General features: G+C 40.3%; 4 protein-coding genes across 10 annotated transcripts in view; all 4 read right to left on the bottom strand.

The window, feature by feature from the left end:
- Nucleotides 1-3145: 3145 nt before the first annotated feature.
- LOC105921055 (NACHT, LRR and PYD domains-containing protein 3) lies at nt 3146-15253 on the bottom strand. Of its 6 annotated transcripts, none has more exons than XM_036146843.1 (11): nt 14664-15253; nt 12342-12437; nt 11065-11166; nt 10143-10244; nt 7974-8078; nt 7668-7834; nt 5675-7463; nt 5363-5536; nt 5030-5188; nt 4892-4938; nt 3146-3750 (listed from the first exon to the last, which is right to left on the bottom strand). In XM_036146843.1, the coding sequence occupies exons 2-11, from the start codon at nt 12419-12421 to the stop codon at nt 3182-3184; spliced, it is 3294 nt and encodes a 1097-aa protein (XP_036002736.1). In that variant the 5' UTR covers nt 12422-12437; nt 14664-15253; the 3' UTR covers nt 3146-3181. The 6 variants fall into 6 exon arrangements, with proteins under 6 accessions (XP_036002736.1, XP_036002738.1, XP_036002737.1 ...); XM_036146845.1 differs by having other exon boundaries at nt 12342-12423; nt 14662-15253; XM_036146844.1 differs by having other exon boundaries at nt 12342-12426; nt 14662-15253.
- Nucleotides 15254-23010: 7757 nt separating this feature from the next.
- On the bottom strand, nt 23011-46330 carry LOC105924755 (signal recognition particle 54 kDa protein-like). The gene is made up of 16 exons (XM_036146722.1): nt 46209-46330; nt 44312-44409; nt 35447-35538; nt 35260-35344; nt 34205-34309; nt 32140-32206; nt 30988-31045; nt 30755-30905; nt 30420-30568; nt 30233-30333; nt 28571-28648; nt 28412-28485; nt 28024-28132; nt 25847-26017; nt 25252-25347; nt 23011-23141 (listed from the first exon to the last, which is right to left on the bottom strand). The coding sequence occupies exons 2-16, from the start codon at nt 44387-44389 to the stop codon at nt 23050-23052; spliced, it is 1506 nt and encodes a 501-aa protein (XP_036002615.1). The 5' UTR covers nt 44390-44409; nt 46209-46330; the 3' UTR covers nt 23011-23049.
- A 4769-nt stretch (nt 46331-51099) lies between these two features.
- Nucleotides 51100-59267, bottom strand: LOC105921312 (transmembrane protein 184C). The gene is made up of 11 exons (XM_036146723.1): nt 59076-59267; nt 58866-58996; nt 57680-57716; nt 56553-56758; nt 56378-56452; nt 54486-54579; nt 53923-54035; nt 53731-53830; nt 53533-53610; nt 53365-53458; nt 51100-51667 (listed from the first exon to the last, which is right to left on the bottom strand). The coding sequence occupies exons 1-11, from the start codon at nt 59190-59192 to the stop codon at nt 51393-51395; spliced, it is 1320 nt and encodes a 439-aa protein (XP_036002616.1). The 5' UTR covers nt 59193-59267; the 3' UTR covers nt 51100-51392.
- Nucleotides 59268-63595: 4328 nt separating this feature from the next.
- Nucleotides 63596-71391, bottom strand: part of LOC105921308 (endothelin receptor type B) — a 14697-nt gene continuing 6901 nt past the window's right edge. For both annotated transcript variants that reach the window (XM_036146725.1, XM_036146724.1), the window contains 4 exons: nt 70868-71020; nt 69068-69201; nt 68869-68977; nt 63596-64451 (listed from right to left, as the gene is read on the bottom strand). In XM_036146725.1, the coding sequence (XP_036002618.1) occupies nt 64353-64451; nt 68869-68977; nt 69068-69201; nt 70868-71020 (495 nt within the window). In that variant the 3' untranslated portion in view covers nt 63596-64352. The remainder of the gene's footprint in view (nt 64452-68868; nt 68978-69067; nt 69202-70867; nt 71021-71391) is intronic.

The raw sequence follows: 71391 nt of genomic DNA on the forward strand, positions 1-71391 counted from the left end.
AATAAATAAGTAAATAAAAATATTCACATGAATGGCACCACCCAAACAGAGTGATGTTGATGGCTTTCGGAGGCAGAACTGCACCAAGTTGTTTGGCAACTTGGTGCACGCCCCAACCAAAAACTTAAGGACAAAACTTAGAACATATAATTTTTAGGATTATTATTTTCCTTTTTTAGTTTGTGATTAACTGCAAGGATTAATAATTAATTTCGACAACACTGTCTACCGTATACAGACAACCATACAAGGCTAACTGTTATAAAAGGGTAATGCACTCATTTACATGTCTAGTTTTATCCTACTTCATCAGTTACTTTAGCTAATCTTGGATTTTCATTGACATTCCAATAATAACAAGTAAAAGGTTATTGATAAATGTCTCTGAAATGTAACTTTTTGCACCAATAATAGTCAACCAGACAGATTTTCTGCTCCGTGAAACTTGTATTGATGCTCAGCATTACACCTATATTGACCTTTAATATATTTGCATTTCACTAAAAGGTTTGTTTTATATGGACATATATGTGTGTGAAACAGCAAACCCTATTTTTTTCATTAACACCATACAATACAATCATAGTAATAATGGCGTTTTGAAAGATGCATTTGTGATGTGGGACGTCTAAACTTTTGTCCTTAGCGGTATTTTTAACTTAAATTACTTTTACTTTAATACTTACAGTAGTTTTAAAACTGTTACTTTTACTTGAGTAAAATGTTTGAGCTTCTACAGAAACATTTTTAAACCCTAGTATCTATACTTGAGTGATAAATGTGAATACTTTCGACACCTCTGCCCAATAGCAAACAAAACTCAACATCAACAAATCCAAAATCAACCTTAAAGAGACAAGCATTATAAAACATATTGTTCATGGAAATCACACTTATTTCTTAAGCCAATATAAGCAAACCAAGCAAGTCTATGCAGTAACAGTTTATTACATACTGTTAAATGGTTCAGGTGATAAGAAGGAGGCAATTCTTTATTTTATTGTATTTGTGTTTATATATAAAAAGATCTGGTGGAGGTTTTAGTTATGCCAAAAGCTGCTGATGTAGAGAACAGTCGCTTACGGGTCTGCAATTTTTGAAAAAGCAAGTATAAAAATTAATAAATAAAGATAACCTTGTTAAAAAAAGCAGGCAGATGCATTTAGGATTTTTTACAATGAGGCCAACATCAGAGCTGCACAATATTAGAAAAACATGGCATGTCATATTACCTGCTATTAAAAAAAAGTGTTAATGTCTTTCTGTTTTGGGTTCTTAGCAAACATAGACCCCAGAAAATGAGTAGTATATCAAAAACAAGCAGGTTTTTACAAAGCTACTTCTGGCTGGTATATGCTGCATTGGCGATGGTACAACTTTCTGGTCAATAAGCTGCAGTTGCTTAACCACCCTGCTGCCTCTTAACCTTGTAAAACGTTCCGTGCTGCATTAAACAAGCGTCACCAAGCATATTGCAGACATAGAAAGCTGGAACGCATGATACCTATAATTAGCTAACACTTGTAGTCTAGACAGTTTCTCGCGATACATGATATAACAGTAATAATAAATCTGAATTGTGCAGTCCTAATCAACATAGAGAGGAGGCATCTTGAATCTAACATCAGGTACAAACAGGAGTAAAAAAAATCACACAGGCAGCATCAAAGCTAATAGAAATGTTTATGAACACTAACAAGGCAAATAAAGTCCAGTTGCTGATGTGTACACGAATAATACTCAAAGGAATAACTACAGTTACCAGGTGTGTGGAGAGGTGAGTTTTTACTTTTCACTATTACAGTTGGAGGAGTTGTTTCTTTATCTATTGTATGTAATTTACTTTGCTTGAGACTGAGGCCAAATTAGCAGGATTTAAACAACAATTCCCTGTATACACACACACACACACACATATATATATATATATATATATATATATATATATATATATATATATATATATATATATATATATATATATATATATATATATATATATGTGTGTCTCAGGGGTTAAAGCAAAAATGTTTTTTGCAAAAAAAAAATAATTGTCAGCCCATATATTCCCGGGCCGTGGACATCATGCCACATTATTTACCTCACTTGCTTATTGTGAAAAGTCAACTTTAACCAAATGTGGTTAAATTCCTGTATCTCTCCCACCTTCCAGCTTCAGAGCCTTGGCGTCATCCTGGACAGCCCTCTCCATAATCTCCTTCACGTTCCACATCCATAACATCACCTGGTTAACTTTTATGTTTGCAGCATCAAGTTCTTCCTTTAATTTTACACAGATCGCACATTACAATAATCAGTTTTCCAAGTTTAATAAAACGGTTATATTTTAGATTTTAGTGCTGTGGTTGGAAACCTGTCCAGGATGGACCCTGCACTCCTCGCACTCGAGTTTTATTTTTATTTTTTTTACTTTTTCCGAATCGGACCCACTCAAATGTGGGACATTGTTTCACATTCGACCCTTCTTCTTCTTCAAAAAAAAAAAAAAAAAAAAAAAAAAAAAAACGAAAAATGCGTCATGGTAAATTAGCGTGAGCTACCACTTTACTCTTTGAGTTTTAAATAAAACATAACAGCGAATCATGGGGAGATTCCTGGTTGGTTTATCAGCTAAATTACTGGAAGCCAGTGAATAAACGCTGAAAGGTGACATGGCCACAGGTGGAACTAACTCATTCATTAACTGCAAGAGCAGCGACAGACACACTTACCGAGGGAAATTGTTGTCAGCTGTTAATTCCACTGAACTTTCAACTGGCTGGTTTGCATACATCCACAGAAAACCTTTGACCACCACTACTTTCATTCATGCCATCTGTGGCCAGTTTGAGATTCTCTTCCAACAGTTAAAATTATTGAACACGATAAACCTCACACTGGCAGATGTCCGCTTTGCAAAGACCCACCCTACTCTCTTTCTGATTGGCTAATGTCTCGGTTCTGCCAGGTTTCATTGGTTGAGAGCAGCTTCAGTTTAAAACCTTGAATAAAAAGTCTAAACGGAACATTTTGCGCTCATTTTCCAAATCACGGAAATCCGTCGCAGCGACGGAGAACTTTAACCTCTGACATATATATATATATATATATATATATATATATATATATATATATATATATATATATATATATATATATATATATACACATACATAAATCCTCACACCTGTTTCTGTTTGTGCTGTGCACTCTCTACGGGGTATTCTGGCTTACAAAACAGAGCAGAAGAATGAGGAAGAAGTTCAACAGCAGGATAGAGAGCCTCGCTGAACTTCAGACCTCTGTAGGTGTGGAGATGGGTGAGGCTGTCTTGAAAAGCTTTGTAGAAAGATATGCTGCCAGCTTCCCAATCCAGATACACTCCAACATGAGAGCAGCGCAGAGAAGACACAAAAATACTCTGATTGTTGTGTTGTATGTAGCAACCACTCTCTGAGCAAACCTTACACCAGGACTTCTCGTTTCTCCCTAGCTTGCAGTCTGCTGTGTCTCCTTTCCTCCCAATGCTTTTGTATGTTAAGCCAACGCTGCAGGGCTCCACTAGCTCTATCTCAAAGTAACAGCGCTCTTGCAGGCCCTGTTCACACAGGACCTGTGAATGGTGATCAAACCTTTCCGTGTGATCAGGATAAGGCTGCTCGTTCTCCACCCAGGTCACTTTTTTGTTCCCGTCGGAGAGAAGCAGCTTCTTGTGTGCAGTGTTGGAGTCCAGAGTGAGTGTGCAGGCATCTGGAAAAAACACAAGAAACCTTCCTATTCAGCTTGGTAAATACCCAGAGTAATGCAAACATGTTTAAACCTCTACGACTATATCCACAAACCTCTTAAGGAGAAAAACCACCAAGGACAGCATAATTGTGAAGTCAAAGTACAATGGATTTCTTTTACAAAAGAACGGTGTGTAGAACCATTTTTTGCTGGAGTAAAAGCTGGAAGGTTTTAGAGATAAACAACAATCCATATTTTTGAATGTTGGATGAAGAGCATCTATGAAGATCAATTTACAATCTAAACGTTATTTAATTCTACTGAGGATTTAACACAAACAACTTTGCATGTCCAGACACCACACTTAGCTTAGCTGAGGACAGTAAACCCATGTAGAGCTATTGCTGCCAACAGCTTTGTGTTGTCCCTCTACAGATTACACACTTGGCTCTGTCTTACCGTGGTGACTACTGTCTCTCTACCAGAGATAACTCATGGCTGAGCTTTTATCTTCTCTCTTTCATCATCTAGATTTAAAAACTAACTCAGCGCCTAGCTACTTAGCTTCTCTCCTAGATGAAGCCACTAAAGGAGCCACTAAAGGAGCTTGTACCTTCATTAACTTTTTATTTTTCTTTAACATAGAAAGTACTCCTGCATCAGTGTTTCTGTGCTACCTTTTTGTGTCTGCTCTCTCTTCTCAAACCCCCAACTGGTCATTGCAAATGCTCACACTGAACCAGGTTCTGCTGAAGGTTGCCCCTATCAAAACTGTCATTTAATTTCTTAACCATTTAATTGAATTTAATGAAGTCTTATTTACCAAAGCGGAAAATTGGTGCACCAACCAAAATATGTCTATCAAAGTACAGTAGGAGTGTACAGTATGAGCTCCACAAGGCTCCCAATTGGGACCAATCATCTACCCAATATTAAGACCCAAATAATAGATCAACTGATAGGCATCTATCTCTTTTAAACAATGTGAACTTTCCTAAATACAAAAATCATATTAAAAACCTAATGCCTGCAAGATTTTTTTGGCTATTTTTAGTCTTGTTTTTTATGTTTCTAGTCTAGCAGCTGTAAGTCAGTTTGACCTTGGTGTTGTGTACTCTCCAGAAAAGAAATAAGAAACCAAACAAAAGACGAAAATACTTACACTTTTTCAATCCTGGTTTCATCCGATGGCTTCCATTATGTTTAAAACTTAAAAGAGAGATCAAAGTTTGTTATAACTACATAGTCCTTTCGGGTTAGTGTCATATACTGGAATGTAAAGTGTGAGTATTGTAATTACTTGAATTCTTTGAGCTGACATTGCTCAGAAATCATCTTAATTCCTGTTTCTCCTGGATGGTTGTAGCTCAGGTCTAGTTCAACCAGGTGGGACGGGTTGGACTTTAGAGCTGAGACCAGATATTCACAGCCTGTCTGTGTGACCAGACAGCCAGATAACCTGAGAAAATCCAGAGGTTGACGCAACGGTTAAATCCATCGTCACAGGACCTTATCATCAGCAAAGTTTAAAATAAATGCAAATGACAATTACAGCCTACATTTATTTTAAACTTATAGTTTTACCACTATGCAACAATAGGAGAATAGGCTCTTTATAGATGTCTAGAAGTACCTCAGTATTTTTAGTTTGCAGCATGGACTCGACAGTCCGTCACAGAGCATCTTCACACCTGAATCCATCAGATCATTGTTACTCAGATCCAGAGATTGTAGTGGGGAAAATGGGAACTTTAAGCCAAAGGAAAGGTGTTGAATCCACTCTGTAGTCACTTTGCAGTCATTTAACCTGCAGGAAATTTATAAGAATATGACTTGCTTTTGCTTAGACATATAAATAATTTAAAGCCTGGACAATGCTACAGATCCAAAATACATCCTAATACAGATAAATCTATTTTACTGCAAATAGGAAAAGGAAACTCACACAGCCTTTTTACTGCTCCTCACTGCTGGTATGAGCCTTCTCCTGCCTTCATCTGTTGTGTTGAAACTCTTTAAATCCAGCTCCTCGAGATCATTCCTGGACACCTGCAGCATGTAGGCCAGGGCAGAGCAGTGGAGCGGAGTTAGCTCCTTGGTTGAACGATTGTCCAGTTTAAGATACTGTTGAATCTCGTCCTTGACTTTGTTATCTCTCATCTCAACCATGGTCTGGAAGACGTTGATGCAGTCGTCTGGAGACAGGTTCTTTCTTCGGATGGATCTCAGGTAAGTTAAGACCTTCTTGTGAGTATCGTCATTTGGGTCCACAGACGTCAACATGCCCTGAATGATTCTTCGGTTGGGTTCAACCATCAGGCCGAGCAGGAATCGCAAGAAAAAATCTAAGTGACCATATTTCTTTTCCAACACTTTGTCAACAGTCATCTTTACAAGGTCAAGTAAAGCATATTCTTTATCCTCCAAGGATGTCAGGAAGTTCTCCAGCTCTTTGGCTTTCTTGGTAACAAAACATTCATAGACGAACAGAGCTGCAAAGAACTCTTGGAGGGTCAGATGCACAAAGAAGAAGATTTTTCTCTGGTGGAAGATTTCTTCTTCTCTAAGAATTGTGTTGCAAAAACCAGAGTAGGTAGAAGCTTCTTCAGTATCAATGCCACAGCCTCTCAGGTCGTCCTCATAAAAGATGAGATTGTTTTCTAGGAGTTGGATAAACGCAAGCTTCCCGAGTTTCAGAAGAAACTCTTTGTGTGTTTTTAGAAGCTTCTCTCTGTGAGTCTCACTCTTCGTGTCAAATTTTCTGCTTCTGCGTTTTGTTTGAGCAAAAACAAAATGTGCCATCATCTCAGTCATAGTCTGAGGGACTTTGGACTCCTCAGCTGCGCTGAAGACTTCATGGAATAAGACAGCACAGATCCAACAGAAGATGGGTATCTGACACATCATGTCCAGACTTTGTGAGGACTGGATATGAGATGTTATTCTGGCAGCGAGGTCAGAATCAGCACTAAATCTCCTTTGGAAATATTCCACTTTCTGAGAATCGGTGAACCCTCTTATCTCTGTCACCATGTCGACGTGTTTTGCAGGGATCTGACTGGCTGCTGCTGGACGGGAAGTTATCCAGATGTTTGCATCAGGCAGTAGGTTGCCCATGATCAGGTTAACAAGTAAGCCACCTACAGATGTTACATCCTTCAGGGACGACACGGTCTTCGTGTTCTCAAAGTTCAACTGGAGTCTGCTTTCATCCAGACCATCAAGGATCATTATTATCTTTGTTTTGGTGTAATCCAGGGGATCTTGGAGAGGTCGGAGTGCTGGATGAAACTCACTCAGGAGCTCATGGAGGCTTTTCTCTTTCATAATCAGATTCAGTTCTCGGAAAGCAAGACTGAAAACAAAGTCGACCTCTTGGTTTGTTTCCTCCTGAGCCCAGTCAAGGATGAACTTCTGAACAGCAAATGATTTTCCGATGCCCGCAACTCCCTTCGTCAGGACTGTCCTGTTGGGTTTCTCTTGGCCAGGCAATCGTTTAAATATATCATTGAGGTTCACTGAGGAATCAACTGATGACTGCTTTTTTAATCTCCCGCTAAGGTGTCTAACCGCATATTCCTTTGAAACTCCTTCACCCTCTCCAGTGGTAATGTAGAGAGTGGTGTAGATGTTTTTCAGTGAAGTCTGGTCGCCATTACCTTCAGAGGCCAAAGAGAATTTCTTTTGCATTTGTTTTTGAAGGTTCTTCTTCACTTTTAAAATGTTGTCTTCATCTGTAAAAGCCAAAGTAGACTTATGAAGTTTCATGTCAGATGTTAATAGCTCCAACAGGCTTTGACATTAACCCTCCACATGCTTAAATAATGTTTCACAAACTAATGAATGATCAATAACAGCACTACTGGAAGAATTATCAAACTGCAGACATTAGATTAGGTTATATAAGAAGTAGAATAAAACATATTTTAAAATGTTACCATGTTCTTTTTTGCGTCTCTTCCCACACTTTGGACAACTCCTGTTCAGGGCTAAAGCTGACTGGTCCTGGTCCAGCTCTGCACAACCTCTGCATGACCAGTGTCCACAAGTGAACTGGACCAGATCCCTCAGAGGCTCTTTACACACAGCACAACGGCTTGGTTGGCTAAAAGATGATAAACAAAACAGCATCTTATTCTTCTACGGTGACCTTCTAGAAAGAATGAAAGCTGCTAGCCCTAATACAGGTTCTTCTTCTTAATAGGTGGTTTACTTTTTAGCTATGACAACCAGATTTAGTTTACCTTTCAGTTTTTCCAGGATCAAAGTAAAGTGGCTCTCCCTTGGATCGATCACTCTTCATAGACACAACGCTCGGAGTAGGAAGATCGGTCTCACTTAACTGTGAACTACACAAGTAACAGTTTCCACTCAGATGACAGTTTTACATAGAGGTTTAAGCCTCTGCTTCAAGCTCACAAGTAAGTTAGATGTCTTCTTTGTGAGGAGACAAATCAGAGCTCTGGCTCCAGTTTACAAGTGTATCTGCATTCATGAACATAACCATCTTGATTTCCCACGTGGTCCAGGTCAGCCTTATAATCACGGTATCCGTATTCACCAACTTGAGTCCCTTGCTTGAGACATAGAACATTTCAACCCAGATAATCAGGATTCATACATTCATAATTATCTGCAGGAAGTCGAATGCTGTCCTTTTGACCTGCCCATTCAGTCATCTCGTGAGAAACTAAAGCTTTTTTGGAAAACAACAGCTAGAAGCGCTCATGTTTTCATTAAAATCCAAATCCAAAAGCAACCGCGGAACTTATCATGCCCCAGTGTATGATAAGGTCGAAAATAATTTCTAACATGGCTTATTCTGCTTTAACCCTTTCTTATTGTTCTAGGACTTAAGAAACGGTGAATGGTAACAAGAGTCTTATACACTGATGGAATATTGATCTTTGTCCTATCCTGTGTTAGCCTCGTGAGACCATCCTGATCTCGCGAGCTTTCAAGGTTTCACTCGCAGATCAGTCTGGCTACCCTCCGTTAAAGAAAATTTGGAGCCGTTCACCAAACGAACCTCCAATCAGTGTTGGCTTTGAGGCGGGTTGAGGTGTGACGCAACGAGGAGCGACAGTTCAGTCTAAAGAACATGGCGGCTTCAGCCGATGAAACTAGCGTTAGCGCGGCTATCGAGCAAGTTTTATCGGAATTACAGAGTATTTCTCTGCTGAGCTAACGAGCCTTTACCTGCAGCAGCAAGAGTAGCTTGGCTTGTGGTTGTGTTTTCGTCGTCGCTCGTAACAGAGCGACGACGAATCTGATTGGTTTATTTGGCCCGTCTATCACCAACAAAGGCCAATCAGCTAACCAGTATTTTCGCCCCTTCCCAAAATTACTTTAACGGAAGGTTTCCAGATGGATATGCGGAGCAAATCTATCTGGCGGAGTCAGGTAAATCCTGTGTACTCATTATGACTAAATTAAAGCCGGAGCTTTTAAAGTTAGCGCCGAAGGTCCGCTAGCAGCAATGCTATTTAGCCTCTGGTAACTTCCGGACATAGCTAAATCTCCCGATTCAACATAGGTCATTTCACTCCTCCATCATTCGATTGTGCTACGACGGCATATTACTGCATTGATATGGAATATTAATGTCGATTCAAAGGCGTTTTTGTTTAACTTTAGAAGTAACCGATTTTAGCAACCAATCGCTACAGCGACCCCTAGCCTCCCGGAGGTAGAATCGCATTAGTAAAATCAAGCTTTCCAAAAGTTTACAGATTCTTACTGAGAAAATCCTTTTTTTAATGTTATTTTGTCAAATAATGTTTTGTTTATCTCAGGATTTGCATTATAATTGGGCTGAAACACATAGCAAATGTTGTTCTGGATTAGTTGAGCTAATTTAAGCTCATTCCACGTTATTTAAGATGAACTTTGGTTCTTTAACTCAGATAAAATGTTATTTCATCAAGTTATGTTTTGTTTAACTCAGGATTTGCATTGTGAATGAGTTGAAACACATGCCAATGTTGTCCTAAATTAGTTAAGTTAATGTAACTCCATTCCTTTAAGTCACATCTGCAGTAAACCAGGATTCACTGAATTATTGCTTAGTAGTTCTAGTTAAGTTTTACTAGCCTCGTAGAAAGGATTTGTTGATTGAAATACAGTGGTAATTCAGATAAACAGCATTACATAGTGATATTCTCTGGATGTTCATTTTATTTCTGTTATTAAATTTTTGAATTTAAAGAGAGAAATTGTCACTCCTTAATCTACATGTGTGCAGAGTTTGCTGTTAAAAGAATGCCAGTGCTCGAATCATCCCTTTTAACGATTGTCCTAATGATATTCACCGGACAATACCTAACAGACAGAGTTTTTTTATTAAACATTAAATAACTTTAAACAGTGTATAATTGCACAAAAATAGCTTTGACAACAAAATTGTTGTTTACCTTTGAGTCTTTCCTCGACCAAAGTAAATTGGTTCCCCCTTGGAACGATCACTCTTCATAGACACGACACTCGGATCAGGAAGACCAGTCTCCCTCTGTGATCTACACATGCAACAGTTTTTACTTTGATTATCTTTTTAGATATTTGCCTACAAATTAAGAAGTTACATTAAAGATATTACGTGCTTTATTTTGAGAAATATTTTGCAGAGCCATCTCAATGAGGTTCACCAAGTAACTAGAGGTGTGGCCCTGTCCCTGAAGCTGTAATAACACAATAATGTGTAACTTACCCTGATGTAAATAAAGAAACATCCATGCCCCCAGTCAAATTTTGAAAAAGCCAACTAAAGTGGGCAGTGCCAAGAGACCCTGAGTACTGACTCCCTACAAGACACAAATGGACCTGCTACATGAAATGGAAAAAACACAGAAACTAGCGAAAGAAGATGTATATCGGTAAAAACACAAGAAATAAGAGACAGAAGACAAGCAAAAAGTGATTAACCTATAAGGTAAAACCAAAATAGCAATAATATATGCAGAGAAATAAACTATATATGGAAAGTGCTGAAAATGAAACAAAAAATTCATAAAGAGAACCAAAACACAAACACCTGTGAATCATGGCAGCTTCTCCATGAAGCAATGACTGAAGCGTTAACTTTAAATACCTTTGTAAATTGAATGCATTCTGTTCAATTAATTAGGATTTCAGTTAACAGGAATTTAGCTTCTTGGGAGGTTCAGAAAAATCATATTTAAAACTGACAGCCCCAAAAATGGCAGAAATACCAATACACCGACCAAAATGCTTAATCAAAGTGTGCATTTCGACTAAGTAGAAATGAACACTGATACAGGCTCCTCTTATTAAGATTTTCATAACTTTTATAGTTATGATCGCAACATTCTAATTTACCTTTCAGTCTTTCCTGGACCAAAGTAAATTGGCTCTCCCTTGGATCGATCACTCTTCATAGACATGACGCTCGGATCAGAAAGACCAGTCTCCCTCTGTGAACTACAAATGCAACGGTCTTTACCCAGATTATCTTTTTAGATATTTGTCTACAAATTAAGAAGTTAAATTAAAGACATTGCATGGTTATTTTGAGAAATATTTTGCAAAGCTATTTTAAGGAGGTTTACTAAGTAACGAGAGGTGTGGTTGAGGCATGGCCTTGTCCCTGAATCTAAAATAACACATTAATGTGTAACTTACCCCAATGTAAATAAAAAAAGTATCCCTGCCCCCAGTCAAATTTTGAAAAAGGCAACCAAAGTGGGCAGTGCAAAGAGACTCTGAGGTGTCTCTAGTGTCCCTTTGAGTCTTTCCTGGACCAAAGTAAAGTGGCTCTCCCTTGGATCGATCACTCTTCATAGACAAAATATTGGAAACCCAAAACTAAAGAATTGACCTCGTTGCGGTCAACCCAGGTTATTTTGCTGAATAATGTGGTGTTTGTATTGTAGACTTCTGTAGTAATAAAAATACTTTCTTAAAACTATATTTTAAAATATTTAATCTAAAAGGCAGAGGGATGTTTCAGCTTCAATACTGGACTCTAACACAGAAACAATGCAAGATGGGTTCCAAATGCCAGAGAGAGTCCCGTTCATTCCTTCCACAGACATTCAGTGGGACCAAATGTGTACAACCATTCAGGGTCTGCACAGTATGATATCAGTCCAACTCTATGTCTCCAGTGTCTGTTGTTTATCTGTTGTTTCCATGGTAACTGCCTAGTCTCTGTAATCTCGTAATCTGTAACAGTCCCCCTGTTGATGTGGCCAAAAAGCACATCAGACTAAATCTATTAAATAGGCGTGACAATTATGAGATAATAGGGTCAGGATAAAAACTCAACATAACCTTGGTTGGAAGACAGAAATGTTTAAAAGCAGTCAGTCGTTTCTCTTTTCCTAAAATATTGTCTTCCATCTCAAATCTAATCTACTGAACTCTGAATGTGATCTTGGTCATTAGCATGAGGTTTTCTTTGGATGTTGGTTGTCTTGTTGTCTTCAATCTCTGTTTAGTCCTCTGTAAATTTATTTTTCTATTTTTACGTTAAGCCACTTTAGTCCTGCTGATGGATAATGCGAGCAACAAACAATGCGCAAACACACCATGTTCAGTAAATGCTTTACAAAATGTATTTATTTTATAATAATCTTTGTTTCCGTTATAGTCACCTGTCTGGCAGCTCAATGAAGGAGCTTGTTGGTTCATCAGGCACTGAAGATGACATCCTCCTCTTCTTCTTTTCCGCCATTTCTGCTGCAGCAAGTAAAAGGAAAAACTATATAAATGTCTATAAAAGGCTATTTCTTTCTATACCGTTAGACAATGTACCAACTGCCTTTTGTTTTAGCATTTCAGCCACTAAAGCTGTAAATATGATGCGGGCATTAAAGACAGTTTTGTAGTCCAACATAGGGCTCAACAATAATTTAATAACAAAGCCTAAATCTCATATGTTGATTTCTGTTTATCATGTGTAATGACATTGTAGAAGCCAATATGTGTAAAGTCAATATAAGACGGGAAATGATGTGTGTATGGGTGTGTGTTGCACCAGAAAAGGCAAATCAGTTTTGACCGCTTTGACACAGCTGGCCGCTTTGTATTATCTTTCGTTTTATAAGAAAGCTAAAGTGAGAATAAATCGTCTTTTAACTGCAAGAACAGCATCTGGACACTTCCTGTTTACCATCACACCCTCGAAAAATGTGTGTCTACCATAGGATTCCTGTTTAAACACACTCCAGTGGCTTTAAGCTTTGGCTTTGCCCCTACATACATAAACAGCTCTGGAAGGGGTCACCGTATCACAAGCTCCTGCCTGATTCCAGTATCAGTAATCTTTATGGCACGGTGCGTCTCGCTTACAAAGCTAGAAAGGGCCCTGCATACTGGTTTCGCAAGATGAATGCAATAATGCGCTGACTTTGTTTTCATTAAGCAACCTTGAACTTTATCTCTCTATCTCTCTCTCCCTCTCTCTCTCTGTCATGCAGAGTGAAATATTTCACACCACAGCATGAAAACCTTTTTAGGTTGATCAGCTAAAAAATAATCTGCAACAACAATCTAGTCAGTCACACACGCTCCATAGGAATAAAGTGATCTTACCTCTGTGTAGTTTATCGACTGCCTTCTAAACGTGTTTATTTCGGTGGTGGCGCCTTTCAGTGACGTGCAGTCAGAGGAGGGAGGTCTCACCTGTCTTCCTTTTTTTCTTTTGTCTGTTTTAGCGCAGTTTATGGCGTGCTCTGTTAATATTTATAATAGTTAAAGAGAGATGCCGAGATAAGGGCTGGTTTTATGGAGGTGGGAGGGCGTTACGTTGGGTTTGAGCCGTCAGGAGTGAGAAAGTTAGGATATAGCGCGTTGCCAGATTGGGCGGATATCCGTCCATTAAGTTTTCTTTTAAACACGATGGGCAGGAAAAGAATATATCGCTTTGGTCTGGTTGTTAAATTTTGAGCTGCTTTTCACACCATTTGGCGTTTTTTTTTATTTTTTATTTTTTTTTATTTAACTATTCATATGTAATTTATATCCAAATATTATCACTGTGTGGCAGAAAAGTAAAAACGTGCACATTTTAATTTTTTCCTTGCACAAATTTTATTAGTTCATGTATTTTTAAATGTCTAGAATACGTCAAACCTGACATCACGACCAGTGATTGATATCCACTGGTTAATCATCACGCGTGACAAAGAAGGGTTAGGAGAAAAAATAAATGCTATATGAAGTTGTATTCACAACTCATGTTGGGAGGCTATTGATTGATGACAACGTGATCTTTGCCTGTAGGTCAATTTTAGTTTAATTAATTTAAAAAATATACTTTATTTATCCCAGAGGGAATTTAAATGTGTTGCCTGGTTGCACATTTTGTCAGTATGTACTACGTTTCGTTCTTTGCTTCAGTGCAGTAGTGAGCTAACAGTGTTTTATATGTGTATGTGTGTGTGTGTGTGTGTAATAGTTTTACACGTTTTAACATGAGTTCAACAGAGGTTTATTTATTTATTTAATTGGGCGGATGTTGTGTTGTGTTGTGGGCTTCAGTCAGATCTGGCAACCACGAGTGGGCGTGTGTGAGCTTCAACAGCATGTCAATAAATATTGTTTATGTAATTAGATATGTGCGCTGAGGTATGCGGCATAAACATGGAAGAACTGGCGTATGTTACATAATCCGCCGCGTAGACAGTTAAGCGTAAAAAGCACATTTAATAACTGCGACTTTGTTTTCCACAGTTACGCTTTGTTTACTTCCCAATTGTCTAGAATACGAGCCAGAAGCGAAAGTTTTATGCGTTTCCGCTCAGTGGGAGGCAGCAGCTGCTGATAAAACTGCTCTTATAACATCTGCGTAGTTTAAATAAAAAAACAAGATGTCTGCTGCTTAAACCCAGAGCAGAGAAAAACAGAGAAAAGTGCCATCTTGACCGAGACCAGCGTGCAGCTGTCTGTCGCAGACGCGTTGCAGATACTCACGTTTCAGGGCGCAGGGGAAAGTTTCCAGACAAATAACTGTCCAAATGTCAATAGGAGTCCAGCTTCATATTAAGGACGAGGCGCAGGAAACAGAAGGTGCTGCCGCGGAAAGTCCCCGTCTAAAGTCACCTGACTCAACCACAATCGATCCGCTTTCTCTTTCTATTTCTTTATTATGTAAGTTCTGCTGTAGAGGAGAGATTCCGGTCAAATTAAATGTAACACTGGACGCTGAAATAGAAGAAGCTCATGTGAAACGGAAAAACTATAACCAGCAAAACACGAATTTTCACTTAGGCAGTATCTAAAGTACCAAATAATTCACAGTTTTACTGTAAAAATAAATAATAATAATAATTCTGCAGCATGCCAAATGAAGACCTTTGCGAGGTTTCATAACTTGATTTGGATGAACAAACGAAACTAGTGGCTTGGTTTCAATTTAATAAAATTATTTTATTATTTTTCCATTTAATTAAAAGTATTAAATGGAAAAATATGAGCCTCATAAGTTGTGGCCAAAATAAAACAGATTAAATTAAATAAAAATAAATAAAATTGCTCAGCGTGTTTGCTCCTTTGTTTCGCTTCTTCTGCTGCCATGATAAACCTGTAGGGGGCGCTGTTTCTTCTTTAATGCTTCCCCCTATGTGCAGTAGGTTATATTGCTTATAGTGCTTACACTTACTCTGTGGGACAATAAATGTCTGTCTAAAAGCTGAGCTTTTGTGTGAGAACACACCCGGAATCATTCAATTGTAATTTTTGTTCTGGGAAAAGTTGTTTTATTCAAAGCATCGCATTTATTATATAACTATATGCTTATTATAATTACATTATAGCAAACAAGTAGATACATTGTGATGCTGTAGTTTAAATTCTCACCCTCTACTGCAGCGGTTGCCAAACTTTTTTAGCCGTGCACCTCCTTCTATGTCCTAATTGGGTTGACGCACCCCCATCCCCCACACCTTCATAAGAATTAAAGTACAACAAGCCTTTTTATAGCCATATTAAAGGCGGCATGTTTAATCATGCTAAAATGACCAGAACACACATCATAACAACAAATTTGTTGTTGTTGTTATTATTATCATTAGTAGTAGTAGTAGTACTAGTATTTGCGAGAATGAATGAAATAAAGGCCACAAGCTAGGTGAGCATACAGTACAAAGCATAGAAGAAGATAACTTCCTCTATATTTTAGAATTTATAGATATTTATCTTAAAATGGAGCATTTAGACTTCTTCTAAATAAATACATTTTTCATGTGAGTACCTTTTTATTTATTTATTAAAGCTACAGTCTTTGATTTGAGTTTTTACAAAGGAAATGTTTATATACGTGTCTTTATTGTGTGGGGGGACAAAAACACTGTAATTGTGTAATTATTAGACCGCTATTACATTTTCATCTTGCGGACCCCCCAGTGGCAGCTGGCGCAACCCCATGGGGTCCACGTACCACACTTTGGGATTCCCTGCTCTACTTGATAAAAAAGTAAAATTAAAATATTAATTAGCAGACCTTGTATAAACAAGTCTTATTTGAAAATGTAAACTATGCAGAATAGTTTACATTTTCTCAGTTTATTTAAACTTGCTTTTGCATAGTATGCTTTTTCATATATTTCAGTCTTTTTAAAAAGTAGTTTTGGAAAGGGTCTTTGAGCGTCTGAAAAAAAGCTATATAAGTGTAATTTATTATTATAGTTATTATATTGATTTACTATAGCTCTTAACTTTCTTTAACGTTACAGTGTAGACACAAGTTATTCTCTTTCCTTTTGTTATCATGATCTGCTGTAATGTTCTGATCAGCGTTTCAAAGCCAACGCCTTTAGATATTCCCACATGCTTCAAATATCAGCCGTTGAAAGTCAGAAAACAATATTTATGTCTCTGTCAACACCGTTAACGGTCTTCTCTGTGGTTCTCACTGTGCGGTTTATAACAGATGTGTTGTTTAAAAAAAGAAGAGTAAGGTTGAACTAATCCCTCCCTCTTCCTGAAAAGGTGAAGTTGGGTCATTGTGAGATAAAAAATGGCTAAAACCACAGTTAATGTCCGTTAATCACACTTCTTTCACCTTTCCTGTTAGTTGCCTCCTATGTTCTGTAATAATCATTAATCTTTATGTAGATGAGCTTCATGGTGAAAAATTTAGGTTCTGGGTTCAAATGTGGGCCTGCAAACCTTCTGCTTTAAATGTGTTTCTTCTCCAATGCCCAACTGCTAATTAAGCAATTCATAATTAATTAATCTCTGCAAATCGCCCTTAGCTACTTGTGTCTGTTTGCAGGTTTGTTTGTCATGTCTCTATGGGTCTCCCCAGATTAACTGGCAACCCATTTTATTAAACAACACTATCAGTAAATAATCAAAACAAATTGGTATATATTACCCACTTGTAGCCAAACAATCTTCCACTCACCCTGGTTAAAATGTAAATGAAGATATTCTCCCTTTAATTCCAGAAGATTGTTAATAGTGAAAGTGCTGTTCCTTCTTTGGCCGCTAGAGGGACCCAGAGGAGCTTTGTTATTTAAAACTAGCCCTCAAACATTTTTAAAGATGTTATGACTTTATGCTTCACAGGACATTTTTGACCAGGTTCATTAGGATTCAACAGGTTTTAATAAACACCAGTTTTTTTTTCTAAATAGAGCTTCATGGAGTCAAAAAAAAAGCCTTTTCATATGGTTTCTTTATAGGAGAAAAAATATAAAGAGACAAAACATCTACTGCATCTAGGACTGAAGGACAGATGGACTTTTTTAGCAGATGTTCAGTATGGTTTATTCCTGAACTGAATGATCGGCTTTGCAGGGTTGGGTTCACTTTAAACCGCTGAATGTAGATTCAGTTCTTTTGTTTGACATTTGCTTAACAAATATGCAACATGTTAGAAGACAGGAAGAGCGTGGCGAGGTGTGTAAGAGTGATAGATTGCTTCAAGTGGAGGATGGAGTTACCATTAGATATTGGCTCAAAGCGTTCATCAAAGAAATTATGATTGCTCCATCTATAAGAACACTGCAGGGGTTTACAATGATTCTTCACTCATTGTTTGGGTTATTGCCTGTTGGCTGAGCCCTTAATCTTCTACTAGCACAAAAATCTGTAATATAAATCTGCACCCCTTTAACTGTTTCCTTTTTTACAAGGAAATACTAACATAATGTTCCTTCTTCCCAAGGTTATTGAGAAAAATTGATTCTCAAATGCTGTTTTAATATGTATATTTTTTTCCAACTAGATAGTATACAGACTATTCCATTGTGTACAGGTTTAACGGACGATTAAGTTTCCTACTTTTAGCCTCGTTCTGTTTGATGATGAATAGGCTGACGGAGAAGGTCTCGTTGGAGTCCTGGATTATGATGTTTGCAGATGACGTTCTGAACTGTCACGAGAAAAGAGGATATAGGGATGTCCTGGAGAGAAGATGCATGGATGGTAGACACAGATGGATTGTTTTGTTTTTTTGTGGAGGAACACAAGCACACTCCTGGTTGCCAGGTTCTGCTCATTTGGGTGTTTTTATTGTGAGTCGGGACACAAAGTTAAAGCTTTCTGAAAGACACCAGTAACACTGGGAACACAAAACCAAGTCAACATTCCCTTCTTCAGTCCATCGGACACATTTATCAAAATTACACCATCTGACGGCAAAATACAGATTTTAAACATTTATATCTGAGTTTACTTTAAAATGATACCAGTACCCGGATAAAAATTCTGTTCACTTTGTTTTAGTTCTCTATCATAAATGTGTAGAGTTTAATATGATGTCTGACAGTGTTTCCATCCCGTTATTGTTCAATCCCCGGCTGCGGAGGAGTACAGTCGCTGTCGTAATTGTAAGGTCATAGAAGAGTGTAAGCATTCTGATTTGATCTAAATAAAATGGCTAAAAAACAGTCAACCAGTTGCATAGCCTACAACTAGCAACAAACAAAAATTGCCAGATATTTATTAACCTAAACTTTAAAAGCTATTCCTATCTGTTCTAAACATTGCTGTCATCACCACAAATTTTTTTCCAACAAAAGTTTACTTGGCAGCCATAGTGACCTGAGTAGCAGAGCACATGGATCAAGAAAAGTAAGGAAATCTACTCTTTATTCTTTGTGTTACTGTGTACACTTATTACGTGTCATTATCATACGAGTTGTAATTTTGTGTATTTAAATAATTATAATGAATTTGTATCAGTTTCATATTTAATTTTGTATTGTAGTTAGCTAACTTTAGTTTGTTAGCTAACTAGCTGCTAGTGTTTTATTTTATTTTGCAAAATGGGGAAAATGTCATCACAACTTGTAATCACATAGTCTCAGACAAGTTGATGAAGTTACAGTTTCTTCATGTTACAGTTTTTTAATCTCATGAAGTTATTCCTCCCAAATAATAGATAAGTTGGTAAATACCAATTACTCATATGTGAAACCTTATTTTACAAAATATCAAAAGATCTGGAGAGAGTGAAAGAACGACTAATCCATCCAGTGTCACATAGCTAATACTCCATTGACCGGGATACAGCAGGAAACATGGTAAGATAAGCTTTAATTAATTCATTTCAATTTACAGTATCTATGGATTATGGTGGTTAAACAAATAGAAAGTGACATGCCATGCTTAAGGCAACTTTTGTTTGAAGTAGGAAATGTTTTATGGTAGAAAAAATGAAATCTAGCTTTTTTGAGCAACCTGACAGTAGTATAATTGTTTATTTTCAGGATGAGGTACCTCTCACTGTTGCTTGTGCTACACCTTAACCGATCAATCTTGACGAGTGCATCCTATGCCAGAAGAAGAGGAAATCTGAGTACCTCTCTAATGGTGAAATTGGCAAGGGTGTTATTATTTCACTTGCCAAACAAACAAAGATTAATGACACTCGAACTGCTAGGGTTCTTCAACTGACAGTGCAAGAGCAAGATACCATAAAATACCACACCAAATCCTGCTACAGAACATTTCAAAGGGATATGGCTAAGGCTGATTGCACAACAAAACCATTAGCACAATCTGAACCATCGCAGCAGAGACCTATTATTGATCCAACTGAGCGACGAAGCGAGAGATTTAAGACCAGTGCAACTGAAAATGTATGTGTCTTTTGTAGTTCAGATTGCAAAACAGTTAAACAGAAAATACACAAATTGTTCAGAATCTGTGATAAACCAATGGCCCAGAAACTACTAAATGCGGCCATGTTGTTCAAGGACCATGTGTATACCCAAACAGTGGTAATGTGCGAGGTAGATGATGTCTTTGCGGCTGATATCCAATATCATGACCGTTGTCGTAAAGACTATTTCAATAAGTACAATACCAAAATTGAGGACATACTGAAGAACCTTGAAAAGGAGGATTCAATAACAGCTGAAGACAACTCCTTGAAAGTTAGATTTTTAGCTCTTGGGCTTGATTTGAGCAAAAAAGCATACAGTCTGACTTCCATCAAAGACAGACTCAATGAAGGTTCAACTCAAGTAGTGTCAAACTGAGCTGCAAAGCAGCTAATCATTGAGCGGTATGGAGACACTGTCTGCTTTACATACTCAAATGACAAACGAACATCTCAGATGGTATTTTCCAACAACAGCTCTCCAGAGGTCTTGGTAGAGTCCCTGAGAGTTTCACCTATCAGACAGGTGGCAACTGAGCTGGCGCAGGAGTTAAAAGAATACAGCTTTGGACTACAGAAGAGCTTCTGTGAACCGCAAGACCTCCAACTGTCCAATGACATATTCATTAACAACCGACCACAAAGATGGCAGGAGTTTTTCTCCTATATGTTTAAGGGGAAAACAGCCTCTCAGCTGAAGACTGATGTAGTCTTTCATATTCTGCATAACATCCTAACTGATGGCAAGGAACCAACACCTTTTCATGTAATGGTGGCTCAAGGAGTGCACAGTCTGACACGATCAAAAGAGCTGGTGACTGCTCTTAACCATCACGGAATATGTGTCAGCTACAACACAGTCAAGAGGATAGATGTAACAACAGAGTACCTCTCCCTGCTGTCCTAGAAGCAACAAGCCCATTAAATGGGGCAATGGATAACTTTGACCGCAATGAAAGCACCCTGGCAGGAACAGGCTCCACACATGATACCATCCTTGTAATCTTCCAGAATGTTCCAATCAATGTAGAGAAACCATCAGTGGAGATCTCTGCAAGGTCTGTTGACAATCAGAGCCGGACCTCAGTGAAGCTTAGGTCTAAAGTCCTTTGCCAACAGATTATCAGGATGGGGTCAGTAAAACAGCGTGGGGAGATACACACGGACTATAAGGCATCAGAGACTGTCTCCAATTCTACTACATTGGACCAGATAGCTCCAGCAACAGTTGTTGATCAACTAAAATCAGAACTCTCTACCTCAGCAACAGAGTCTCCCACAGTCGGACCTGTGATACACACTTCCAGGCAAACATATATCTCACCCATGCCAACAGGCCCCATTGCAATGGCCACAGAACCTACTCCAAACACAAAGAGCTCCACTGTTGCAGCATCAGAATTCTTTGATATGTCAAGAGAACCCTCTCCCACAACAACTGACAGGTCTGCCAAAGCAACCGAGTCCACCAAGTCAATAAATTCAGACTATTTTCTGTGGATGGTCAATCGCTTCTCCAAAATAATTACACATGAGAGGGACAGTGTCCCAGGATTTACAGCTGTGAGAAGTGCAATTGTGAATGCCAACTTTCATCCTACCACCAAAATTCTTACACCCATCCTTCCTTATCCCGCAACAACATTTGATGCAATCTTCATCACAATGATTAACTTTCAGGATGTGCTGAAACAGAAGGGAGATACCTATGGTGGGTTGTGGGCTGACGAAGGTGTGTATGTATTGCCAAGGAAATCCAACTCATGAAACCAGACCAGTTTAACAATATATTCCTTGGTCTAGGTGGGTTTCATATGGAGAAAATTGTGTTGGCCTGTCTTGGTACATACCTGGAACCCTCTGGAATGTTTTATGTTCTAGTTGAAACAGAATGCTACGGTACTGATGTCATTAAGACCGTGATCTCCGGTTCTCACTATGCTCAGGCCCGCACTGCCCATTCAATGATACACGAGGTCCTCACATCTATGATCTTGGAAGCATTCCTCTCCAAATACCCTGAGAGGAAAACAGAGCTAGAGGTACTGCAGGTCAACTGGCGGTCCAAAGAGCCCACACATGAAGAATGGAACACCAAAAAGGAGCTTTCTGACACAGTGAATGCAGCCTTTCAAGTCTACCTTAAGGAACGGGCATTGCAGTCCCAGTCCTTTAATTACTGGAACACATATGTTTTTGACCTGTTCCCAATATTGAGGGATCTGACCAATTCTCTGCGCTCTGGAGACTGGATTCCCTACCTCAGTGCAATGGAGAGGGCAACTTCATTGTTCTTCTTTTTTGGGAGAACAAACTACTGTCGATGGACACCATTATTCTTGCAGGACTGCTATCAACTGAAGGAGAAGTTCCCACTCCTCTATGATTCCTACATAAATGGTGGATTTGTTGTGAACACCACAAGGAAAGGTAGTGGAGTGCCATTTGACCGCCTGGTCAAATGGCACTCCACTACCTTTCCTGGTTATCCCTCATCTCAAGGAAATCAACATACTGGTCTTTTTTATGCTTGATGATTCCCCAAAGAGCCACTGCTTCCTTCTTCCTGGTGACCCCAATTATCCCTCCACTCACTTTGGCAGGCCGATTGTAACACTGCTGTAGTGCCTACTAGAGCAGTGTAGATTTTATATATGGGATTTTATATATGTTTTAAGGTATTATGTCTAATTTATGTGAACTTCTGAGTTTGTAAATAAATTCTCAAATGTAAAGAAAAAAAAAAGAAAATAGAAAAATAAAACAAGTGCTTAGTCTGATTTAATGTAAGAATAAAAAAGGTGGTTCTTTTTGTTTGTGTTTTGTCTATGAAATAAATACACAGCAGGTTTAAAATTATGCAATAGAAATGTTTATTTGTCGACAAAAATACTGTCCCTACTTAATTCCATCCACATATTCACCATGTGGTATTTATTAATGTAATGATTCACTTTTAATTTTACATGGAAAAACATTTTACCAACCAAAGTGAGTGAGACCCATTAAATATCAGCTCAACTTCCACAAGACCAAGGAGCCTTCCGAAGCTTTCTGTGACAAACACGTTTTCTGAAAAGTTCAACTACTCCTTTAAGCTCACAATTTACCTCTGATGTTTTTCTTAGCAGGACAAACTTTGTTTACTTTGTTGGTGCAAAGCAGCAAAAGACGGGTTGCCCCTCCTCCACCGGCAAAGCGGAGAAGCCTTTTTTTCTTTTGTATTAAAGCTTCAGCTTGGTGGGCGGTCACATGTTGTTAAATCCCATCATGCCCTTCATGTTGCCAGCGGCTCCCTGCTGAAACTGACGCATCGTAGACTGAAGACCAGCCATGCCTCCTGAAACACACACAACACACACACAACACAAATCAGTGATTCAATGACGGCTTATTCCTGCACTGATTTTGCCCCGTCTCATTTAAATTAGATCACGACAAAAAATATCACTACATCTGCTTTTAAAACTAAACCTGGATGGTTGAAGGAAATGTGATGATGCAGACTCCTGTATGAGTTGGGTGTGAAGTCTCAGGTATAAAAAGGAATTTAATTTGGTATTTTCTCATGAATTTGTCTAGCCTGTGCATGCAGGTCTGAAAGTTGAAAAGGTTCAAGATTGTTGCAACACACGAACAAACGAGTGAGTGCTCATTGAAAGGTGATGTCATTACTTTCCCTTTATAGCACCTACCTGTGTTTCCTTGGCATTAAACGTGAATAAAACCCATCTATGAATTAAACTATTTTCTGTTACTCACTTGGTTTAGACTAGTCAGTACGAAAAAGAGCCTGTATTGTACTGTACTTCCTATCATAGTTTCTTTAGCATCGGAACGTCATGATGTCCATTACTGCCGCTAAGGAGCTTTAAGGAACACCACAATTGTTTTCGTGACATGACGCATAAGCACAGCCCACCTCACGGAAATTAACCAAAATGTCAGGAGAGAAAAGAGTGCGCAGTTATAAGTAGCCCCATTTACTCTGTCACATATTACATGACGGATCAGGGGTTTGTTGTCTACAGCAAATAAGATCTAATACATGGTGTAATGGCAAAGTTTTAAATGAAAGGAAGCAATAAAATCACCAGCTGTGATGTGATGAAATATAACGTATATATATGTTAACCTTGAAAATTAAACTGATTACGGTATTTGTTTATGCTGTACGCATCGTTTGCTTTCTATATAATGTATAAACACCATTTCTGTTAAAAATAAAACCTATTCATATAATTAAAAATATTAGAATAAATAAAACAATTATCGGCAGTATGTCAACTCTATTTAAGAAGTCAATATCGAGCATTTAGACTGGTTACTGTTAGAACTAGAAAGACAATAAGTTTACGCGCCTTCTGATGTTTTGGTTTGTGTAACGACAGCTTCAGCTGTTCCCTATGTTTGTCCAACTTGCGTGTTTTGTAGTTCTTGTTCGGAAGGCTGTTGGCCCGGATTTGACTCACATGATCATCATCTTGCATCATCGTGTAATGATGTAATGATGTGATAATGTAAATTATCACATCATACAACTGTCATGTTACTCCTTTAGTTAAAAAGGACAGATGATGCTGTTACAAGGCAGGAACGGTTATTTTTTGAACAACAGGTTTATATAGTGTAGTTTAGAGGTAAATTATTTTACAGTAGCTGTTTTAGAGAAAGACGTTTATGCACAAAGGTAATTTTATTGTCATTGATTTATTTGTTTGTGTGATTAAAGTTCTCGTGTTTAAAAATAAATCCTAATGAGTCAAGAACAGTTGTGCAGTCCTCAATTAAACTAGAAGGGGGTATAATGGTTGTTTGATTACTGTTCTAACTTGAACAATAATCAAGAAACCAAAGGGAATACAGCCAAAATAATATTACTGGCTGAATAGAGTCAAGCATTGGACTGTAAAAGGAGTTTCTATCTAAAAGCTCATTTTTACTTCTCAGTGAAAGGTTCTTTAATTTGTGGGGTTCCCCAAGGCCTGATACTCAGCTCTTTATTTTAATTTTAAATACCCCTAGCAAGCATTCAGTGTTTTATCAAAATCTCTTACCATTGTGTCATTCAGTTTGAAATATTATATAGAATATAAAGACAAGGACGTTAACTTTCCTCCATAACTGTGTTAGGTTGATTCACTGTATTGTTTTAGAAAACTGCTTATTATTTAGTATGGCTTTTGCCAAGGGTATTGTGCGGATATTGATTCCCTATATCTGCCAGCTAATCCACATTTATTTTATATTTTTCAGTCTGTTTGACATCTTTTATGCACCTGTTTTTGGGTCTAATGTCCTGTGATTTTTACGATGCCATATTGTATCTGGTACAGCGCTTTGTGACCATGAGAAAAGCGTTTTCTAATTAAAACTTTCATTAGGTGATGTCTGAAAGGAGCCGTGAACTAATGTTCATTCAGGAGGTTGTCATGAAGAGCAGGTCTTACCCATAATGTGCAGGACCTGAGGATCCATCATTTTGGCCATCTGTTGATACAGTTTAGCCGTCTGAGATGGGTTCACGTTTTTGGAAATGTCTCCACCTGAAACACAAAACAAACACCTTAGTTCTGATATGTACTCTAAAATTCAAGACTGATAATATATTCCAAAAGTCGAGGGCCTGTTTCTTGCTTGACTTTCAGGTCACACTCTTTGGAAATGCTACTTATTCAATTAACCCTTCAACCTTAAGTAGCTATTCACAATCTTCTCCTTGCTCATCCATTCAAGAATATTTAGTCATTAACACTGGCCCAGGATGCACACATGCAGACACAAGACAATGTTTCCACGCCTTTTTTTCCCCTAGGAAATCAGTTGATTACACTGAAAAGCTTAAAGCGTGCAACACACAGTCCCTCAACTAATAAAGAGATGGAGGGACCGTGCGCTTCAGTGGCTTCACCAAACCCAGTCGGTCAGGTGGCACAGCTGGCATCCAACCAAGGCTCTTCTGATTGAGAACATCTATTGTGCCACTAAATCAGGACCGGCCCAGATCCAAGTACCTTCTAGCTCTGCATCGTGCCTCATTGGTACCTTTAAAGAGTCCTTTGATGCCTCCCATCTTCTTCACCATCTGAGCAAACCTGGTGTACTGAGTGAGTAATTCCTGAACATCTTTCGTGGCAACTCCAGAGCCACGGGCCACCTTCTGGATCCTGTTGGGCTGCTTATAGAACAGCTTGACCCCGTCTATATGGTCTAGTTCTGCAAAGGAAACACAGTGAGACCAATTAGACATACGGAGGCAAATCTGAAACTGTCTGGATTAGGAAATTATGGTTTTCCTTTTGCTTGGAGGCAGTTTTAAAATTTTTTTTTTTTTTTTTTTTTAGCACATGATATGATTTAACAATGTTTACATTTAATTAGGGCTGGGCAAGTTAACGCGTTAATTCCGCGTTAATTTATTAGACTATTAACGGCGATATTTATTTTATCGCGCATTAACGCATGTTGCTCACATGCTTTCAGTCAGTGTCAGTCAGAACGCGCGCTGACTGCAGCGCGCTGACTGCAGCAGCACTCTCCCGCTCCCCCTCCCCTCTCGTACATGGCTCAGCGGCGCCAGCCAATCAGCACGCAGGCTCAGCCTGGCCCGCCCGCTCAGCTCTCACACAAACTTAACAAACAAACAGCTGAGAGAGACCGCAGCAGCGAAAAAACATGAACAAGGGAAGTAGCACCGTTTGGCTTTATTTTAATACCGTAAATGAAATCAAGCTGTATGTTTTGTAAAAAGCCGGTTCATTTCAGTGGAAACACAACAAATTTATCTAAGCACGTGAAAAAACATGAAAACGTCGAGCCCCAGAAACGGAGAGAGGAGACGAAACTTCTCTCACTGCCCCGACAGACCCACAGTCGTCTCTGACTGAGGCGTTTCAGTCCTCCAGGGAACATCCAGGTAGATCAGTGGATGGATGGATGGATGGATGGATGGATGGATGGATGGATGGATGGATGGATGGATGGATGGATGGATGTTACTGGAGCCCACACATAACATGTAATTAAGACCTTGTAAGAACCCAGTACATATATTAAAAAGTGTTATTTAAGATAAGATAACATTAGCTAATCCTTTTTTTATCCCACGACGGGGAAATTTATAGGATTAAAGCAACAGGCAGGTGCACACAACACAGACAAAATTACATAAGGATTGAAATATATAAGAGGTGGATTAGCGAAAAAACACTGAACATAACATTATTATTATTATTATTATTATTATTATTATTATTATTATTATTATTATTTAATTGTAATAATAAAATAAAAACCACAAAACCCAAAAGGTCAACAGTTTCATGATACATCAAGCTTAGGGACTGGCTAATATACAGCAGGTCAAACAAGGCATTATTTTGGCTGCAGTGCTTGCTGTTCTCTTATGAAGAAAAGATCAACTAGTGCACTAAATTCAATAGATGGGTTGAAAATATCCAGTATAAAATAAGTGCTACAAATGTTACAACACTTTTGTTCATATGGCAGCAGAACATTAAAATAAAAGTGCTCTTTACACTACTTTTGAATTCATTCTTGGAGTTTGTAAATACAATGCGATTAATCGCGATTAATCGCGATTAATCAGGGCGATTAATCGCGATTAAATATTTTAATCGTTGCCCAGCCCTACATTTAATACTTCATAAACATGAATCACGTTTCAAAAAGGAGTAGGATGAAGCATAAGCTTATTAAGCCCTACCCCTCAGTTACATGTGTCATGGAGGTAAAGGACAAATATTTACAGTAAAACAAACAGTACACCAACTTTTTATATATTATTCTTTTTTGTATTCATCAAAAATACTTTTCTTATATTCTTTTTTGAATTGCTCAGGCAAGCTGTTCCAGAGCTTCACTCCGCTAATTGATAAACTAAAACTTCTTTTTGTTGTTCGAACATACTTAGTTTTAAATTTTAATTTTCCTCTTAAATTATATCTTCCATCTCTATCAGAAAACACTTGTTGTATGTGTGCAGGAAGTAAGTTATTTCTTGCTTTATAAAGGATTTGAGCAGTTCTGAAATTGATCAGACTTGTTCCAAATATTTGATTTTCAGTCCAATCGGATCTGCTTCAAGATGTTATCAAACTTTTATAGGTGTGAGCCAAATTCCAGTTCAAACTGAGGTCTACATTCAGCTCTACTTGACAACACATCCAGAGCGCAGTGCTGAGTGTTATAAGATGTATTACCCTGGTCGCTCATGCTGTCCATGATGGTCATGAGTTTCTTCAGTCTGGCCATTGATTCCTGCTCATTTCCTTTACTCATGAAATCTGTACCGAAACCTGGAATCATACCCTGAACACAACACAGACAGAAATCCAGAGTCAGGACAGAGAGGCACGTCACTCTCAGCCTCGCCAAGGTTCACAGAAAAATAATCAATACACTCGTTGTTAGATCAAATCCTATCAGCTTTGTGGTACGTTAAACAAAGCTGCCATATTAAGGGCTACAGTTGTATGTTAGTGTAATAAAACATTTCCTTTATGGCATTAACAAGCCATTTATTTGTACAGAAACTTTCTGTACGGAAACAGCAAGAAAACAACCATTTGACAGAAGATCTCCACTTACCATTATTTGACCAAAGGGTCCCATTTCCATTATGTTCTGGAACTGCTTATACATGTCCCTGAGGGTGAACTGGCCTGCAGGTTTAGAGATCAGGAGTCAGTCACCTTGTCTGCAACAGGGCAACAGCTTCTGGAGAGTAGGGGGGTGGGGTGTCCTCACCATGTTTGAGTTTGTTTTTACCAGCTTCCGGATTTAGCTCTTTCATTCTCTTGATCAGTCCTTCAATATCCCCCCTTCCTGCAACAAAAACAATCTTTTGATTTTGATGCTGAATACTGGCTGCCTGCCTGTATGAATGTATGTTGTGTTTTACAAACAGAAACAATTTGAATGAACAGATTTATAGCCAAAGGTAGACAATAATGACCCATGTCATCTCTGGACTGTGAACTAGCTACTTCGGGGGGGACAGATGCTCAGCTGTGACCAAGCCACCTATGTCACCCGACCTCAACAGATACCCTGTGTAGGATAGTTCTGATCCGGCTTTCCTGAGCTATATGTGAAGTTATGCTGCTATGTAAATGGGTTTGAATCATAGTGTCTATTAGATTTGTCTGCTATTGGATTGTACTGGCCTTGTGATAAACAGGCTAGTGGTCCAGGGTGTACCTAGTCTCTCATCCAATGGCTGATGAGGGAGGAATGGAACTGAATCATGTGAATCACGGTTTCTACAGTTTTCACATTAAATTGTGGCGCTTTTCACACTCGAATCTACTAAATTCTCAATACTGTTGCACAACTGCTTATTTTCTGTAATATAAATTCAGAAGTTCAATGTTTATTTACAGCAGTTAATTCTACAGACACAGGAGGAGGGGTGGATGGATGGAGTAAAATAAACACTCAAAAACAACAAGACAGGATATAAAGCCAGAAAAATCAAAAGATTTTTCCAAACTCGGTTTTGTGTTTCTATACTTCTCCAGAATGTGTCCAGTCTGTGCTGGAAAGCTGGTGTTTCTAAGTGTAATTGGGTGGACCTTGGTGCGTTCATGAAAATGGCATAATACAGGACTGTCTCAGAAAATTTAAATACTGTGATAAAGTTCTTTATTTTCTGTAATGCAATTAAAAAACATGAAATGTCATACATTCTGGATTCATTACAAATCAACTAAAATATCGCAAGCCTTTTATTGTTTTAATATCGCTGATTATGGCGTACAGCTGAAGAAAACTCAAAAATCCTATCTCAAAATATTAGAATATTTCCTCAGACCAAGTAAAAAAAAAATTATAACAGCAAAACAAAATCAAACATTTGAAAATGTCCATTAATGCACTCAGTACTTGGTTGGGAATCCTTTTGCACAGATTACTGCATCAATGCGGCGTGGCATGGAGGCAATCAGCCTGTGGCATTGCTGAGGTGTTATGGATGCCCAGGATGCTTCAATAGCGGCCTTTAGCTCATTTGCATTGTTGGCTCTGGTGTCTTTCAGCTTCTTCTTCACAATACCCCACAAATTCTCTATGGGGTTCAGGTCAGGGGAATTGGCAGGCCAATCAAGGACAGTAATGCCATGGTCAGTACACCAGTTACTGTGAGAATGTATGACAGAATGTATGACATTTCATGTTTTTTAATTGCATTACAGAAAATAAAGAACTTTATCACAATATTTTAATTTTCTGAGACAGTCCTGTATGAACTGAATTCAACAGGGCAACCATGAAAAGAATCCTTGCAGGAAGGCGACTTTTACAGAAGCAATGGTCGGATGTAAGGACCACTAAACCGTATTTAGCTTGCAGGGCTGCATTCCTGCCTGAGCCAGCAGGTGCAGTGAGAGCAGAAGCAGAGAAGGTCTTTACCCAGCAGCTTGCTGATGAAAGGCTGCGTCTCAAATGGCTCAAAGTCGTCGATGTGTTCGCCGGTTCCGATGAAGATGATGGGGCTCCTGGTGGCCGCCACGCTAACAGCAGAACAGCACAAAGCGAAGATAAAGCAGCAGCTTAAAGATCAACCAGCTATGCAGCATCATGCAGGCGAGGTTCTTACGCGCTCAGGGCTCCGCCTCCTTTAGCGTGTCCATCTAGTTTTGTGACAATTACTGACGCTACGTCCACTTTGTCTTTGAAAGCTTTAGCCTGAGACTCGCAGGCCTGTCCGATTGATGCGTCCATCACGTACACAACGTTATCTGGTTGCTATGGAAACAGAGAAAGAAGCTTGAACACACCTGGAACAAAAGCCAATGTGGTGTCGTGACACGAGAGATGATTTTAGGTAAGATTCAGGCAACAAAACAGATCCATCTACCAATCCCACTACACGTCCTTTCATTCAGTCCAGACACAGGCCAGACGCCTGAGGTGATGAGTTCAGGGCCTCACCACTGCGTTGGAGACTTGCAGCATCTCCTCAAACAGCGAATCCTCCTGTTTGTGTCGTCCACTCGTGTCCACGATGATGATCTCAAAGTTTTCGCCTTTGAATTTCTCAACGCCTTCAGCGGCGATCACAGCAGGATCCATCTCAGTGTAACTGATCCCAACACAAAGAGGGAGCGATCAGGAGGGGGAGGGGCTAACTACCGACAACCCGAAGGCAGCACAGCAACACTCACCTGCCGTAGAAGGGGATCTGAGCTTTGGTGGCGTTTTGTTTGAGCTGATCGAAGGCACCTTGGGGATAAGAGACGGGTTTACACGCCAGTTTGTTTATTTGCTGTTGGACAGATCGTCTGGGTGAGGGGTCGGTAACCTTTACCACTCAAAGAGCCATTTGGACCCGTTTCACACAGTAAAGAAAACACTGGGAGCCATAAAACCCATTTGAAATTTTAAATCAAATCACACTGCATATAACACATTTTTTGCGACATAATGGACCGGGAGCAGAACCAACGCATCTTTGCCTCTTTTTTTTTTTTCTTACGAAGTACAAAACTTCTACTGTTGTTTTATGGAAATCATCAACTATGCTAATGACAGAGTTTTTATGTTGAATAAAGCTTGGTGCGAGTAAACGCACGACATGGTCGGATTATTTGATTTTCATCCCATATAAACGGTACTTTCGGAATACTTTTCTTTTAATCTGAACACATTTTAATCACATCCGGGAAAGTTACGCACGTAAACGAGCTCCTGTCATTAACCAGCTAACAAGCTAACAGCTGCATTAGACGAGCTATCAGCCGTTCAGGCGGCACCTGAAGCTCGACTTCAGCCGCGCAGGACTCCGCTCACAGCCTCGAGCAAAGGGCTGTTCGCTTTTCCTCACTTTGAAAATGAACAAACGTCAGATATAGAAACAACTCTTACCCTGCTGTTTAGCCCTCTTCACCCTCATCAATGACTCCATGTTATTTTAGGTCCCGTGTCACTGTGGTCCCCTTGTAGAATTTACTACAAAAAAACAGCAACTGAAAATGCCGTCTTCTCTGCGCTCACTGTGTTTATTTCGCTCTGCAGCCACTCAGCCAAGTATTATTTCTTCTTCTTGAGTTTATTGGCAGCTGGCAAACATCTTTTCAGTGCGCATTACAGCCACCAACTGGTGAGGAGTGTTCGTCAGCCAGCACTGACGACTGCCTGCATGAGGTACACAGCTCCGCGACATAATTGTTTTTAACAGATGAGCCGCATCAGAGGCATCAAAGAGCCGCATGTGGCTCAGGAGCCGCGGGTTGCCGACCCCTGGTCTGGGTGAAGGTTGTCAAATCGTGCCATGCGATGTTTCAGGCAGAGAAAGCAGCAAAGTCGGGCGTGCCTACCTGCTCTGAAGGTGTCAGCGCAGATCAGGCAAGTCTTCCAGCCGTTCCTCTGGTAATAATAAGCAAGCTGCAGGGAGAAGATCGGCACAGTTGTTAGTGGAGCGAAGGAGCAAAGGCTTGGCAGCCATGGGACACAGTGGCCATCATTAAGGATGATCTGGGTTCGATCTCTCAGGGGGTCTGGCCATAAAGTCTACATCTCAGAACTTCTTCTGTAATCGTAAAGACACCAGATGTCTGCTGACGGGTAGAGGCAAAGTTGTGGAAATCTGTTGTTCGATTCAGAGTCGGTGCTGGGCTTTACCATGACTAGGGTCTGTAGCTCCCAGCACACACGCAGGGCTCTATTCATCTATAGACAGCATCCTGACGAAAGAACATTATGTAGAAACATCTCAAGACATCAGGCAGGAAGGTCGGACATAAATGGGTCTCCCAAACAGGACACACCAGCAGTTTATTTAAAAAGTGGCTTAAATAAGAACAAAGTCGATGTTTTTGAGTGTCCATCACAAAGCCCCGCCCTCAGTCCCACAGAACATTAGTGGGCTGAGCTGAAAACGTGTGTGAGAGCAAGACAGCCTACAAACCTGACCCAAATAACCAGTTCTGTCATGAGAAGATTGTGGAAGGAAACTCAAAACACTTGACCCAAGTCAGAGAGTTTTACAGGAGACTACCAAATCCTGAGATAACGGATGGGAACTTCTGGGTTTGAAGAAATAAACTGCTTTTATTCTCATTCTGGCATTTAGCAAACAGAAATACTTAAGTTATTCCCACCGGTCCTAAAACTGGAAAAGAAAAGAAGGCTTATCTGTAAATATTTGCTTTTAACCGTTTATCCTTAACAAATGCAATTAGAGGATTTGCCGAAACACGCTTTGATTTAATTCCAGCAGTCGGCCTCATTTGGACTCAATCAGGATGCCACAAGTCGACCTGAACATATCTGATGACTCCTTGCAACATTTCTCCCAGACATCCAGGGTCGTCCTCAGGTGGCTCAACGGCTGTGCTTTTGGATTTTATTGTAGCTAGGATCTGTTTCTTCTCTCTTGGATGGGTGTTTTTTCCTAACCATGTAAGAGAAGAAACTCTGCTCTAACCGTCCTGCAGGTTTTAAGCCAAATCCGTAACTTCATCCTGCTAAACAAAAAAAGCCCATTTCCAGCAGAACAAAGTTACCCCAGAGCAGGGTGCTGCCACCGCCATATTTCACTGTGGGTATGGTGGTGTTTTGGTGAAGCTCGGTCTTTTTGTGCCTAACAGGGAATTTACAGCAGAAACGGTTCATATTTAGTTTCATAACATCATAACAGCTACTCTCCCAGGATTCTAGGGATTATTCCATGTCTTTACATTTAAACAGTGTTGTAGTCAAGTCACTATGCCTCGAGTCCGAGTCCAGGTTCAAGTCTCCAGGGTTCAAGTCCGAGTCATTAAAAAAAAATCCGAGTCAAGTCCAAGTCATTAAAAAAATCCGAGTCGAGTCCGAGTCAAGTCACTATTGATCCAAGTCGAGTCCAAGTTCCGCACTAAAGTAAGCATAGCCTACATGTTTTTAAACTAAAAAAAAACCCACACTCCACAACATTGCACTAATAATTTAGATATTAAAATCATACACCAAATAATATTCTAATGACATATTAAAATTATAGCCTAATGATATAAAAAAAAAGTCGAGTCTTTTTCTCAATTTCCGAGTCAGAATGATCTGAATGTAGGCGTCCGAGTCCAAGTTCGAGTCATCAGTGCTCAAGTCCAAGTCAAGTCACGAGTCTCTAAATTTAGCTAATGACTCGGACTTGAGTACTACAACACTGCATTTAAACATTAAATGTTCTTTTGGTGCTAATGTTCCCGCGTTTTGCCACAACACTGTAGAACCATGTTTACAGAATCGTCCAATCAGGATGGGGCAGCATCTATTATGTCCAACACAGTTCTACAGCTGCTATCAGCAGTACATCTCTACACCTACATGGAACAGAAGTGAGAATAAGAACTCTAAAATGTCTGAGGCTTAGAAAGAGTTTATGTCTCAGGTGTGTGCAGTCACCTTGGAGCATGTCGTAGTTTTGCCACTGCCCTGCAGACCAACAAACATGATGACATTGTCCTTGCCTTCGGTTGGAGTCCAGGCCTCCACGCCGGGATCAACCAGCTGAAACAGAGGTCATACGTGAACATATCAAACTCTCTATGTCAAACATACGGCCCGCGGGCCGAATCCGGACAACAATTTAGTCCGGCCCTGTGGCTAAATGCATTATCATTATTTAAAAAAAAAAAATTTGTTTTTTTTTCCAGTGTCCTGTCTGACAATAAGAATTGTTGTCTTAATGCCAAAAAGATCTCATCAGATTTGACTTTCACAAGTGGAGCAGTACTGCTTTCGCCATAGTCCTCCGCTTGATTTATGAATGTGAATAGTTTTATTATGATTCATGCGGGGAATATCTCAAATGATATGGGCACTACAATGGGAAAGTAGGAGAGGAAAGGAAGAACAAGAAGAAAAAAAACAAAAGGTGAAAGAAAGAGGAGACAAAAGGAAGAGAATGATAAAACAATTATTGAAAAAAAAAAACATGTACTTTGTTTAATTGAAAATATGCAGTTCCTGTATTGTCCACGAGGGGCGCTGTGCTTTAATTAGCAGATTAAGCTTCAGGTGTGGAAAACTTTAAATCATTTCTTAATTTTCATCTGTTTGATGTATTTTGTCATGCAGGACAATGTTTTTAAGTTCCAAAAAATGTGAATAAATGTTTTTCAACATTGTAAAATCAATGTGATCAGTTCTTATGCATAATGCACAAGTAAATGTTTAACTGAGTAAAAGTATTGTTAAAATTGCACATACTTTTCTTAAAAACACTGAGGTTATTCATAATATATTGTGTAAAAGGGAAACTAATTTAATATAAAAATCAACAACAAGTTCACATTTATTAGTTCTATTTAATCTTGCAATGAGTTTACTCGTGTGGCCCTCTTGAGATCAGATTAAGCTGAATGCGGCCCCTCAACCAAAATGAGTTTGACACCCCTGCTCTAGAACATACACGGCAATCATTCACATGATTCCTGCCATAAACGCGGTTAGCGTACCTTCACCAGCTCCATGACGACGGCATTATGGATCATCCCTCTCTTGTTCAGTCCTGATGCCATCCCCTCCAGGTCTATAGCCGCCCTGCAGGGGGCAAAAATGCTAAGTGTTCAAAAACAACTGGACCAAACTGGCCTCACGTCGACCCAGGAGGCCAGGATCAGAACAGAAGTGCGCCAGACTTACTTGACGTTCTCTCGCAGCTGTTTGACCAGCTTGATGTTGACGTCTGCCTCCAGGAGGGCAGCGCACACCTCCTTTAACATGGCATTCAACACCTGGAGACAAAAGGGAACTCCTAAAAGCAGCCGCTAAGGCAGACACGCAGTAATCTGAGTTTTGTGAAGCTCTGATCTCAATTTCTCTTTAACAACTATATCCAACATTTTTTTTCTCCTCCTCCTTTAAGGATAAACTGAAATTTTCAACTAATTTTGAACTAAAACTATGATGCATGACATGTCTGCATTTTTTCAAACATGGTTGGTATTGGTCCGATAAAGTGAAAACTGGGCCGATAATAACGACCAATGTTCACGTCTTGCTGCTGCTTGTGTGTGTGTTGAAAACTTGGTTTGATTACAATAAGTTGTCGTTAAATGAAGGGAAAACTAAATGTATGGTATTCTCTGGTAATCGGGTCCATAACGATGTAAAGTTATGTATAAATGGAGTTGAAATTGAAAGAGTTTATGAGACAAAATTTTTAGGGATTATTATAGACAATAAACTTAGTTGGAAGCCTCACACAGAATATAATCGAAACAAAGTTGCAAAAACTATTGGAATATTGTTTAAAATAAAAGATTTAATAAATATCAAAGGCCTGCATATTATATATTCCTCTTTGGTCATGCCTTATTTGTCTTATTGTTCAGAAGTATGGGGAAATGCAAATAAAACAATTATTGATAAGTTAGTTAAGTTGCAAAAAAAATCTATAAGGCTTATTAATAAGGTGGGATACCGTGAACCAACTGATAAACTCTTCATTCAAAGCAACACATTAAAATTCAAAGACATTGTTTATATAAAAATACTGGAAATAATGTATAAAGCAGTGAACAAAAGTCTTCCTTCTGGTATTCAGAAATTATTTAAGTTAAGAGAAAATAAATATAATTTGCGAGGTTTGTTTATATTTGAATGTGCAAAAGAGAAGAGCCAGATAAAGTCTAGATGTGTTTCAGTTATTGGTGTGAAACTGTGGAATGATTTAAAGTTATGTCCTTTCTTGGTGAATTTTAAAAGGGCTTTAAAATGTAAAGTGATAAAATCCTATGTTATGTAGATTTGAATATTTATATATGTAATGTAAAGAACCTGGTAGGTTGTAAAGGTTGTAAGTATAAACCAGGGTAGGCAATAATAAGCTTTGCTTCAGCCTATTCCTTTTTTTTTTGGTAAATTGTGGGTTTGTTTGTTTATCGTTGTTTTTTTTTACTGTTTCCTGTGTTTAATGTTGGATAATTTACTAAAAAAATAAAGTGAAAGTGAAGTGTTTCAGGAGGAGGGGAGGGGTTGGCCACGAGGGATGTGTTTAATCATGCGACTGTGACCAGTGTAGGATTGTGGGATCTGTAACTGAAGCAGAGAAGCAATGTCAGTGGTGTGGTTGATTTTTCACAATGTCAAAATGGTAAAGAAATACACATTATTATTGGCTATCGGCCATAACAGCAATATTAATGTCAGCTACTTATGTCGGTCCAAAATTTCATATCAATGGATCCTTAATTTGCTTTAAACAGTAAAAATTTACAAGGGTCTCTTTTTTCTTTTCGGGTTTTTGGACCATGCTACCCGTAAAGGAATCCTAGCTAAGCAGAAACTGTAACGTTCCTGGCACTGGGGCTGTTAATTGCTGACACCTGTTCCGGCTCCACCTCACCAGTATAAAGGTTCCGTGCCTTTCAGCCTCCAGTGCCAGAACGTCTTGAGCCAACCCGGTGAGAACTTCCAGCCTTTTGAATAACCTGTCTGTCAGCCTGAAGCCCGACCTGTTTTTGCCCTGTTTTTCGAGCCAGCCCTGCCCTTGTCGGATCCTGTCTGCCCGCCCTGAGTTCTGCCTGTCAGTCTCTGGATTTGGATTGCTCACCCGTGTACCGACCTTCAGCCTGTGAGTACCTGAGATTGCCTGTCCCCTAAACTGCCTGCTCCTTTGGATTTTGACTCGGACCTGGACCTGGAACCCCCCTTTCGGATTTGCCCTTGGAAACCTCTGCCTAATCAATCGCCTTCACGATATCGGACCCGGACTGGACTCGGACAAACGACCTTGGATTATCCCGCACGGACTCTGCCGCCCTCAGGGGCCAGAAGAAACACCGACAAGCCCACCCTCCACCAGGAGCTGCCAGCCGCCGAGCGTGAGCCGCACGCAGCAAGGGCCGAGCAACCCCTTCTTTTAATAAAATATCAAAGCGTCACTGACCTGTTTTCGGGTTGTCTTTTGGGTCCATCCAAATTCATAACAGTACGTTCTGGCCAAAGCAAAATGGATCCTTCACCCGAGGCTCAGTGGCGCGCGGGGGTTGAAAAATCGATTTCAGAGCTAGAATCCGGTGTGTCGGAGATTCTCAGTCATCTCCGCAACCCGATCAACCCGTCCCCGCCACTTCCGCAAACAGCTCCTCCGAGCGGCCCGTCACTTCCGGTTACGTCGTCCGTACCTGAGCCGCGTCTCACCCCGCCAGGCTCTTTTAGCGGCGATCCGGAGCACTGCCGGGCTTTTTTGACACAATGTGAAATTCACTTCGAGCTGCAACCGTCCTCCTTCCCTTCTGAACGGTCAAAGGTGGCCTATGTAATCTCTCTGTTGGCCGGAAAAGCCAGATTATGGGGCACCTCCGAGTGGCAAAATGATGCTCGTATTTGCCACTCGTATTATGACTTCTCTAGAGAACTGACTCGAGTTTTCAGCCCAGTGCTGCCCTGCAGGGAGTCCTCTAGGGGGCTCTTATCCTTGAGGCAGGGGGACAGGTCCGTCTCAGACTACATTATTGATTTCCATTTACTGGCAGCAGAGAGTTTATGGAACGAGTTCGCCCTCATGGATGTTTTTATTCACGGTCTTAATGATAAGATCAAGGATGAACTAGCCACCTGGGAGTATCCCAGATCTTTAAAACAGCTCGAGGAGCTGGTCACACGGGTGGATCTCCGCCTCCTGGAGCGAAGGAGGGAGCGTCGCTCAGTCTCAACTACTCACCCTCGTTTTTCTGCTGCTCCCTCCGTTTCATCATCCGCTCCTCCTAAGCTCCCAGAACCAGAGCCGATGCAGATTGGAAAGGCGGGGCTGTCCAAGGAGGAGCACCAGCGCAGACAACAGTTGGGCCTCTGCCTTTACTGTGGAGGAACTGGTCACCGAGCCCGTTCCTGTCCGGTAAAGGACCAAGCTCAGTAGGGGGTAAGGGGTCCCTGCTGAGCTACACCAGACTCTCTGTCCCCTCCGACCGGTTACTTCCGGCCACCCTAACCACTCCTACTAAGTCCCACAGGGTATCCGTTTTCATCGATTCTGGAGCGGACACTGAGTTCATGGATGAGGCGTTGGCCAAGAAGTTGAACATCCCTCTGCTTCATGGCTCCTCCCCCCGCAGCGTGCTTGCCCTGGATGGACACGAACTGAACCACTCCCGCCTCATCACTGATCCTGTGGAACTGACTATGGGAGGTAATCACAGAGAAAAGTTGTTTTTTATGATTATCGACTCCCCGCAGGTCCCAGTGATTTTGGGCGCGACATGGCTCCGAAGACACAACCCTCAGATTGACTGGCGACGGGTAGAAGTTACGGGCTGGGCGGGCTCCTGTTCTGAATCGTGTTTGCTTTCTGCTCAGCCACCCATTTCTCCTGAGGGTAAGGATGCTGATTTCTACCCTGATTTGTCCAAGGTTCCTTCCTGTTACCATGATTTGAAGGAGGTTTTTAACAAGGCCAAAGCCACGAGCCTTCCTCCTCATCGTCCCTTTGACTGCGCCATTGACTTATTACCCGGCGCCGTTCCGCCCAGAGGGCGTCTTTACTCCTTATCACCTCCCGAGTCCCAAGCCATGCAGGACTACATTAATGAGTCCCTAAGGGCCGGCATCATTCGCCCCTCCTCATCTCCTGCAGGGGCGGGGGGTTTTTTTGTCGGTAAGAAGGATGGCTCCCTTCGCCCTTGCATCGACTATAGGGGGCTCAATAGCATTTCGGTTAAGAACCGATACCCCATCCCATTAATGAACACTGCGTTTGACCAGGTCCAAGCAGCCAAGGTGTTTACGAAGCTGGACCTACGCAATGCCTATCATTTGGTCCGCATAAAGGAAGGAGATGAGTGGAAGACCGCTTTTAACACACCAACGGGCCATTATGAATATATGGTGATGCCCTTTGGCCTAACCAATGCCCCAGCGGTTTTCCAGAACTTGGTGAATGATGTTCTGAGGGATATGATTGGCCGTTTCGTTTTTGTCTACTTAGATGATATCCTCATTTACTCTGAAAATCTAACTCTCCACAAACAACATGTCCGCTCAGTTCTTCTCCGGCTTCTCCAGAACCAGCTTTATGTTAAAGCTGAGAAATGTGAGTTTCACTCATCATCAACCTCCTTCCTCGGCTTCATCCTATCCCCCGGTCAGATTTCAATGGACCCGGCCAAGGTCCGGGCCGTCACCGAATGGCCCACGCCTGTAGATCGAAAGCAGCTCCAGAGGTTCCTGGGGTTCTCCAATTTCTACAGGAGGTTCATTCGAAATTTCAGCCAAGTTGCTGCCCCACTTCACGCACTCACCTCCAACAAGACTAGGTTTGCTTGGAACGAGCAGGCTGACCAAGCCTTCAAGCACCTAAAAGGTCTTTTCACCTCTGCCCCGGTGCTTGTTTCTCCTGACCCTGAGAAGCAGTTTATAGTGGAGGTGGATGCTTCAAGTTCCGGGGTTGGAGCGGTCCTCAGCCAAGAGTCCACTGACGGCCGTATTCACCCCTGTGCCTTTTTTTCCCGTAGGCTGTCTAAAGCTGAGCAGAACTATGATGTGGGCAATCGTGAACTTTTGGCTGTAAAGTTAGCTCTCGAGGAATGGAGGCACTGGCTCGAGGGCTCCAAGCTCCCGTTTTTGGTCTGGACTGACCACCGCAACCTAGAATACCTGAAGACTGCCAAAAGGCTCAACCCCAGACAGGCCAGGTGGGCATTGTTTTTTGGCCGTTTTGATTTCACCCTCTCCTACAGACCCGGTTCCAAGAATGGCAAGCCCGATGCTCTGTCCCGGGTGTTCGAGTCCTCTGAGAAGGACCCTGACCAAGAACGGGGGTTCATCTTACCCGACACGGTAAGGTGTGCTGTCTCCCGCCTCGGGCTAGAGAGAGAGGTAAGGGAGTCTCTTGGGTCTGCTCAGATACCCAAGGCCTGCCCCAAGGACAGGTTATTCGTTCCCATCACCTCAGATCTAAAGTCATCGACTTTTGCCACAGCTCCCGCTTATATGGTCATCCCGGCATCAGTAAGACCCTTAAGCTCATCCGCTCCCAGTTTTGGTGGCCTTCCCTGACCACAGATGTCAGCCAGTTTGTCTCCGCCTGCTCACCCTGCAACCAGGCTAAGGCATCCCGTCGTCCCCCAGCAGGTCTGCTCCGCCCCCTGCCTGTTCCTTCCCGGCCTTGGTCCAGTCTTTCGATGGACTTTGTTACTGGCCTCCCGACCTCTGACGGCTACACTGTTATCCTCACCATTGTAGACCGTTTTTCAAAGATGGTTCATTTGGTCCCTTTGCCTAAACTCCCCTCAGCCAAGGAGATGGGACTGATCCTAGCCAAGGAGGTGTTCAGGCTCCACGGTCTGCCTTCCGATATCGTCTCTGACAGGGGTCCACAATTTGTGGCCCGGTATTGGCAGGAGTTCTGCGCCATGCTTGGCATCTCCATAAACCTCTCCTCAGGCTTCCACCCCCAAACAGATGGCCAGTCGGAGAGAATGAACCAAGAGGTCGAAACTAAGATTCGCCTCTTCTGCCAGTCTGACCCCTCTAAATGGGCTCGAGATTTACCCTGGGTGGAGCACGCCATTAACGCCACACCGTCCTCCTCCACTGGTCTTTCCCCATTCTACGTGGTTTATGGCTTCCAGCCGCCAGTGTTTGCCACTGAAGAGGTGAGGTCCAGGGTCCCGTCTGCTCGTCTCTCGGCCATAAGGTGCCAACGCGCCTGGAGGAGGGCCAAGAAGGCCATTCTTGCTGCCTCCAGTAATCAGGCCCGCACAGCCAACCGTCGGCGGGTTCCTGCCCCTCAATACCAGGTTGGAGACAGAGTTTGGCTGTCCACCAGAGACCTTCCCCTGAAGGTCGACAGTAAGAAGTTGGCACCCCGGTATATCGGGCCTTTCACCATTTCCAAAGTGGTGAATCCTGTGGCGGTCCGTCTCCGTTTGCCTCCTGCTATGAAAGTCCATCCCACGTTTCATGTTTCACGGGTCAAGCCTGTCAAGACCTCCAGTCTGGTTCCCACCGCCACGCCCCCACCTCCCACCCGTCTGGTTGATGGCTCCCCTGCATACACCGTTAAGAAGATCCTGAAGTCCCGTATATGGGGTCGGGGCACCCAGTACCTCATCGACTGGGAGGGTTACGGGCCTGAAGAACGCCAGTGGGTTCCCTCCCGCCATATTCTGGATAAATCTCTAATCAGCGACTTCCACAGGGCCCATCCGGACCAGCCCAGGGCGCCTGGAATTCGCCCTTGAGGGGGGGGCTCTGTAACGTTCCTGGCACTGGGGCTGTTAATTGCTGACACCTGTTCCGGCTCCACCTCACCAGTATAAAGGTTCCGTGCCTTTCAGCCTCCAGTGCCAGAACGTCTTGAGCCAACCCGGTGAGAACTTCCAGCCTTTTGAATAACCTGTCTGTCAGCCTGAAGCCCGACCTGTTTTTGCCCTGTTTTTCGAGCCAGCCCTGCCCTTGTCGGATCCTGTCTGCCCGCCCTGAGTTCTGCCTGTCAGTCTCTGGATTTGGATTGCTCACCCGTGTACCGACCTTCAGCCTGTGAGTACCTGAGATTGCCTGTCCCCTAAACTGCCTGCTCCTTTGGATTTTGACTCGGACCTGGACCTGGAACCCCCCTTTCGGATTTGCCCTTGGAAACCTCTGCCTAATCAATCGCCTTCACGATATCGGACCCGGACTGGACTCGGACAAACGACCTTGGATTATCCCGCACGGACTCTGCCGCCCTCAGGGGCCAGAAGAAACACCGACAAGCCCACCCTCCACCAGGAGCTGCCAGCCGCCGAGCGTGAGCCGCACGCAGCAAGGGCCGAGCAACCCCTTCTTTTAATAAAATATCAAAGCGTCACTGACCTGTTTTCGGGTTGTCTTTTGGGTCCATCCAAATTCATAACAGAAACAAAACATCTAGTTTAGTTCATAGATTATAGCTCAACAAGACAATATGATTCTGAAGTTAAATTTGGGTTCGCCTCTGTCAGTCTGGCCCAGGGCAGCTGTGGCTACTAACATAGCTCACCACCGTCAGGGTGTGAATGTATGTGTGAATGGGTGAATGACTGAACTGTAGTGTAAAGCGCTTTGGAGGTCGTCAAGACTAGTTAAAAGCGCTATACAAGTACAAGCCATTTACCATTCCAAGACTCAGGAGCTTCCTTCAACAAAGAGAAGTGGTGTTAGGAACCTGAAACCGGCTTCATCAGTTAAAGCCTGATACCAGATTCCCTTTAACACCTTCGGGAGTCAGAGCATCGATGCCTCATAATGCTTTGCTGTAAATTTTCCTGCAGCCACTGGAAGTTGCCTGAGGCGATGACTGACTGAGACCTCCAACAGATGCTTTACAGGACTGTCTCAGAAAATTAGAATATTGTATATAAGTTCTTTATTTTCTGTAATGCAATTAAAAACATTAAATGTCATACATTCTGGATTCATTACAAATCAACTAAAATATCGCAAGTCTTTCATTGTTTTAATATCGCTGATTATGGCTTACAGCTTAAGAAACCCAAATATCCTATCTCAAAATATTAGAATATCGTGAAAAAGTATACTAGTAGGCTATTCAACTAATCACATGAATCGTCTAATTAACTCGAAACACTGCAGGGTTTCCTGAGCCTTGAAAAACACTCAGCTTGGTTCAGTAAACTAAATCACAAGTATGGTAGTGGTTAAGAGACGACATAAGATTCTCACAGTAACTGGTGTACTGACCATGGCATTACTGTCCTTGATTGGTCTGCCAATTCCCCTGACCTGAACCCCATAGAGAATTTGTGGGCTATTGTGAAGAAGAAGCTGAAAGACACCAGAGCCAACAATGCAAATGAGCTAAAGGCCGCTATTGAAGCATCCTGGGCATCCATAACACCTCAGCAATGCCACAGGCTGATTGCCTCCATGCCACGCCGCATTGATGCAGTAATCTGTGCAAAACGATTCCCAACCAAGTACTGAGTGCATTAATGGACATTTTCAAATGTTTGATTTTGTTTTGCTGTTATATATTTTTTTGTTTACTTGGTCTGAGGAAATATTCTAATATTTTGAGATAGGATTTTTGAGTTTTCTTCAGCTGTACGCCATAATCAGCGATATTAAAACAATAAAAGGCTTGCAATACTTCAGTTGATTTGTAATGAATCCAGAATGTATGACATTTCATGTTTTTTAATTGCATTACAGAAAATAAAGAACTTTATCACAATATTCAAATTTTCTAAGACAGTCCTGTATGAGCATACAAGTGGTTAACTATCTTTAGCATCTTATATTAGCAGCTAGCACACTTTGCGTGACCCTGAGCAGAAAACAGTTCCCTTTCTAGAAACTCAGTCCTTCTATACTTCCTGACTTCATTTCTAAAAACTGAAACAAACGTCGGGTCTTCTGCCTGAAGCGTTGTGGTTTATCGTGACCTAGTAGCACCGGATACATTACGCTCTCTATCTGGTCAAGAGTCCAGCTGTCCCAATTTAATCACCAGCCCATTTCTTGGTCCATCTCTACACCAGAGTAGGACTGAAGGACGGATCCGACAGACACCGTGTTTCCTACCTCTTCATTGATGATGGTGGCGTTGCTGAGTGACTCCAGCGCCGAGGTGATCTTCCGTCCCAGGTCAGCCAGCACCATGATGGCACCCTGAAGTAGTCCTGAAAAGACCCACAGTAGCACACGTTCACAGAAAATCCCTTCCATATTCCACATTGGTTCTAAAAACGGTCCTGTCTGGGTTCAACCACTGAACTGCCGTATGTTTGGTCAGTAATTTCCAGCGTGTCGTTTACCTACCTGCCTGTGGCTGTGTCAACCCTTAATGGTGACAGAACTGATTTTACACCCTCTTAGTCGCTTAAGAAGTTGTATTGCTACAACTAGGGCTGCACAATTTATTTGCAATATAATCGGAATTTTAAAAAACACAATAGGCCTACCCCAATTTTTGGCTGAGTAACAATTCATGGATAAGATGCGTCCTTTAGGTGTGGGTAATATGTTTAAAGTGAGTTTGCCTCCACATTGAAGGGAGGACAGTTGCAGCAGTGAGATAATCTCGTTTTATTACCTGTTTTAGAGTTTATAAAATCAATACTAAGTAACTTTTAGGAATCTCATAGCATTAAGTAGCAGTCAAACTGTTTAATACATAGACTTGTTTGTTGGTTGCACTTCATGTTCAACAAGGATTGATGTCCAACTCAACAAACTATTCTCTTGAAAAATAATATTCTAATTAATAAAAACTGTTCAATTTCCTGTTTTAAATAGTCCTTGATTACAAACATCTTCATCTACAGGCCGTTTTTGCTAGTTGTGGTTAATGCAGAGAAAAGTCGAAATTAAATCACAGTTATGGTTGAAATATATTGCTGTTTTGATTTTTTACAAAATCATGCAACGCTACATCAGACAGAATTGCTGCTGCTGATGCAATACCAGTGTGTTTTGCATCACACTGCTTTTGCATCAGCAAAATGGCCCATTTTGACCTATACACCACTATATGTGGTGGATGGGAACCCCCCCAGGTAAGCACCCTCAGGAAATCAGACCACAGCTGCTTTTCACAGCCACACTGTACAGAGAGAAGAGAAAAATGATAGTCCTTCAAGATTAAACTAATCTTCTGGTGGCAAATATATACGTCTTGCAAAAAACATCCAGGCCTCTGTAACTTTCCACATTATAGCCACAAACTTCAATGTCATGGATAATTGTAAAGGAGAGGGAGGTATTGCTTTAACAGTTTCTATACACATAATATATCACGTGTGACGAGCAATTATTTTTCATCCTCTACTCTAATAACCAGAATTTAAATCCAACAAAAACAAATCCACTGAGAAAACCTCAAACTGATGGATCGGCCATGGAGAGCATTAATGAGCACTGCAGCCAAGAAGTGCTTGATGACTCTAGAGGAGCTGCAGAAATCCAAATCTGCAAATTTCATGAATTTTACAATTTTTCTTAGAATATTACCTAATTTATTAAGTACAAAATACACAAATACAAATGCAAATCAAATAAATTATAAAAAACACCCTGAAGAATATTCTAAATAAAATACGTTTCTATACTCTTAAACGTGTTTATAGCTGGGGGGTTTTATGTACTTTAAGAAATGGTGTATATATTCTTATTTCCCTAACCACAACTGGGAAACGTTGTTAAAAACGCTAAAACTAAAAATATATATATATATTTCTGTATTTATTTGTAAAATATGCAATATTTACGCAAATACAAAGATATACATAAAGAAACCCCCGCCTCAAAAAAAATACAAAGGAATATAAAAGTAAGAAAAACGAAATATTGCATACCGGAAGTTATTCTGTTCGCGCGTGCGCAGATGAGCTGATGGTACGGCTCGTGCTACCGGTACGGATCAGGTAGTGACAGATGCTCTAAAAAAATAAACTGAATAGAAGGAATAAAGTGATCTTACCTTTGTCTAATCTTATCAACTGTCTTCTTCTCGTGTTTATTTCGGTGGTGGCGCCTTTCAGTGACGTAGTCAGAGAAAAAAAGTCTCACCTGTCTTTTATTTTCTTTTGTCTGTTTAAGCGCAGCTCCTGGCGTGCTTTCTTAATATTTATAAGTCAGACGCCGATATAAGGGCTGGTTTTATGGAGGTGGGCGGCCTTTACGTTGGGTTTGAGAAGTGGGAGTTAGGATGGAGCGTGTTGCCAGATAAGGCGGGTTTACGCCTATTAAGAGCTTCTTTTGAAGACATTCGGGCAAAAAAAAAAAAAATTATATATATATATATATATATATATATATATATATATATATATATATATATATATATGAAAATTATAGCCAAAATTATCATTGTGTGGCAGAGAAGTAAAAACTTGCACATTTTATTAAAATGCTGTTTCCTTGCACTCATTTTATTAGTTCATGTATTTTTAAATGTCTAGAATATGTCAAACTTGGCATCATAACATGTGATTAATAGCCACTGGTTAATCATCACTAAGAAATGGTATCAACTCATCGACTTAAAAATGTTTCGTGTCCACGTGACATTAGGAGAAAAATAAATGCTATATGAAGTTGTATTCACAACTCAGGCTAGGAGGCTATTGGTTGATGACAACGTGATATTTGCCTGTAGGTCCATTTTAATTCAATTAATTTAAAAAAAATACTTTATTTATCCCAGCGGGAATTTAAATGTGTTGCCTGGTTGCACGTTTTGTCTGTATGTGCCACGTTTCATTCTGTGCTTCAATGCAGTTTTGAGCTAGTTTTACATTTTTAACATGAGTTCAACAGAGGTTTCTTTATTTAGTTGGGCGAGTGTTGCGTTTCGGACTTCAGTCAGATCTGGCAACCATGAGTGGGCATGTGTGAGGGCCGCGGGCATGTCAATAAATATTGTTTATTAGATGTATGCGCTGAGGTGTGCGGCATAAACGCGTAAGAACTGGCGTATGTTACGCATTCCGCCGCGTGAAGGACGATGCTCTAAAAAACAGGTGCTTCCGTGGAAAGTCTCTGTGTAAAAATCACCTGACCCAACCACAATCTGGGGGCTTTCTCTTTCGCATTTCTTCGGGTTCTGGTGTAGGGAAATTCACTGACCGCAGTGGAGATTCCGGTCAAATGAAATATAAGATCGCTTATATGGACGCGGAAATAGAAGACGTTAATGTGATAAGGACAAACTATAATCAGCAAAACTCTAATTTCCCCTTAGGCAGTATCTAAAGTAACAAATAATTCAGTTTCACTGTAAAAAGAAAATTCTGCAGCATGTCAAGGCGTGAAAATGAAGACCTTTGCGAGGTTTTATAACTTGATTTGGATGAATAAACGAAACTAGTGGCTTGGTTTCAATTTAATACCATTCTAAATATTAAATAGAAATAGGAGCCAAGTAAGTTGTGACAAAAAAATAACAGATGAAATAAAATACAAAGAAATAAAATTGGTCAGCGCGTTTTTTTCCTTTGGTCCGTTTTATCTGATACCATTATAAAACTGTAGAGGGCGCTGTTTCTCTGGTACATCTATTATGGGATTATTTAGACACAATGAACACTAATAGTGGGGAAACAAAACGCAGCCTAAATCAGAGAGTGGTTATAAAATGCTTCCCCCTATGTGCAGCAGGTTATATTGCTTATAGTGCTAACACTTACTCTGTGGGACAATAAAGGTCTGCCTAAAAGCTGAGCCTTTGTGTAAAAACACACCTGGAATCATTCAATTGTAATTTTTGTTCTGGGAAAAGTTGTTTTATTCAAAGCCTCAAATTCATTATTTAACTATATGCTTATTTACATTATAGCAAACAAATACATTGTGATGCTGCAGTTCAAATTATCTTCCCACCCTCTACTACAACAAATATGTTGTTGTTGTTGTTGTTGTTACTATTAGTAGTAGTAGTAGTAGTAATAGTAGTAGTAGTAGTAGTAGAAGTAGTAGTATTTGCGAGAATGAATGAAATAAAGGCCACAAGCTAGGTGAGCACATACAGTACAAAGCATAGAAGAAGATAACTTCTATATTTCATCTTAAAATGGAGCATTTAGACTTCTAATAAATAAATACATTTTTCATGCGAATAAATTTTTATTTCTTTATTAAAGCTACAGTTTTTGTCATGGTTGAGTTTTGGTTTGGCTTTGTTTTTCTGTTATTTTTCATTTTTTCATCTCTTTTGGATTAGGTTTGACTTTATTTATTGTTAGTTTTCATTATCATCAGTTATTTTCTGTCATCTCCACTTCACCTCCTCGGCAGTCAGTCACAGCTGATTACATTTACCAGTTAATTAGCCACCCATCTATCTTGCAATAAAAACTCTCAATTTCAGTCCCGTGTGTGTGTTCTGAGTTCATCAATAAACAAATCCTGACAGTTTTTGATTATTTTTTTTACAAAGGAAATGTTCATTTACGCATATTTATTATGTGGGTGGGGACAAAAACACTGTAATTGTGTAATTATCAGACCGCCCTTACATTTTTTATCTTGAGGACCCCCCAGTGGCAGCTCCCGCACACCCAGGGGTCCGCGCTCCACACTTTGGGAATCCCTGCTCTACTTGATAAAAAAGGCAAATATTAATTAGCAGACCTTTTATAAACAAGTCTTATTTGAAAATGTAAACTATGCAGTATAGTTTACATTTTCTCAAAACGCATTTATTTAAACTCGCATATTTCTGTTTTTTTAAATAGTTTTGGAAAGGGTCTTTGAGTGTCTGAAAAAGAGCTATATCAGTCTCATTTATTATTATTTTTATTATTATTGATTTACTATAGCTCTTAAGTTGCTTTTACATTGCAGTGTAGACACAAGTTACTCTCTTTCCTTTTTTTATCATGATCTGCTGTAATGTTCTGATCAGCGTTTCAAAGCCAACGCCTTTAGATATTCCCACATGCTTCAAATATCAGCCGTTGAAAGTCAGAAAACAATATTTATGTCTCTGTCGACACCGTTAACCGTCTTCTCTGTGGTTCTCACTGTGCAGTTTATAGCAGATGTGTAGTTTAGAAAAAGAAGAGTGAAGTTGAACTAATCTCTCCCTCTTCCTGAAAAGGTGAAGTTGGGTCATCGTGAGATTAAAAATTACTAAAAGCACAGTAAATGTCTGTTCATGACACTTTTTTCACCTGCCCTGTTAGTTGCCTTCTCTGTTCTGTAATAATTAATCTTTATGTAAATGAGCTTCCTGGTGGAAAAGTTGGGTTCTGGGTTCAAAAGTGGGCCCGCAAACCTTCTGCTTTAAATGTGTTTCTTCTCCAATGCCCAACTGCTAATTAAGCAATTGATAGTTAATTAATCTCTGCAAATCGCCCTTAGCTACCTGTGTATTCTTGCAGGCTTGTTTGTCGTGTGTCTATGTGTTTCCCCAGATTAACTGGCAACCCATTTTACTGAACATCACTATCAGTAAATAATCAAAACAAATTGGTATATATTACCCACTTGTAGCCAAACAATCTTCCACTCGCCCTGGTTAAAATTTAAATGAAGATACGCTCCCTTTAATTTCAGAAGATTGTTAATAGTGAAAGTGTTGTTCCTCCTTTGGCCGCTAGAGGGACCCAGAGGAGCTTTTATTTAAGACGAGCCCTCAAGCAGTTTAAAAGATGTTATTGAATTTATGCGTCACTGAGGACATTTTTGAGGATTCAACAGGTTTTAATAAACTCCAGTTTTCTTTTTAATTAGGGCTTCATGTAGTCAAAAAAAACTGCCTTTTTATATGGTTTCTTTTTAGGAGAAAACATCAGACCCTGTAGACAAAACATCTAAAGGGTCCAGGACTGACAGACAGATGGACCTTTTTAGTATGGTTCAGTATGGTTTATTCCTGAACTAAATTAATGGCTTTGCAGGGTTGGGTCCACTTTAAACCGCTGAATGTAGATTCAGTTATTTTGTTTGACATTTGTTTAATAAATCTGCAACATGTTAGAAGACAGGGAGAGCATGGCGAGGTGCACTGCAAAAAAGAGAACTAAAAATAAGTAAAAATTTCTTCAAATTAATGTATCTGCCCTTGATTTGAGCAGGTAAATAAGATTATTTGCCAATGGAATGAGTATTTTTACCCCTAAAATAAGATAATTAGATATACTGCACTTGAAATAAGACCATGGAGATGAATTGTTCCTATTTTAAGTGCAACAATCTTATTCCATTGGCATTTAGTCTTATTTACCTGCTCAAACCAATAAAAAGAAAACACTTTAATTTCAAGGAAATTCCCATTATTTTTAGTTCTATTTTTGCAGTGTGTGTAGGAGTGACAGATGGCTTCAAGTGGAGGATGGAGTTACTATTAAATATTGGCTCAAAGCGTTCATCAAAGAAATTATGATTGCTCCATCTATAAGAACGCTGCAGGGGTTTACAATGACTCTTCACTCATTGTTTGGGTTATTGCCTGTTGGCTGAGCCCTTAATCTTCAACTAGCACAAAAATCTATAGTATAAATCTGCATCAAGGAAATACTAATATAATGTTCCTTCTTCCCAAGGTTATTGAGAAAAATTGCTTCTCAAATTCTGTTTTAATATGTATATTTTTTTCCAACTAGATAGTATACAGACTATTCCATTATGTACAGGTTTAATGGACGATTAACATTCCTATTTTTAGCCTTGTTCTGTTTGATGATGATAGGCTGAGAGAGAAGGTCACGCAGGAGTCCTGGATGATGATGTTTGCAGATGACGTTCTGAATTTTCACGAGAAAAGAGGATGTTGGGATGTCCTGGAGAGAAGATGCATGGATGGTAGACACAGATAGATTGTTTTGTTTGTTTTGTGGAGGAACACAAGCACACTCCTGGTTGCCAGGTTCTGCTCATTTTGGGTGTTTTTATTGTGAGTCGGGACACAAAGTTAAAGCTTTCTGAATGACACCAGTAACACTGGGAGCACAAAACCAAGACAACATTCCCTTCTTCAGTCCATCGGACACATTTATCAAAATTACACCATCTGACGGCAAAATACAGATTTTAAACATTTACATCTGAGTTTACTTTAAAATGATACCAGTACCCGAATAAAAATTCTGTTCACTGTGTTTTAGTTCTCTATCATAAATGTGTAGAGTTTAATATGATGTCTGACAGTGTTTCCATCCCGTTATTGTTCAATCCCCGGCTGCGGAGGAGTACAGTCGCTGTCGTCCTCCCAGGACGAGGATGTGAAGCCTGCGGGGGCGGAGATTGAGTGAGGGGCGGACGTGTGACCGAGGCCTTGGTAGCGCCCGATAGAAGAAGGGGAGGAGGGCATAGACGTGGCTGCGGCGATGATGGGATCCTGGGAGGCGGAGTTCAGCAGGCCGGTGTGTTCGGTGTGCTCGGGTCGAGCTGCCGCCCCAAAGTACATCTTGTTGGGACGTCCCAGAAAAGTACGACCTGTAGAGAGATGTTACATTATTCCACTCGAAGTGTAGGAATAAACCCTGGACCTCTGGAAAAAAAATTGTCATGCAAGTCCTCATAAACTGTGAAAACCATCTTGATAAGAAGTAATGTTTTCATGATGCCTAGCGTCTCTTTTACAATCTTTCAGAATGCAATGTCATGATTTTGATAAGGGTTGTCCCAAGATAAATGTTCAAAATAAGGTTTTATCAGGCTGCCTTTAAAATGTATTTCTTTGATGATTTCAAGGGTTCAGTGCATGGCTGCAACATAAAGACACGTTAGGCTCAAGGATAACATTGTGGCTCAAGGACCATGATACATTAATTTATACATAAACCTGCTAACAGGGGGCACAGATCTTAAGAAACTTTAACATGTCCTGAACAAGAATTTACACAAAGGATGAACTCTGCCAACAAAATAAAAAGAAAAGCAGCTACTAGCAGGTTCTCGCCCAATTTACATTTGGTGAACAGCTTAGAATAAAAAAACTACAGAATATCAAAGTTTTGTTACACTTTGAGTTACACCACAGTAGAGAGGCTTTCACATGGAGACAAAGTTTTTAAACCTTTCTAATGAGTTACAAACCTAACAAACTATGTGTTCTCTGAGTTTGTATACTATATTTATGAAAAGCAGCACATAAAACAGCCTAAATCTATGGAACACCAGAGTGCTCAAAATAAAATAAATAAACAGAACATTGGTAAACAATTGTTTACTTGAATTTAAAAAAAAGGCATAAATATGTAAGGTAACAATGAATTATGAAATAACTGAATGCTTATAAAATTATCACCTTATTATTATGGACTATTTTTCATTCTTTAAAAATCTGTATAATATAAAATTTATTTCACATTTTTTTGAGATTAAGAGACATTTTTGTTGAGGAATTTTTCTCATTTTTTATTTCAAATTGTCATTTTTTAAAAAGTTGTCTTTTATTTCATAATGGTGTTTTCCACAGTAGTCTATTAATTTCATAATGACACTTTTCAGCAGAAGCACTACACCTGCCAATCAAGAGAAACAGGGCGGAGCGAGTCGTATGATTGGCTGCTTCCTTTTTTTTTCACGAACATACCAGGTAATGTATGGGAGATAGCTGGTGGGGCCGGGGATAGTAAGTAGGTCTACTACGTTTAAAAAACGTTCGAGGAAAATAAAGTCTTAAGTTCTGGGAAAGTGTTTTGTAGGTTAATATGAATGATTCCAGTAAGATAAGAGAAATTACCTAAACTCCTGAAAGGTATCCTACTATAATTTACCCCATAACTCTGGTCAGTTCTTGAAAACACCCTGAATAGATCTGGGAAATCAGCTTCTAAGTTCCCGTAACCTGTGTAATAAGCCTAGTTGTTAAGATAGTGCTAATCCACAATAACTGGCCAAGTATAACACAACCAAAGTCCTGAATTTGCATTAATTTCTTAGAAATTATCAACAAGTTCCATAAAAGCTCCAAGAAAGTGTGTGGTAAGCTCCAGAAAGTCAGCCCTAAGTTTAAGGAAAGTAACCATCTAGCTCCATTAAAGCTACAGATAAGCACCTCGTAAGATCCAGAAACTTCCTCTAAGTTTTTTTTAAAAGAACAGGGAGGTGTGTTCTCTCAAAAAACCTTTACTAAATTATAGGTTTAAAAAAAAAACTTGCAGACAAAAGCTGCTCATGACACTTACCGACGTGTCGGACCTGCTCCGTGACGTCGGCTCGGATGTCGGAAAAATCCCACATGGCCAAAAAACTGTCAAAACAGGAGCCCTCTTCTGCCTCCTGGAGGAAAAGAGAAGGAAAAGGAGGTGAAGTTGGAGTTTGCACAGGTGGATGGATTGATGAATGACAGATACCTGAACATAGGGTCTGTAGGTAAAGGTGTAGTGGTGAGCAATGGCAGCCAGGAACATCTCTATGCAGATGATGAAGTCCTGTGAGGTTAATTAGACATTAGACAGTCAAGTCTAGGAAAATAAGAACATGGGTGAAATATGAACTCTAATTTAACTAGAATGGCATGAGTGGTGGGATCTTTAATAATATCTTTTGACCTGCAGTCCAGTAGCTACAGCCTCCACGCTGTCCCAGTCCCACGTGTGTTTGTCAGAGATCACACCCACTTTCACCAGGAAGGCTATAAAAACTGCCTGCCTGCAGAGAAACCACCAGCACTCACTGGATTACCTAACCAGTTTTCTATAAGAAAATTAACCAAATGAGTCCAGATATGCCTCCAGTCTTACCAGAACGAGACAAACACCACCAGTTTGACGCAGAGGAACTTTCCCACGGGCCTGATGGGAGTCAGCTCGTCTCTGAGGGCTCGATAAAGCAGGACCAGGCAGTACATGGCAAACTGTGGATGATGGTGAAGCAACACAGACATTAAATCTCGACAGAAAGACACCAATCAGAAAGCTCAGGAGAACAACGGCTAACTATATGGTTCCTGTTGATAAAGGTGCTAATAAGCAATAGCACCAAGAGAAACATTTGTTTAATTGGTGTGGGCGAGATACGAAATAAACTGAATGACTTGTTGTTTTTTTAGAAAGTCAAGAGAAAATATTAAAGTACAATCACATAAAAAAATTACTAAAATTGCTATGATTAAAATCAAATCACATCACAAATAAAACATTGAGGAACCACCAGCTTTATCAGTGCTGATTCAAATGTGACGGGTAAATAACCAGAAACCTTTGCTGCAACTTTTGACCAGAGCACCCAAACCTATGTGTAAAAATATGAATATTCCTTAATACACAGTTTCTACAGGTATGTTGTGTCAGTGAGGGGTTTTTACCAGCTGTGATATGTTGTTGACGATAACCAGGTAGGACCAGGCGCTTTTGAAGCTGAAATTGGCTTCGTCATAAACTCCACAGAGCTGACAGATACTGCAGAAATAGATGAAAACACTGAGACACAGTCCTATAGTCCTAAAGACCAACAGTTTCACAAATACTCTGAGAAGCTTCAATAAAAATAGATAAAAGATAGATAAAAATATCTAAACTGGACTGAAAATTAGTTCAACTAAAGCTTAAAGAGGCCTAGTCACGTACTATGACCATAAAAAACACAAAAACCAACATATTCATCTTCTCATACAACAAAATACGCCAATCGTTCATCCTGATAGTGTTTACTTAGTCCTTTTTCAGCCTGAAAAGAACTTTGCACTGGATGCAATCAGCAGACATAAACATTGCTGTGCTACCTGCCGGCAGTGCTATCAAAAAGCAAGATGGCAACCATTGACGCAGCTAATATAAGAGCCAGTGAACCGTCCTGCAATTCCTCGCTCTGAAGTGACACTTCGGCATAACCCGATCTACAGGATTATGGATGCATAACTTTGTTCTTTTTCACACCTCCGCTGAATGTTACTGACTCACTCAGCTCCATTTCTTCTTGTAATTTACTGCGCAGTATCATACTTCCGGTCATGTAATCTCGTTATGATAGATATATGCAAAAGCACTTTGTTTATTAACAAACAGAGCGAAAACAAAGTGTAAAACACTGAAATAAAATAAAGAGGAAGAAAGGTGCTGGCCGGAAAAAAACACAGCCGACATGCGGAAGGCGGTGTTTCCCGCAGGTACCGCGAGCGAGCTTAGGCGAGGCGAGGCGGTGAGTTGGCGGCCGGAACAAGTTTTGTGCGGAGCGGAGCGGGGGGGGTCTGCATCGACGCCGTCGGTGAAGTCGCTTCTCGTTTCAAAGTATCCATGTATTTTTGCCTGTTTTCCCCCTGCCATTCACTATTTGCACGCGAGAAAACAACAAAAACACACGTGTTAACGTCAAATAAACATGCAAGCATATCGAGTTAGCAAGCATTTCAGTTTAAAGTTCTTCCAGCATCGAATATGACAGAAACAAGTTAGTTGTAACCACTGCCAAGTTAAACTTTGGTATTGAACATAAAATGGTAATGCTGCTCCCTGCTGTTACCTCAAAAATTGCCTGTTTTTGGTAGATTTTTCCCCATAAAGAGAATTCCCTGTCAGTGGCAATAAGCTTTAATTTATTATAGGCCAACAAGGCGCAATAATTTAATCAGAAAACCTCCGTATGTGTATCAACCCTCCAGACCACTCAGGTCTTCTGGCTCAAGCCTTCTCTGCAGAACCAGAACCAGAACTAAACAAGGAGAAGCAGCATTCGGTTCCTATGCTCCGCTTATCTGGAACAAACTTCCAGAAAACTGTAAAAGTGCGGAAAGCCTGAGTTCCTTTAAATCGAGATTAAAAACACATTTGTTTAAAATTGCCTTTGAATGTTCAAGTTAAACTGTTTTACTGTTTTTAATGTTCTTTTTCTGTTTCTACATTCTATCCCTACTTGTTTTTATTCCTATATTTTAATCATGTAAAGCACTTTGCATTGTCTCTGTACTGAATTGTGCTATATAAATAAATTTGCCTTGCCTTGCCTTGCCCTGCCTTGCCTTGCCTGGCATGCACTCAGAGTGAGCTACACGGCATATAAATTGGTAAAGCCACGGTACAGTACATGATAAGGCCCCGTAAGAACCAATTACAGCTTAAACTGACTTTTTAAGAACCTTTCAAAGGTGCAAATAACTAATGAGAGAGGCAAGTTTCAATGATTAACAATGACCAGGAAGGAAAGTATCTAGAAACGATGCCACTTTTCTATGCATCACTTCCATAAGGGGACAAACCTTACAGTGCTATAACTGTGGTGACGGGTCGGACCACGGTGTACTGAAGGACTCCCAGCTTGCACCTAAACAGCAGCACCCTGTCGGATAAATAAATACAAACACATGAATTTCTTAATCTTCACCCACTCGTCGTACACTGCCATCCCCCTCCTCCACCCTCCTCCACCCTCCTCTTACTCTCCCATTGGCCACGGCGGGCAGCAGCACAGCGGAGGCAGGTGCGGCTGCTGCTGCTGCACCTCCAGCATCAGCACCAGGCTCGGGTACTGATTGCTCAGGAAGTTGAGCAGGAACACCAGGAAGTTGTAGATGACGTAGGCCTCGTAGCACTCCCTGCACGTGTCCACGTAGATGGCCAGGCTGGGGTACCGCAGGGCCAGCCACTGAACAAAGGAGGCAAGAAGAGAGCTGAGGACACAAGGAGACGCTACCAGGAGCTTTTACAGCGGCATGTGGGAGAAGTTTTATTGGTGGTAACTGAGCTAAGTGGTGATGGAGGCCTCAGCGTGCCTCATATCAGGACTTGTCCGACCCTGTCATGTAGACTCTAATTTGTTCTGATCTTTATATTGGAGAAACCAAACAACCTCTCCACAGACGCATGGCTCAACACAGGAGAGCTACCTCCTCAGGACAAGACTCTGCTGTCCACCACCTTAAGGACAAAGGACACTCTTTTGAGGACCAAAATGTTCACATGTTGGACAAAGAAGACAGATGGTTTGAAAGGGGTGTGAAGGAAGCCATCTACGTTAAGAGAGAAAAACAACCTTAAACAGGGGAGGAGGCCTTAGGTTCCAACTCTCTAAAACTTAAAACACAGCTATAGAAATAATTCCGGCCAATCATCACCTTGACTCTCACCCTCACATGGGTGATCAAAACATTGTTCCTTTAAGCCAAGCCAATAACAACCTTAACGACTCCTCGTTACAGAGGAGTGGACCAGTTTTGGTCCAATCTGCTGGCTTAATGGCTTTAACGACCGCCCATTACTAAGGGGTGGACCTGCTTCTGTTGAATTTGCGTGTTATCTAAGCCATTACAAGGCTTTTGTTTGGTATGGTATAAAGCTTGTTACTCCGCATTACTCCAGACTTTTTGAATTGAGAAAGCTTCCTGGAGAGGAAGCGAAACGTCTTCAACTACGGAAAACAAGTCCAGTTGCTTTGTTTTTTACTTTTTTTGGAATGACCATGACCTGGATGGCTGAGAATCTTCACCAGCAGACTCTAATTAAGATTTGTTGCCATGGCAGCTGAGTGTTGTTGCTCTGTGTGGATGGGCGTCTCTTTATAACTCACACTGTCCAAGCTGTAGATCGGCACCATCCACAGGATCCTGGAAGATGAAAACACACCAGCAGGGTTGAGTGTTTCTGTCTCAGGTTTTAAGTTTCTCGCACCTCGTTCCACTTTCTGGGAAAACCCTGGATGCTTTCGGAATTATTTTTACACCACACGTCTTTACTATTATCTTTTATCATTGACCTTAAGGTAGTTTTCTGCTCTCAAAGTGGCAATTTAGAGGCTAACCAGTGCCAATCAGGGAGGGACTAGCTTCCCCTGACCCGACTTGTGAATCTACCCAGGCGTCTGACGTTGCCATCGTTTTAAAGCACTTTGCATTGTCTCTGTACTGAAATGTGCTATCCAAATAAATTTGCCTTGCCTTGCCTTGCCTTGTAGGAGAAAATATGAGGTGCTTTTTACCCTTTTATTCAACAATAACTTGTTTGGTACACATAAAAAGCAAATCAGATTTCTGCAAGGGTAAGATCCACTGACTCCACCCCTAGATCTGTCCAGGCTTGCCTCCTATTGGTCAAGAACATTGTGTTATTCTCTCTCCACTGCAAAGGTTGAATTTGCATGTTGTCTAAGCCATTGCAAGGCCCTTGTTTGCCAATGGTATAAAGCTTGTTACTCATCATTACTCCAGACTTTTTGAATTGAGAAAGCTTCCTGGAGAGGAAGCGAAACGTCTTCAACTACGGAAAACAAGTCCAGTTGCTTTGTTTTTTACTTTTTTTTGGAATGACCATGACCTGGATGACTGAGAATCATTACCAGCATATTGCACGCCAATTTGAGAAAGACACCCTGGGAGTAGTGCGTGAGTATGAGAAATTACTTAGAAAACTTGCAGATTATAAGAACCATCTTCGTTTTGGTTGAATTTGCATGTTATCTAAGCCATTGCAAGGCCCTTGTTTGCCAATGGTATAAAGCTTGTTACTCCACATTACTCCAGACTTTTTGAATTGAGAAAGCTTCCTGGAGAGGAAGCGAAACGAAGCGAAACGTCTTCAACTACGGAAAACAAGTCCAGTTGCTTTTGGGAATCTCTCCACTGCAGCACAAACAGTGCTGTTTTGAAGGCATTTCTAATTCAGTGCAATTAGTAAACCCACCTTGCTGTATTCATACATTACAGTAAAAAATTATCTTTGTCCCAGAGGCAGGCTTGTGATGGGCTAAAGGAAAGTACCTGATGATGGGTTTCTGCAGCTCAGGCTGGGTGTAGTGCACCATGTGCTGCAGGATATCCCACAGTGAAATGGGGATGGTGAGGAACACGAACACGCCGGCTATGAACCAGGCTTTACTGTGAGTCCCAACCTGCACAGACAGAGTCAAGTCGTATGAATGGGATCTTGTTTAACAGGCGGAGCAGGCGTTCAGGTAAGGTAGGGTGTACCTTGTCCTTCTGGAGCTCCCAGATGCACAGCGGCACCACGGCCACCAGCAGTAGTGCATACAGAACCAGAACCAGAGGACGGATCCATCTCCTCCACTCCGCACAGGTACACGGCATGGTTGCTTTTTTTCCCCTGAGCACAAGCTTACAGGCTCATCCTACATCTTAAAGACAAGGGGCAGACCTTTAGAGCTGGACAGCACAACGCGGTCACAACCCTGGTTTGACTGTGTAGTCTAATTTAATTAGAAATCATCATCATTATTGTTAATATCAGTAGTATTATTTGTTTGTTGTTGGAATAATTATCGTGATTTTAACCGCAACTGTGCACCTGTCCTAGATTTATCAAAAAACAAACAGTGAACATGGTAAGATGTATTTTTTTTTTTAGCTTCTTTTTGTTTATTCACTTGCACATATTCTCTTGGTCACGATAAAATATGAATTAGTTAGATGAGGAGCTAAAGTCCAAAGAACAGATCTTCAGAAAGCCTGGGAACCAGATTATAAGGAAGTCTGATTGATGGGACATACTAGCCAAATAAGGGATGGGACCACATTTCTGTGAAATGAAAGTAGAGCCAGAAAAAGTGTGTAGCAGCAGAATTAACCTCTAAACTCAAGTTAAGTTTTTCGTTTTATCAAAACATCTCAGGACAAGTCCAACTCTACAATTTTCTGAGATGTTAACAATGACATCATCTGCATATAGTTTAATAAATCACCATACAAATTCTGAATTAGTTTGAGTAGGTTATGAGTATTAAATATTGTTAAATAGGTCAAAACAGGAGGCTTTCTGTAGGAATCAGGTTTTTTTCTAACTCTGGCTTTTTTAGCATGTTGTTCAGCCACTACAAAATAGTTGCAAGTTTTAAACCTTAAAACCTCTAGTCAGCTGAAACAGTTTGGAAGCCTTCAAATATTAGGAAAATAAAGCTTAAATGAGACTTTTGGGTTATTTCTCTGAGCACGTATGTTGGGTTACAAGGACCTGCAACCTTTACCGTCTAAAGAGCTATTTTGCCAACAGTCCACTTGAATTAAACTCATTCAGAGCCGCAAATGTTGCCTGGCCTTTTGAAAAAAGACAAATTATAATTTTTGATAAAGATCTACTGTGGGAAAAATGTTGTCATCGTTAAAGAAACGCTCTTTTTGAGGTTTAAAAAAGAGGATGAATGGCATTTTTAACCCCGTACGTAATAGCGTATTTAAACCATTAGCATTAGGTGCAGTACCACATCGTACTGGAAGGGGGCAGCGCTGAGCCCAATAGGAACATTGGGTAACAGGTGGACGTTACAGAGTGTTCTTCTATGCAGAAACATCTCTGCATGCACAACCTTTTGGTTTTCATTTTCAAACCAGATATGCTTTTAGATGCTCGGCGCGGCGTACGTTGACCTAGCATTAAATGAGTGGCACAGACTAAACATCACCCTCTACAACGGGAAGGTGAGGGAGAACCAGCTGATTAATGCAACCTACTTCCAAGGACTTCACGTGCGAATAAAGGCAATATCGCATTGATTTTCAGTTTTAATCACAAAAAGAGAGATAACCCAAAAGACATTTAAAGAAAAAAAAAGAAAAATATGTCCATATATTAGATAATATGTAGTTTTTCTTGCTATTGTGTAATTAATTCATCAAAGCGCAATTAAAGGCTTTAAAAAAACACAAAAGTTTAAATTTAGGTCAAAATAGAAATATAAGCCTGTATATATTTGCAGAGGCTTCAGTGCCTCCCTGGTCATGAGCCTCACCGCATGTCCCCGTTGTGAAGGTAAAACCAGCGTGTCCTGCCGTCTGAACAGATTAAAGCAGTCTAAAAGGCGGAGGTGGTGGTGTTGTTGTTGTTGCAGCCCTGGGTGTTTACTAGCGGTGATGCTCGGCCTGTTTCCCCCCGCGGTCCTGTCTCCGTTTCCAGGCAACGCATCCCTCCTCCACCCGTCACCGCTAAACCCACTAAACCCACTGAACCCACAGAACCCACGCTCCGCGGATCCTTTTCTGATCACCGATTAATGAATCCACGCAACGACCGTCCGGTCTGCAGGAGACCGCTCGGCAGCTGGCCCCCGCTGATCCGCTCCTGTCCGCCGCCTTCACGGCCCGACGTCACCGGGAGGAAGCGGAGGCAGCTCCGGTCTGCCCATCAGTCACATGGTGGGTGGAGGAGAGACAGACGGAGCTGTTTACCGGCTGATGGGGCTAGTGGGAGGGACATGTTTGGGTCAAACTGGGGGAATAAAAATCAATATACATAAATCACTATATATATATATATATATATATATATATATATATATATATATATATATATATATATATATATATATAATATACAATCTGTATATATATAATCTCTATATAGCCTATAAAATTCAGCCTGTAACGTATATATATAATATATATATATATACTATATATATATATATATATATATATAAATATATATATATATATATATAGATATATATATATATATATAGCCTATAAACTTCAAGCCTGTGACGTAATATATATATATATATATATATATATATATATATATTACTATAGAATATATAGAGAGGAGAGAGAGAGAGAGAGAGAGAAGAGTGAGGAGAAGAGAGAGAGAGAGAGAGAGAGGGAGAGAAGAGAGAGGAAGCAGATAGATCGATAGGATAGATAGATAGATAGATGTAGATCAGATAGAATATATGATAGATAGATAGACTAGATTATATATATATATAATACTATATAATAATTACATATATATAATATATACTAATTATATATATATACACAGACATATATATATAATTTCTGAAGAAGGTATTGAAAAACAAATACCTTTTACCTCAAAATATTACCTCAGAAGTATTATTTAATGGTTTATATATATATATATATATATATATATATATATATATATATATATATATATATATATATATATATATATATATACATATAAATATAATTTCTGAAGAAGGTATTGAAAAACAAATACCTTTTACCTCAAAATATTACCTCAGAAGTATTATTTAATGGTTTTTATTTGACCACCTGATCAGTTATTAAAGTTACTTTAAAAGTAACAACTAAGGGTACGATATTTACATTTGTAAGAGTAAGAAAGCATTTTTTAAAGCTTTGCAGAGCCAACAAAAAGCGGTTTAATGTGAATGATTAAATAAAAACTATTAGGTTATTCAAGCCTGTCGATAAACAGAAAACAGTTACTCAGCATATGATTGTAGGGTGACTTGATTTTATTGATAAATACAACATCTAATAAAACAAGACAACACATGACCAGCAAACATAATTAACCTTGGTGACATTTACATTATTTGGTAGCTCTCAGAGCACCACAACAAGCCTCACTTTACACATCAGTGTGTTTACAGTAAAACATAAAGTTTTCCTCCCCAGAATGAGAATGAGTAATAAAATGGGTGTAATACTGATGCCAGCCTCCAGAGGCCACTATAAAACAGATTACGCTGCTTTTCCTTGGATCTATACAAAACTTATTGCAGTTAAATATTTTACATACAACAGTTAAAAAAACAAATTTTTATTCATATTCCTGTTTTCTAAAGACAACAAAGGGTCCAACACGTTTGCATGGGGAGATATTGTCCTGTAAGGTGATTCTCAGACCTAACACAAAGCCGATCTAATCTCACATTTTCCCATGGATTCAACTAAAGTCACATCCGCTTGACTTGGGAATCAGAAAATCCATGCCGGCCGTGTTAATGACACCAGCCAGCAGCGCCCAGTTCCTGGGTTTTCACTTCCCTCTCCAGGAACTGCGTCTTGATTACTGCTTAAGAACTGAGGGCCCGGGGGCCCTGACTGATATAAAAAAACAAATAAACAAGGCACTTAAAAAGAACCGAAGCAATAAATAAAGAACCTCTACAGTTCTTTTGCCCTCATCTGTAGAAAAGACACACAGGCGGCGTACAAACTGCTTGGCGCTCGTGGTAAACATGTTAAATAAATACAGCTTTTACAGGAGCAGCAGAACCTCACACTGAAAAAGTTACCAACAAAACACACACATCATTACCACAGAGCTAGTTCGTTTATACAATAAAGTCACAGATGGTTAAATTTAGAACAGGTCCTTTAACATAACTTCAACTGAAATTCCTACTTTTATATTGACCTTTTTTTTAGCTCTGAAATCATGAAGATCAGATTTGTAGACGTATAGATATATGTATATGTATATATATATGTATATATATATATATATATATATATATATATATATATATATTTTTTTTTTTTTTTTTTTTATATATATATAGACCACTATGAATGTAAATAAAACATCATATGCCCATTCCTATTTCTTTTTGAATTTTTTGGTGTTCTTTTTTTGATCCATTGTGTATATGAAGATTCACTGTATATAACTGAATGCACCTTTCCTACTCTGCACCTTCTTGTATGAGCCGACGTGACGAGTGAATTTCTCCATTGTGAGACCAATAAAGACCATCTTTTCTTATCTTATCTTATCTTATCTTATCAGTGGCTTTCACCTTTGGTCCTCCTTCACGCTTCAGATGTTTCTCTGGCCAAACGCAGCTGATTTAGGGGCTTACATTACCTCCTCAGCACGCCACAAAGTGCTGCACAAGCCTTTTAATCTCTTCTTTAAGTCTGGAGTCAGGGAAACACCTAAAACATGGCAGACGGTAGGTCCCGAGGACAAGCATTAAGAAAAAAAATGTCCCAATTTACTGAGAGAAACACCGAAGCTGAAAGAAGCCATATAAAGTATTAAATACCAATAATTGTGTGAGTGGTAAGATTGTCTCCTAACATGTTTTCTATAAATAATTAACGTTCACATGTTAAAAGCTGGCGGGTTTTCTGCAATAAAATAATCTTGTCCCTGTCGGTATATTTGCGTAAAACTTCACTGGGTCCAAAGCTATCCTCCTTTACTGAATTAAAATGTAACTTTGCTGCTCTTTATTAGCTTTCAGTCCTAAATGCACCGTTACAAATCATCTCAGACAAGGTGGATTAAGCTAAAGATGATCATCTACACACAGTTTTTCATCACTATACTGTGAAAACAGGTTAAAAGCTCAGATTATGTCTAAAATATCTTATCTTGTCTGTGTTTTCCCAAAGACTGGAAAAGCTGCAACCGGAGCGTTACGGATCGTGTGCACGAATGAAAACTGAATAAAAGTGAAAGCGTTTCTGTCAGCCTGGCTGCTGATCAGCCTTCAGGTGGAGGTGAGTCCCTCAGTGGTCGGTGTGTTTGTACTGCAGACTGGTGCCATGATGGAGGGGCTGCAGGCTGTTGGAGAGAGAGCCGGAGTAGCACCAGCAGCACAGGCAGGACTGCAGAGAGACACACAGAGACACACAGAGACACACAGAGACACACAGACCGGGGGGGTTAAAGGTGCATACCGCTGTTTTAATCTGGTCAAAACAGACTTCAGAGGTTGCTGTGCTAAAGTCTTGAGTCACCCCGTAATTTCTTTATAGTCCCATTTTACTTTCAAACTGTTAGATTGTCTTATATATCTTTGAAATTTGTCCTAGACTTGGAGGTAAGGGCAATATTTTGTATGTTTTATGCAAATAGTGTGGTTATGACAGGATACAGGCAGCAAATTAACTAAATAAACATTTTAAACCTGAGAGTAAAATATCTTTGAAAGAGAAAGATGAAAAAAAGGTTGAATCAAAGATATCCGCTGATGACAATATGTGGTTGAACGCTAGTTGGGGATGATTGAATGATCAAATCAAAATCTTTGTTTAGACAAGACAGGCAGCTGGCTAAAAAAAATAAGTCAACTTTCCATCTTATTTTTCTGCATTTTCTGCAAAGACAGAACAGGGTAGAGTAAAAAAAATTGGTTCTATGCCGACACGGCCCTGGTTCATCCTGTAGTTTAGAAGCCTTCTTATGCCTGAATGAGTCAAGGGTTAATAGTCTTAACAAAAGACAATCATTCCTCTGCAAATGGTCTGGAACAAAGTCTAAATAAACTCTTTAAAAGAGATTCAACAAGTCCGTGGAACCATTAGGAGACTATAGGCCCGTTTACACTACACCTAAAAACCAAGCCATGCCGAGACCAGTCCGAGCTTGGTCCAGTTAACTGAGATAAATGCAGCCGTTTACACTCAAGAGTCATCTCAGTTATCCCGGTTCCTTGGTTGCTCCTCGCCTCCTAGTGGCGATCTGCGGTACTGCTGCTCTTTGGGATTGAAGGCGGGACCGAGCAAATCAAAATGGCGGCGCCCGTAACATTCAGGATGTTATTGTTAGACATAGAGTCGGCTTTTGGGACGTAGATAAGACAAACAAACGTCTAATAAGGATTTACAGACGCAGGAAACAACGATAGACGCTGAGGTTCATCACACTGCTAAGCAGAGTCATCACTGGAAATCGTGTGGCACGGTAAGGAAGCTAGTATTATTATGAATGTCTGAAATTTGTCTGAATGGAGTGTGAATCGGGACGTGCAGCCAGACACGCCGGAAAACCCACGGACAGTCAGCTGACTGTAAGGGCATGACGCCGTCTGCTCATGCGCTCCTCGTTCTCAGGGAACCGGGATAAAAAAAACCAGTCCGAGACCTGGTGGGGAACTGGTCTGCAGTTAGCGCGGTCCAGTTATCGTTAGCGCGGTCTGGTTCAGTCTGCTGACCATTTACACACAAGAGTTATCTCGGTTACCGAGCTCGGACTGGTCTCGGCTCGGTTAAAAAAGTGTAAACGGGCCTTAAGAGAGTTTCTGTCTAATTGGAAGAAATAATATTAGGGAAATAGGGGGTGACCCAAGACTTTTGCCCAGTACTGTTATGAAGAAACCTCAAAAGTCATGTAGAGTGCTGAACAAATCAAAATCAATTCTTAATCTCCATTAGAATATTCAAAGATAAGTGCAAATCAAAAGTTTCTGAATTGTAAGTGACAACATCATCTGCATATAACTTGATAAAAGTTATAGCACAGATAAATCAGTTTGAGCAAGGCGTGATTGATTAATTTTATTAAGTCATTGGGTTTTTCTAGGGAGGGCTAACCCCCAGCCACTGAAAAGCTGCTCCTGGACCTGTTTTCTGTCATGATTTGGGCCATTTGTTTGTGTTTTAAAGTTTTGTTTGTGTTTTAAAGTTTTCCATCTTTTGTAACTCACATCTTCTGCATTTGGTCCATATAAACACTTTTTCTCCCATCAGGGCCATTAAATAATTAAAACAATGTATCAGTAGTGTTTATATTGATCCGCTACAACATGATTCGTTAAATCTCACCTTTGCTCCTTTTTTTAATCATTATAATTTTTCCTTTTAGCCCATTAGCAGAAAAGAAAATCAGGTTATTACGCTCAAGTAGAAAGAAGCAACAGGGAATGATCTCCACAATGTAACCAAGTCCAATAAACTTGCTCTTATCATTAAGACCCTCAGTGACATTTAAATTCAAATTGCGTCTTTATAATTGTGTTTCTGTTTTGAAAAATTGGTCCCTGTGGAGTTTCGGTGCGGTCTAATCACCGGCGGAAACATGTTAGTGGTGAGAGGAGAGGCTCAGAGCAGCAGATAAGAGGATTTACAATCAGGTTCTGGTCTTCAGTTTCATTCATTCTCAACATGTGTGTAAAATCACTGCAGACGCTTCACTTCTTAACTTGGGAATCAGAAAATCCCAATTTTTACTCTAATATGTGTAATGTCAGCATTTTAGCTTAGTTTTCCAGTAATAAAAAAAAAAAAGTTGACCTTTCTTGACTTAATGAATTTCTAATCTCCAAGGCCGAGGCAAGATAACCCGGATGACGTGCCTGAAGTTTTTAACACCGTTTTTTTAACACTCCTCTGGAGCCACATAAGGCAAACCCAACCGATGCAGCTGCTTCCACGGACCGCCTGGGAACGTCATGGCCGGCGCTGGAAATCATTTCCATCAGGAGGAAGATAAAGCCTGACGATGAAGCTGCCGGAGGTCACTGTGACACCACAGAAAGCGCTTAAGTGCAAATCCTGCTGCCAGAATAAAACTGCAACGTCACTTAAACCGTATCCTGCAGGATCTTAATGTTCACTTTAGCCCATCAGCATCGCCTAAATAATCAACAACAGCCCAGAAAAGTTAACTTTTCTCTGGACAACAATGGTAGAAAACATTTTTATCCAATTACTATCAAATAAAGAGCCAAAGAACCGTCTGGTAATATAGGAAAAGAGCTAAAAATCTGATTTTTAAAATCCTTTCATTAATTTATTATGACACAGGGAAAACATATCTGGGTATTTTTTTTAATTTAAGGTAGACTTTTTTTACACCAACATCACTGTGAAGCGAAACTGGAACCAAGTCTGCAACCTGGATCTGTCACGTTCTGAAAACATTTGGTACCACATAAAAAGGAAAATTACAACAATACATGGCCGTAACAGCCTAAATTTGATCTGAAGTTAAAAAAATCCCTCTCTGAATAGTTTGCCCGTCTTAAGATTCAAATGATAAAAAAAATAATATGATGAAGAAACTTTATTGTTTCACCTATTCTAAGATTTTAATGCAGTGTTTTTATTGGTTTGAGTTTTCAATGAAGCTGACAGGCCGGGATGATTAGGGCTTTAACCCGAGCAGCCAAGGGTGACTCTGGAGGAGCTGCAGAGGTTCCCCCGCACAGGTGGAGGAATTTGTGGACAGGACAACTACAAGTTGTGAACTCCTAAAATCTGGCCCTACTATTTTGCATCATTGCATCTCCATCTAGCATTATAAATGCCACCAAACTCTTAGTCCTTAAAAGCATCCTTGCACAATCCAATTCTGCACATTCAATGGTTTGTATACTGTGACCTTCTCCTGCATTGTTTACATTTCAATTGTTTTTTATAGTGTATTTTAAACCGATGTTTACTTAACTGTAATCTAACTTTTACTGAAATTTACAAAGCTGTATGCAACAAAATTTAGTTCTGTACGCACTCTGTGCATACAAAATGACAAATAAAGTTGTCTAAGTCTAAGTCTTAATGGAAGAGTGGTAAGGAGAAAAAAACATAAAACAATGACATATAGGAGAGCAGTTTCTTCAAAGAGACACCAGGTGCTCTGGTCAGATGGGACCAAAAATAAAAGCTCTTGACTTACATGTAAAATGTGGTGGAAAACTAACAGTGAACTCAACATCTGCAAAATGAAACATGGCGGTGGCAGCGTCATGCTGTGGGGACCGCACTGTAATGAGTTTAATCCTCTATTTTTGCCTCGTTTCTTCCATTTTCCTTGCTCTATAAGGTCCTTCTGTCGTCTGCTCTCCCCAAATATCTGGGCTCAGTTTTGTTCAAACATTTTCTGTCGTATTATTATTCTTAGTGTTGCTTCCTTTTCAGTCTACCCCAGCTTTACAGCTTCTGTCTTCGCCAGACAACCTTTGAAAAATGATTTAGCTCGTTTGGCTTTACTTGTTCTCATATAGATCAAATAAAGTGATGCTAAAGGGAAAGTATTTGTCCTAAAGTTCCCAGTATCTAAAAAGAACGAGACGGTATCCACGTCCTCGTTTCGCTTTACTTCCCACAAGACGTTTATCACAGGTCGCGACCTTTCTCTGCGACTCCCTACTGTCCCGCAGATAGCTGCAATCTCAAAACATCGTAAAGCCCTCCATGTTTTACATCTCTCATGACCTCTTGACCCCGCTGGGATGTCACACCGACACGAGTCGCTGAGGCCACGTTACGCTCCACAAAGCCATAAAACACGGGCGTGTCTTACCTTAAAGCAGTTCTTGAACTTCTTGGACACGAAGAAGAGGATGATGGGGTTGATGCAGGAGTTGATGGTCGCTATGTTGATGCTCAGGTAGTCCAGCACCAGCAGCAAGCTGCAACCGACAAGGAAAAAAAAGGGGCTTTAAAAACAGAGCCACAATAGGGTAAAAAATAATTTGCTCCTGTTTTTTTTTTGCACCGACTTTAAGAGTTCGCAGCGGCGAACATCGAGCGAGTCGTAGACGGTCTTCTTCAGCAGCCGGCTGAGGTGAAGAGGAAACCAGCAGAGGGCGAAGATGACCACCAGGCAGAACACGGCTTTGGCCACTTCACGGCGCTGCAGACAGGAACATCTTTCAGGGTTTTTAAATCGTATTATATCTAAAGAGGTCATTTACTTAGATTCTGTTTATTTACCTCTGCGTTTAAAACATGGGAACCATCCACAATCATACGGTTTTTATGCTTCCATTAATTCAGAAAGTCTTCAGCATCAGGCACATTTCAGTGGCAGATGGGATCTAATCTATGGTAAATCTTCAGGTTTATTATGAAACCATAAAGCAGGTCCTGTTTGTTCCCCTGCCTCAAAATTACAGCCAGATTTCAGCAGGCGGTATTTCATTCAGACAATCTAAATGTTGCAAAAAGGGCTGGACTTCAAGAATCTGAGGATATTTGCTAGTTAAACCCTATGCACTGAATAAATCTAAGTGTATTTTACCCTAAATGCATTTATAGTGCCTCATACAGATCTGGGCAAACTGCACAGAGTTAACGTTAGGATCAAATCTACCTTTGGGTGATGTCGGAGAATAAGATGAAGGCACAAATTCAGCTTTTTTTTTATGTATTTAAACCTTCATGGTGTCCCCCTCTGTGATAGAAAATATGTTATTCTACGTATCATTCTACAAAATTCTGCGTATCATGCTTTTCAGTCCTTCCTTTTCACACTGAAATCATTCAGTTGTGGTGAAGCTGAAACACTTTGGTCTGAATTTCTCAATTAACCTCCACTTTCCTCCGTTTTTCCCCGTTCTGAGGCGCTCATTTTGACGCTGGCTCTTTAAATCCAAAGGAGGCACTTCACACCCCGCCCCTCTTCAGGTCACACCCTAGTCGGCCATTTTTGCAGTTTTTTGGGGGACGTTGTGATGATCAACAGATGACTCAAAGTGCACAGCAAAAGGTATTTAAAGGTTAAAAAGTGCGTTTTCCATGATTTGTCCCCTTTAAAACTTGTATTTGAAGTGTACCACAAACCATCTGCAGCTCAGAGTGGCGAAAAATGCAATTTCTAAAGTAGAAAGTTTAAATCTGCTTTGAGGAGTTTGGTAAATTAGAGTTTAAGTCCAGGGAGACTCTTACAGAGATACATAAAAGGACATAAAAACAACTGATTCTGGTCAGCTGTACTTCAGAAGAAATTAGATAATTATGCCTCAACAAGTTTGTTCGCCAAAACCAGAAAGGTTTAACCAATTACAGCTGGTTTGTTTCTTTGTCACTGAATGCATTATTAATAGAAACTGACACACCAGCTAAAAATGTTCAAATTACAATCATCCCATAGAAGCTCAAAGAAAATATATGTGAATGACCTGCAATGAGAAAACTAGAGTTTATGAGGCCAATTTGTGTAAAAATGAAATCCAGCGCTGCAGTCTGAGTAAAGATCTAAGTTCCTTTCTGGTTTCTGTCATGGATTGTGCCTCTAAATGCAGAATCAGGGGTTTCTGAAGGTCTTCAACCATTTCCTAAACCTTGTGTCACATGGCGAGGAGAGACCCAACACGTCTGGTATCACGTCTTTATACCAGCTGGGGTGGAAAAAGCTCAAAAAAACATGTGCTACTTTAATCCTGCTGTAGTTTAACACTTCATTAAGACCTCAAGACGTTTTGAATTTAAAACATTTGTGTCTAAACACTGAATTCCTCTCAGGGTGTTCAGACGTAGCTGACATGAAGCTAAAACAGCGTGTTTTTAAGCTAACCAACCTGCTTCAGGTGTTCGCTCAGCGAGATCCTCAGATGGCCCTTCTGGTGCCGCAGCATCTCACAGGTCATGAGGCCGTAGAAAACGGCCGAGCAGGCCAGCGGGACGCAGAAGTAGAAGCCGAACAGCCACCAGTCCTTGGCGTCCCGGTAGAACTGGAACAGAGCGGGTGGAAGATGATCACCGGGACATGAATGACTCGGCATCAGCGAAGCTTTTAGAATTCACCGTGTCCCTAAATCTCTGTGTTTGTTGCCGCGGCTGATTGATGGCTTGTCTCCTGGCTAACCGCGTTACAGAAAATGCATCCATGCCGATTCCCCCGATCCCGCCGGATGTCTCCTGACTTCACAGGATTATTGTTTTCCTGCCTCGTTTTTTTCTCTGATTAGATTTCACTCAGGACCGCTGGACATGGGCGCCAGCAATAACCCCCTCCCCCTTTTATTTTTTATTGTTCTCTGGTTTAGAAACATGAATGAATGGAGACTTTTAACATGAAAAGGCCACAGAGAACATGTGAGGC

Source organism: Fundulus heteroclitus, chromosome 14 (assembly GCF_011125445.2).
Source record: "Fundulus heteroclitus isolate FHET01 chromosome 14, MU-UCD_Fhet_4.1, whole genome shotgun sequence".
NCBI lineage: Eukaryota > Metazoa > Chordata > Actinopteri > Cyprinodontiformes > Fundulidae > Fundulus > Fundulus heteroclitus.

Bases quoted from the DNA above. Each gene is read 5' to 3' on its own strand.
- LOC105921055 (XM_036146843.1), bottom strand. From the start codon at position 12,421: ATGGCGGAAAAGAAGAAGAGGAGGATGTCATCTTCAGTGCCTGATGAA. The intron at 11,167-12,341 runs GTGACTATAACG...TTGCATTTGTAG, and splicing joins TTCATTGAGCTGCCAGACAG to TTCACAGAGGGAGACTGGTC. The intron at 5,189-5,362 runs GTACTTCTAGAC...GGATTTTCTCAG, and splicing joins TGCAAACTAAAAATACTGAG to GTTATCTGGCTGTCTGGTCA.
- LOC105924755 (XM_036146722.1), bottom strand. From the start codon at position 44,389: ATGGTGCTGGCTGACCTGGGACGGAAGATCACCTCGGCGCTGGAGTCA. The intron at 30,569-30,754 runs GTGAGGCCCTGA...CTGTTTCCATAG, and splicing joins TGCAAGTCTCCAACGCAGTG to CAACCAGATAACGTTGTGTA. The intron at 28,133-28,411 runs GTAAGTGGAGAT...TGTTGTGTTCAG, and splicing joins GACCCTTTGGTCAAATAATG to GGTATGATTCCAGGTTTCGG.
- LOC105921312 (XM_036146723.1), bottom strand. From the start codon at position 59,192: ATGCCGTGTACCTGTGCGGAGTGGAGGAGATGGATCCGTCCTCTGGTT. The intron at 58,997-59,075 runs GTACACCCTACC...CTGTCTGTGCAG, and splicing joins GGGAGCTCCAGAAGGACAAG to GTTGGGACTCACAGTAAAGC. The intron at 53,459-53,532 runs GTATCTGTCATT...CTTTTCCTCCAG, and splicing joins CCTACAGACCCTATGTTCAG to GAGGCAGAAGAGGGCTCCTG.